Here is a 61,360-nt window from a genome sequence, read left to right on the forward strand (position 1 = left end):
ACAGACTAAATATGTTGTTTCATTTAATGAAATTACTTGAATTGTTGTTATATGATTATCTTGTGAATAGTATGTGTATGCTTTTTATAAGTGGGAGCTTTTAGAAGATAAGACTTCTAAGAGTCATAATTTTTCTTTGAAGTGCTTATATAAAATCCTTGATAGGAAATAATGTTTGTTGCTTGTATCTGTGTGATGGGAGGTACAAACGTATGCTCTTGATCATGGATCTTGCAGCAACATTACTTTCTGATCAAGGATGATATAAGTACAAGACATTGTACACTTCGCTGTGCTATATATAACTAAGATGTTCTATGGTACGTCTCTTTTAGAGAGAACGTAGAATAATGTGGGATAAATTTGCTTCAGAACTGAAAATGGCAACCAAGAACATAATTGCTGAGCTTAATAAGGGAGAAAAGCTCAACGGGGATAACTGGGACATATGGCACCGAAAGGTTCAATACATCTTGGAGGAACAAGATGCGGTTGAACCTTTAACCACTGCAATGGTCGAACCTGAAGCTGGGAATACGGCCCAACATAGGAGAGACCAAGAGGCTTACCTAGTGTGGAAGAAGAAAAACAGCATAGCAAGAATTACGCTTCTGAGTGCCATGGCTGATGACATTATGTGCGAGTTTGAGAGGCACAAAACTGCACAGGCTATGTGGATAGCGTTAAAGGACAAGTTTGGTGGTACTTCTACCACTAAACTTAGAAGGTTGACGATTAAGTTCGACACCTATAAGCTCAAGCCAAACAATCCAATGAAACAACATTTGAGAGAGATGGCCAACATGATCAGAGAACTTAAGGAAGCAGGCCATGTCCTGTCTGATGAACAGCAAGTACAGGCTGTTATCAGATCGCTTCCTGCTAGTTGGGAACACATGAAAGTCAACCTGACCCATAATGAAAACATCGTTACTTTTAACGATGTAGCCAAACACTTGGAGCTGGAGGATGAACGTTTAGAGGCTTACAAGACCTCTGGACAAGCTTATTACACCGAGGATGCCGGTACTTCCCAATCAAGGCCCGATTCCAAGAAGGGCAAGAAGTTTCAAAAGAAAGGAAAGAAGGGTGGTCCTCAATCCAAAAAAGGAAAGAAGCAATTCAAGAAGAAGGGAAAGAAAGGTGGGAAGAAGAAGCTAGACTTGAAGAAGGTCAAATGCTTCGCCTGCCAGAGAATGGGCCATTTCGCACGTGACTGTTCAAAACAGGCTGAGAGCGAAAAGGTATTAGTGGATTATGTAAATTCACATGTTTCATATGTTTCTAGTACTGTTTTTCTAACAGCAAATGCTTCGCCTGCCAGAGAATGGGCCATTTCGCACGTGACTGTTCAAAACAGGCTGAGAGCGAAAAGGTATTAGTGGATTATGTGAATTCACATGTTTCATATGTTTCTAGTACTGTTTTTCTAACAGAACCTATTTCTTCTTCTTGGATTATAGACTCAGGCTCCACAGACCACGTGACCAGGGATCGAGGATCCTTTATCGAGTACCGTCGATTGCCGTATCAAAGCAAGTGGCTTTACGTTGGGAACAACGCGAGGATCGAGGTTAAAGGTTTGGGCACCTGCAAATTTACTTTGCGTGGTGGGAAGACCTTGATACTCCATGATGTACTTTATGCTCCTGACATCCGGCGGAACTTGGTTTCTGTATTGTGTCTGTTAGAATTTGGGTTTAATGTAAACTTTCATGGTAAAGTTGCAGACATTTTTAGCAACTCTGTTCTTTATGGTTCAGCTTTCCTGTTTAAGAAGTTCTTTGTTTTAGATATTGTTGGTGATTTCAATAGTAATGAATGCTTTGCTGTTTCTTCGAATAACATTGACATAAACACCTGGCATGCTAGACTAGGACACATTAATCAAAATAGAATGATTAAACTAGCGAAAGAAGGATTGTTGGGTGCCATTCCCAATATGGAAATGTCACTATGTGAGAATTGTCTAGCTGGTAAGGCAACAAGAAAGCCTTTCGGTAAGGGAAAAAGGGCTGAAACTCCATTGCAATTAATCCATTCTGATATTTGCGGTCCAATGAGTGTGAGGGCAAGACACGGAGCTTGGTATTTTATTACCTTTATTGACGATTTTTCACGATATGGTCATGTCTATTTGATCTCGCATAAGTCTGAAGCTCTTGAGTGCTTTAGACGATACATAAATGAGGTAGAGAATCAAATGGACAGTAAAATTAAAGCATTACGAACTGATCGAGGTCGTGAATATTTATCTGATCAATTCAAACAGCTCTGTGAAGAAAAAGGGATAATCAGACAACTGACTATCCCTGGCACTCCACAACAAAATGGGGTTGCTGAAAGAAGAAACAAAACTCTTTTAGACATGGTTAGGTCAATGATGGCTCAAGCAAACCTGCCAATTTCTTATTGGGGTGATGCTTTGTTAACGGCAACCTTCATACTTAACCGTGTACCCTCAAAATCAGTCGCTTCCACACCCTACGAGTTATGGACAAAACGCAAACCAGATCTAAGCATCTTGAGACCCTGGGGGTCAGCGGCGTATATCCATGATGCTTCTCATAAGCATGGGAAGTTGGGTCCCCGAGGAAAGAAATGTATCTTCATAAGGTACTCTGAACAATCAAAGGGATACGTTTTCATAGGTGAAAACGAAGATGGAACCGTGACTGAAATAGAATCAAGAGATGTAATATTCATTGAGACTGAATTTCCTAATAGAGGAGATGTTGACCGTACCGTTTCTCTTTATGAAACACAGGAACAAGACAGTACACAACAAATTGACAAACCAAAATCGTCTAGGTGTGTCAATCTGAGTGGGAGCCAAGAAAGGTCAACACCAAGACCTGAACAAAGAAAGAAAGATAAGCAAAAAGCTCCCGTCAGAAGGAGTAACAGGGAAAGTGTTCCCAAAAACGCTTTCAAATAGAAGGCGAATCTCTCTTAGTTACTCCAGAAGGGGATGATGAGCCCCGTTCTGTACGAGAAGCCTTGTCAGGTCCTGCGAAAGATGAATGGATGAAAGCTATGGAAGAAGAAATGGACTCAATGAACAAGAACCAAGTTTGGGTGTTAGTTGATCTTCCAAAAGGGCGTAAAGCCATTGGAAACAAGTGGGTTCTCAAAATTAAAAGAAAAGTGGATGGATCAATTGACAAATACAAGGCTCGATTAGTGGCAAAGGGGTACACGCAACAGGAAGGAATAGATTACGAAGATACGTTCTCACCTGTTGTGCGTTTCAATTCTATTAGACTTATTTTGGCAATAGTAAACAGTTTAGATCTAGAATTACATCAGATGGATGTAAAAACCGCATTTCTGAATGGTGATCTGGATGAAGAAATCTATATGGAACAACCATTAGGTTTCACTGAAAAAGGAAAAGAAAATAAAGTTTGTAAACTCAAAAGGTCCATTTATGGATTGAAGCAATCATCCAGACAGTGGTATTTGAGGTTTCACAAAGCGATAACCTCATATGACTTCCAAATGATAGAGGAAGACCACTGCGTCTACATTAAGCGGTTTGAGGGTAATTTTGTCATATTATCCTTATATGTAGACGATATACTATTAGCCGGAAATAGTCTAGATTCGGTGGTGGCTATTAAAGAATGGCTTTCATCAAATTTTGAAATGAAAGACATGGGTGAAGCAGAGTACATACTTGGAGTTAAGATCCAAAGAAATCGTTCAAAACGAATCCTCTCTCTTTCACAAGAGAATTATATCAACAAGATTCTTGAGCGATTTAACATGAAAGACTGCAATCCCATGAGTACACCCGTTGCCACTGGAGTGGCTTTGAGTTCTGACATGTGTCCCAAAACTGAATCTGATAAAAAGAAGATGGAAAGAGTTCCATATGCCAATGCTGTTGGTAGTCTGATGTACGCAATTATGTGTACAAGACCAGACATCTGTTATGCAGTGGGACTGATGAGCAGATTCCAGTCTAACCCCGGTGAAAAGCATTGGAAAGCAGTGAAGAGGATCTTGAGGTACTTAAAGGGAACTTCCAATTATGCACTGTGCTACGAAGGAGGTGACCTGCGTCTTGTTGGATACTCTGATGCTGATGTAGGCGGAGATGAAGAAGAACGAAGGTCAACTTCAGGTTATACCTTCTTACTTAACAATGGCGCCATATGTTGGAGTAGCAAGAAGCAAACGTGCATTGCCTTACATTCGATGGAAGCTGAGTTTGTGGCTTGCACTGCAGCAGTGCAAGAGGCTTTATGGCTGAAGAGATTTATAGAACACCTTGGATTTGGAAACGAGAGTACCAGTCCAGTGATGGTATACTGTGACAATACTGCAGCCATAGCCTATACTAAAGATCCTAAATATCACAGCAAAACCAAGCATATTGACATCAAGTATAATTTTGTTAGAGATTACATAGCACAAAAGATTGTTACTGTACAATATATTTCAACCAAATGTATGGTAGCAGATCCTCTGACAAAGCCAATAGGCGAAAAAGTTTTTAAAGAACATGTACAAGCCCTTGGCATACGTAAAGTGTAATATGAACGCTTCATTAATGAAATTGTATTTCGTTATCACTTTATGTGTTTGTCCGAAAGTATACAATGTCTAGTATGTCGTACAGGTTAAAAAGGTTGACTCTCTCACACGGGCAACCGCCTTTGACACTCATGTGGAGTGAACAAAGATGAGACATTTGTGTTCACCAGTAAAGCAGCAATGAATGCTGATATGGTAGAGAAGAAACACAAAGTTTATGTCGCCTTGACTAAAGTGTAGCAAGTCAAGATGGGATCCACGTTGATAAAGATGGATCGAAGTTTGGAATCCCACTTCCATAATACCTGTAGCCAGACAACAAACTCTTCAACGTCGACGTCATAACAATGAGCAGAATTGAAGAATTTGAGTTTAGATATTGAGTGTGTCTGGACCTAAGTCTGTACGGTGTTAATAATAAATCTAAATCGACATACGCTCTTATAGTAAAAGGGTAACACCGTAGCATGTGTTTCATACCACATGTGCTGAAAGAACCGCAAAAGGGAAGCAAGTGAAAGATCCCTGCTTCATTGCTGTGTGAGTCTCAGGGAGGAATTATCCTCCTATTGGTGTCCTTTGACTTTGACAATATCATGAAGATATGTTTCAGTGACTGCTACTTTGGCATATGTCCTATGGTCATGATTGATGCGATCTAAGGTAGTATGCTAAGAAAGCGACTGATTCATTTCAAAGTGATGTTTGGGCGAAAGGAAGATTGACTGTGATATACACACCTATGCTAGTGTCTGTGACATGTCCCTTATGAAATTTTGTGGTCGTAAGTGTGGATACTAGACATAAGAGAAAGGTAATCTGAGTCAACTTTTGACTCGAGAGGGATTAGATTTACCATGAAAAAGTGTATATAAGTAAATCTAGGACATCTGAGGCATAATTTTAAAATTCGCGCTACACGAAAGGAGAAGGTAACTTGTGCTGGTCCTATAAAAGGATTTCTAGTACAGGCACCTAAATGAAGACGTCATGCCCACGCGGTCACGGCAAAGCACTGAGTATGAAACTAAGGGGAGGCGAAGAGATGAGACCCTTGACATCTAATCCACCAAGTGTGAGTGGGAGATGTAGGAAAATGGGCCAGTCCACCCTTGGTGGATTGAGCCCAAGCCCATTAAATTTGGGGCTCTAATGCAAATAACATAACCTGTGGGTCTTAAATGGTTATTTGCAATTTTTCCTTCAAAATATGGATAAGGACAGACGGGGCGGTAGTTTTATTTTCAGAGATAGGATCAGTTTAAAATAAACTGATTCATTCAACCGGCATTATTCTTCCCGCCTGCATCTCTCCTCTTCTCCTCCAACACAAAAGTGCATTTGCTGTGAACGTTGATTCCCATTCCATTGCTGTGATCGGAATTCCGCGCGTGGCTACCTAATCTGAGATTACTCGACACTTCAGGTATGCCCGAATATCATTATCCCTGCTCAGTAACAAAAGTAAAAGAAATAGAAATGTTTTCCTTCCAAAAAATTATCTTCTTATCAAAGTGGTATTAGAACCAGGTTTCTGAAGTAGCCTAATTCAGATTCAATGAGATATAAGGATGAAGTAGCCTAGACCTTGGCGGGCTGGCAGAGCGGGTCGGGGGCTAGCCCATAAGCTTTTTTTTGAGGGATCATCTGAGTTTAAATTGATTAGACCGCCAATTAATTTGAAGTCTAATATAGATATAACTATCAACAAAACATAATGTAATCTCAGTTTAAATCGAAGTCAAGATCCAACCAGGCTAAGACTCGGTTTCTCACACTCTCTCCTTCGCCTATCATCATATGATCATCAATGTCAACTAGTTGTCCAGCCTGTCATTGAAGGCGAACACGACAAACCTTCGTCCGACGGCAACATTCCTAGGCCACAGTCTATCTAAATTCCAGCATCTTTCCCCAATATAGAAAGAGTTGGCACACCTAATCAGCTCCATTTTGAATCTGTGGCCACTAAGGCTAAAGATGGTCACCATCATGCCGTCTCCACCCACAGCTACAGCTCAACGTTAGTAAGCAGGGGTGTAAGTGTTGCTAGCAAAGCCTTCGTCAGGTTGATGAGGTGGTTGTGATTTCTGAGTGCATATCATTTGCGAACAATGAGTGTGTGAAAATCAAATGAGTGTTTGCTAACAATGTTAGTTAAAAGTTTATTGAATGGATTTTTGTTTTCCTTTGTTCTTGAGAAACACTCATCTGATTTGCACACATTCATTGTTAGCAAACGATACACACTTAAGTGATCAGAATTCTCTTCTTATCAAAGTGGTATCAAAGCCAGGTTCCTGATTGTGAAGTGTCACTAGCTAAGGATAAAGTAGCCTGATATAGATTCAATGAGATATAAGGATGAAATAGTCTACACCTTAGCCGTCTAGCAGGGAGGTCGACGGAACCAGTTTCGGTGCTCATCCTTTTGATAAGTACTATAAACTCATTAGATCTGAATCATTCATATCTCATTTAAATGGTCCAGATTTGATTTCTCTTTTATTTTTATTTATTCAAAATAATTATTTTAATATTTATAGAATCTAAAATATTGATGATCTCTTGATTATCATTTTTCAAAAAATATTTTTTTATTTAAAAATAATTAATTAGAGATTTTAAATCTGAACCGTTCAAATCATATATAGACCATTCAGATCTAATGAGCTTATGGTGCTTATCAAAATGATAAGCACCGAAACTGGTTCTGGAGGTCGACAAGCTAACCCATACGCTGTTGTTTGAAGGATGAGCATTCCCTACTCATCGATCCAATGAGCAGGGAATGTGGATTCATAAATCAGAGGGCACGCGAAATAGACTCATATCTTCTTAATTAATGATGGAGTATCACTAGGTAATGGTAAGGTTCCACGAGATGCTACACGAGCCCAACTCCATGCTTTGCTCCATGCAATGCGCTTTTTCTTTGTGTTGGATCCTTTTAACCCATAAGATTTTTAAATAAAAACTTTTTACTCATTTTTTCAATAAAATATAGTGTTATCTTTTAAACGTAGATAACAAATCATAAAATATAAAATTATTGTTGAGATTGTAAATTGCACAATAAAATAATATGAAAGAAAATAAGGTATCATTTCTATTTTCAATATTCATATAATTTGAAATTCCAAAATAAAACAATTTATTTTCTATATTTAGATAAGCATGGATTAAAAGAATTATAAAACACAGCACATTTTTGTTTTTCTTTAAATATGTATGCGTAAGAAATTTTAGTATAAAAGATGTTTTATCATATAAATTTTTTATATGCATAAGCTATCAAATTATAAATACAACAGATTATTATATAAATTTTATTATATCATTTTAACATTAACTTTTTTTTTCCCCATTTATGCACTTTGTACACTAGTTTTAGTATTATTTAGTGAGCTCATGACAAAATCTAACAAAACTTCACCTAAATGTCAATCAATGCCAAAGAGAACCCTAAAATCAAGACTAACATAATTCTATAAAATCAGATATCGCAAATCTTAACAGAAAAAGACAGATGATATAAATTTTAAGATCTTGCTGCTTTCAAGCTCACAAGACAGCCTAACACCTACAATACTCTAGAAATTCACAATGTCTATAAAATATACAGCATTCACGTCCAATGTAAAACACCCAATTTTTATACACACAAGACAAACACTCATCTTTTAAGTTTTTCAAGAACAAAGGAAGCCAAAATCCATTCAACAAACTTTTAACTGACATTAAATTCACCACTAGCCTGTGCCTCCTTGACTCTCTTTTCATATTCATCTTCTTCCTCCACCTCCTCGACAGCAACCCTATCTTTTGTTTCTTCTTCCTCCTCTTCCTCTTCCTCTCCTCCCCAGCCAAATCCACCTACTGACCTCGAAACTTGGGCAGGAGTTTTAGCCTCCTCAACGATTTTCATGATGTCATCTACACTCTGAAGTGAAAAGGTTGGGTTTCCTTTCCTGTAGTAAACAGCTTGAGCCACTTCTGTCAGTTCCCTGGGCAAGTTCTTTAGAAACCATGGGTGGGACTTGATCTCCTTGATGGTAATTCTCTGTGATATAATAGACATATACAGTGATCACATACCATTTGCAAGATAATAATTATAGTTCATTTTTCTTACGCAGGGAGGTTGGTTTAGCAGCATTGCACCGAGAGAACTAACGTTTGAACTTAACAAAAATAAGAGCAGAAAGCTACATTTCAGTCCTTGAAAAATGCATGTTCCGTGAACTTAGCCTTTATTTTAGAAGAAAAGTATCAGCATTATACTAACTCATTTGGAAAAAAAAATAAAAATCCATCAATATTGATCCTGCTGATAATTTAAAAGACCCAACCCAACTGTATCGACGAATTTTAAAAACTTTGGAATCAAATAATTGGAATTATCTATCTACAAAGGGCTAAGTTGATGGATCACACACATCATCATTCAAGGACCCTAACACAGAAAGGGCCAAACAGAGCCCTAAGCATCTATGATTATGAACTTGTCAGAGAACAACTAGAGTGCTCCATGCTGGATATATTCCACAAATTTTATTGAAAAACAAATAATTAAAATAAAACTGAGCAGTATTAAGCCAGCATGTCATAAACATACCCTTGCTGGATTCGCCACAAAAATGCGAGATAGCAGGTGCCTACAGTCTTGAGAGATGTGAACATAGTCCGGGATCTTGTATTGAACTGACATAATTCGCTGGATAGGAACGTAGGAAGTCAGAAAGGGGAAGCATTTTATCCATTCATCAACGGATGTAGTAAAAAGAGAAGAAAAAGATTACATTTATGGTTTTCCTGAAGTTTCTCGGATCCTCTTGGTCTTCAAACGGGTAAGCTCCCACCAGCATTACATAAAGAGTTACTCCACAGGACCATACATCTGCCAACTGAATAAACATATAATGGAATGAAATAACAAAAAAGAAAACAAAACATCATCAATATCTCATAATACCATTGAAATGGATACTGTGACACACCAAATATCTAAAAAGGTCAGCTACATTTTGAAGCATCACAAAATATAAGACAACAAAAAGGCTCTTTTTGAAGTGATCATGATGCATAGAGTCAGTACGATAAAAACTCAATATGCCATAGGACTCTCAATGACAGCTGCAGAAGTTCCAAGTCATAGAAGCATCAGTTTGATATTTGACAGGTTACAGACCTCAACGCTGATTGTCAAATATAAAACTAATATGGCTCTTCCAAGTACTTAAATACAAATGAACTTTTAGACTTTACATGTCAAAAAGGTAAAAGTCAAAGTGCTTTCCGCATCTCAGGGCATTAACACAAAGGAGATTAAAAGCTACAGAAGCTCATGGCTGGCAACTAAAATGCCTTTTTTCTACAAGGAAATTTATAACAAAATTTGAGCTCTTTACCAGCTGTTTTAAGTCTAATATTTCTATATTCATAGGCTGTAAAGGACGGAAAAGAAACACAAAATAGAGATAAATAGAGACAAGCTCATGTTAAACTAGGAGAAATAAGAAACATCAAAGCCATGGTATAAGAAGGTTCCCATCTGTCAAAAATGTGAGTCGATTTTAGGAGGAAAGACTTAAGAGGAGTAGCAATTTATAGTGATTCAAATGCCACATGTGCTGCGTGCATATGTGTTTAATGAACCATCTGTCACAATCTAAAACTTCTTTTCATGGTTGAAGCTAGATTACCTTTCCATCATATTCTCTACGTGAAAGAACCTCTGGTGCAATGTAGGCTGGAGTTCCAACAGTTGATTTAGGTCTCGAATGAAGCAGAGATGACTGAGCGAAAAAAAAGCTTACAAAAAGTGTCATATATACCAACAATTAATTATTTCAAACACGAGAATTGATAATACTGATATTAATCTATATTTGAACCTTAGAGTAGCCAAAATCACAAATTTTCAGACGCGGAGCTGGGCTGCCATCCAATAAGGTGTTCTCTAGCTTTAAGTCTCGATGGCAAATTTGCTGCAGAAGGAAAATTACAAAGAAAATGACGCAGGAGAGGAGGAAAGGAAGCAGATTTATAGACACACTCTTAATGACACAATCCATTATTGGGAAAAACGTCCAGTTACCATGGAATGACAGTAGTTAACTCCTGAGATGAGCTGCTGGAAGAAGTACCTAGCCTGGAATACCGCAAGAACGACAAACAAATTAAAATTCCTTCCTGCATCAAGTTCCTCAAAAGAAGGCGAGCATAAATAGACAGCACAAAACTTTTTCCCTTTACCAATTGTCAAGAAAAAAGACAAAAAAAGAAAAGAAAAGATGTCTCCCTATGAGGTTAAGAAGCTAATGGAGCCTCGGCATTCAATTATGTTACTCAAATTACTTGAAAGCATATTTCTCTAAGAGAACTTGCTAGTATTCAGTCCTCTTAAATAACCTAAGCTAAGTTAGATGTTCAATTGATTAAATAATCTCCGTTATTTCAATGAGTGATGCAGAATGATTTCGTAAAGTGGAAAATTCTGCCAGCTCTCTAGCAAGCTGGACAGTATGACAGCTTTGGATCCAGATGAATTTAGAAAAGGATAATTAATTGAGAAGTGTTATGAGGAAAACAAACAATTCCAATTTTGTTGCTGAAAAAAAAATCCAACCCTTTTATGTTTTTGGAATTTCAGTTGAGTTGTGTCCAGGCCAGGTTAATTCTCGCAAAAGCTTGGAGTCCCCACTAGCACTAAGGAAATTAACACGGAATTTCCATGCTCCTAAGCTAGAATTCACTAGAACTAGTCACTCAGAAATTCCATGGGTTAAGGTAGAATTTACATCTATTAGAGTGCTGCTCACTGCACATCACATACTCATCCCCAGCCCTTGGAGTTGCAAAGTAGCCAACAGCTCCAACCGTGCTACCTAGCTAATGGGCAAGTAAGCATGATTTGCGGGTTTAAGTTACCCAAACACCCTCATGCTCTTATGAATCTAATGTCTGCTCATTAAACAATTGTAAAAGCTATGACTTATGACCACCTAGGCACCACAATAGACTTGTTTAAAAGCTAACTTAAAACAGTAGGAGGTAGAGACATGACCTCATCTTCACTGAATCTTCCAGCATTGCATATTCGCTCAAAGAGCTCCCCACCTGCAGCATACTCCATGACTATTGCGAGATGTGTGGGAGTCAGTACCACCTGCAAAGCTGAAAACCCATATTAGACAATAACCACTCTCAAAGCAAAATATGCTTGATTTTATAAATCATAAGCACATGGTTACAGACCTCCTTGAACCGAATAATGTTCGGATGGCGAAGAGATCTATGGTTTATAATTTCCCTGGCCACATTTGCATCGATCTGGAAAATATAGATTAGACGTCCACAATCACAGATGTGTACATATAATAGTGCACGTAGCCAAACGGGAAAAAGAAAACTATACAAACAGACAGACACACAGATAATTGTCCAGGAATTGCAAAATAATAGTCGCAGCGACGATATTTTTCACTTCTCAGCTCAAAAATGTTATACAGAGCATGAAAGAAGCTCAGAAATTGCATGCACCTTGAGACCTCGTTCAATGTACTTCATGGCAACGAGCTCCTTGGTCTCTTTGTTGCGCATAAGCCTGGCCACCCCGAAATTCCCAGATCCTATATCCTTCACCAGCTCGTACTTCTCCATCCCTTTCTTCTTCTTCCTTTCAGCCGAATCAACGCGCTGAATATGGCACCGTCAAATCCACGATATCCCCGCTTCCGTCGTGCCTTACCACTTGCCAGCAAAGATCAATCAAACCCAATAAACCAAACTAAAAATCCCAGCTTCCAAGCACCAAAACATAACCAGAAAACGAGAGGGACAGAGACATATATTAGATAGAGAGACTCAAATGGATATTCGAAATTAGCCAAGAAGGTTGTGGTTTTATGGAAGGGTGGTAGTGGGATTTGGGAGAGTTTTGAAGGGAAGAAAAGAATCGAGCAGAAAATCAACAGCGGAATATATCATAATTAGATTTTATACATAATAAATAATAAGAAGGAACAGAAGTTTGCTTTAACGCTTTGGGAGTGCAGAGAGAGATAAAGAGAGAGAGGCTGCGCCTGCGTGCAGGGAAGAGAAAACTAGAAAAGCACATATATCTCTCTCACTGTATCTTCGGGGACAGAAGTTCCAATGATGATGACTGAAGACTGATGAGAGAAATTCTCTCTCTCTCTCTCCTAATTTTTTTCCTTTTAAATAATGTGAGTGGAATCTTATCAGATGTCCAAATCGTGTGGAAATTTTTAATTTTTTTCATACGCGGAAATAATAAACTGTCTTTATTATCATAATTAATATAAATATAAGATTTAATTCATGGACTTAAATATGAGATTTCAATTTAATTTATCTCTCGAGTTTATAATTTGTTTTAAAAAATATTTATATTAATTATAAAATATTTTTACCCAAATATAATTTCAATGCATTTTATTGGATATAGATAATTTAAAAAAAATAACTCATATTTATTACAAATAACCAATTTCTTTTGATATCAAGGATTAGAGGTAGCACTCTCCTAATTCATTTTTATAAAGAAAAACTACCAAAATTACATAACTTAAAATACTAGTTAAATTTAGTTTAAAAAATAATCAATGTGCAAAATATATACATATTCTTTCAATTATCTTCTTATTTTTAAAGAGAGATAATAAGTCGTATGTATTTAATAGAAGTGAAAATAAAAAGACAAATTTAAAATTTCAGAGAAAATAGATTTGTTTCTTATACTAAGGGATATGAAAAATTGTTTATCATACGAGAGATTGGGGGGAAGTATCAATGATTAATCAGCTTCATAAGATATATAGTACTAAAATTTAATTTAATTGCAGGCTAAAACTAAACATAACTGCCTGAGTGTTAACGTGTTGAAGAGGGTAGCATGACTTACGACTCACGCTAACAAATTTTGGCCCAAAATTTACATTTACTGTTTTTGCAGCCCATTTAGTAGGTTAAATGAATTGACAAAAAAATTTATTTTTAGTCTTATTTTTAATTCTTAGTAAAATTTGATTTGGAATTTATAAAATGGAGAGAAAATAATATTGAAGTCTGAGGTTTTATGGAAAATTTGTAAAGAGCAAAAAGTTCTATTAAATCAGACTTATTTGAAACTGCTTAATATAATTACTTGTAAATATGTTTATATAAATTATGATTAAAAAAACTGTTTTGGAATGGTCATATGTGACTCATATCCTCATTCCAAACAAACACTCAAAAGGATTTTGAAGTATAGAGTCTTATGAACTGTTTTTGGATAACAATTGCTACCAAGAATTATCAAAGAAAATTACTCCTCTAGTCCTTAATATAGGATCCAATTGTTGAGTTAGTTTTGGTCCTAAATGTAAGACCCATTTCTCATATTTATCAGTTTTCTCTAAATTTCTGTTATGGATACTCCTTCAATCATAATCAAGTAGAAAAGGAAGAGAGGGTATTAAGAAAGATGATTATGGTATTTTAAGAAAAACGTGTCACATTTCTTATAATTAACTCACTTACCTAACTTTCTTAATCTAATCAAATTAATTAAATGAGTCTTATATTAAGGATCGAAGGAGTATCTCCTTAAATAGTATAGTTAAATTTGAATACATTCTAGATAAGAAAAAATTAGCATTATATACCATCAAGCTCTTTTTTTTTTTTTACCAGCACCATTAAACTCATTTAATCTGGCCAAAAAAACCCATTTAATAAACATGTATTATATGTGTGTGTCGAGAGAACCATGTCATCCATTGCAACAATATTGGTTATAATTTCCATTAAAGTTTTTAATTTTTTATATTAAAATTGTTAATAAAATATTAATACCTATAGTATAGAAAATTGACAATTTTTCCGAAGACTTTTGGAAGAAGTTTTTAATTGTTTATAAAAAAAAAAAAACAATTTGGAGAGGCGGGTGTTCCTGTGAGATCATTGGAAAAAAATAACTATTAATTAATTATGTCTGAAAAAGACTAAAAGAGACACTTGGCAGTTGATGGGAAATGGATGTGCATGCGCCGCAAAAGGATGTGGCAATTAGACAAAGGAGTATAATTTTAATATTCTCAACGCAGAGAGACCAAAAAAAAAACCTGATAAAATTTACGAAAGTTAAAATCTGTTTTTTTTAAAGAAAAATATCTAAACATTCTTACGCGTGTCAAAGCTAATTATGAGCTCACAATCAGATCCTTACATATATAAATTAATTATATTTCAAAAAAATAATGAGATGATTATAGCTTAAACATTGTTTTAAAAGCCAGATGTTACAGCTGAAAAAAATTAATGGGTCATAATTCAAACGATTATTACAGTTCGGTCGTGCGGTTCAATAGGTAACATGATAACTAAATAAAAATGATATTACACACATGTATAATAACATAAATACTCCTCCGGTCCTTAATATAGGACCCAATTATTGAGTTGGTTTTGGTCCTAAATATAAGACCCATTTCTCATATTTATTAATTTTCTCTAGATTACCCCTATAGATAGTCCCTCAACTACAATCAAGTAAAAGAAGGAAAGGAGGTATTAAGAAAGATGATTATGGTGTTTTAGGAAAGATGTGTCACATTTTTTATAATTAACTAACTTACCTAACTTCCTTAATCTAATCAAATTAGTTAAATGGGTCTTATATTAAGGATCAGAGGAGTATAACAAATAGAAGAAACCGAATAGCTGGTCTTAAAAAAAAGGAAGAAACAGAATAAAATAATATTAACATAGAAAGAATATAAACACAATCTAGAAATAAAAAATGTAAAAAAAAATGCTTTATAATGTAAATTTCAAATTTATAAATATTATACACATAATGAAAGATTATACTCCTCCGATCTTTAATATATAACCTAATTGTTAAGATAATTTTGATCTTAAATATAAGACCTATTTCTTATATTTATCAATTTTTCCTAAATTATCCTAATGGATACTCCTTCAACTATAATCAAATAGAAAAGGGAATGAGAAAATTAAAGAAGATGATTATAGTATTTTCAGAAAAACATGTCATATTTCTTATAATTAACTAACTTACCTAACTTATTTAATCTAATCAAATTAGTTAAATAGGTTTTATATTGCGGGTTTTTGGTCACCATCAAAAGTGCTTATGAGAAGAAGCACTTTTTCACAAATTGAGATAAATTTATTCATATATTTACATCGTATACTATAAAAACACTTTTAAAATGAAAGTAAGACGTTGCATGAAATTTTGCAGCGAGAGCATTAGTCAAATGTAACTTGCTATAATTTCAGGACTTAGGAACAGTTGAAATTGAATTAGGGTAATCTCTTCTGGTTAAGATTCACCCTTTTCTTGGATTGAGAGAAAATTAAAGAGGAGAGAAAACCAGAGAAGAAAACATGAGAAGAAATAAGTTTTCTTTTACTTGGATAGGAGAAAAAATATGGGAGGAAGGAAAAATGGAAGAAGAAAATAAAACAAGTCCCATATCTCATTTTCTCTTCAAATTTTCTCTTCATACATGGAGAGATTTGGGAAGGAAAACAAGATTTTTATGACTACCCCTCCTCTCTCCTCCTTTTCATATTTATTTTCTTTTATTATATTTAAATCATTCACTTTTTATTTTTTTTTATCTTAAAACAATATTTTTATTAAATAATTTGGTTTTAAAATATAATAATCTGAAAATATATAAACTCAATAACTTAATTTTAAATTATTTGATTATGCTGATGTTAATATAATTTTTCTATTGTAATATTTAATTTAATTTAATTTTAAATATGATATATTTTGATAAAGATATTTTAATTATTTAGATATTTAGTAATTTTCTTTTTTTTTGTATTTTCTCTCATCTATCCAAGCAAAAAGATAATAACATCTTCTAGTTTTCCCTTTTTTCTATTTTCTCTCATCCCATTTTCTTTCCTCTCAACTTTTCTTTTCACCCAAGCAGAACATCAATAAACAATACTAACTCGAGATTTTTTTTAAAGTCATAATTTATTTTTTAAAAAGTATATATTTTATAAATATGATTAAAATATCAAGCAAAAATTATGTATAATTAAAATTTTTAATCAAAACATGCCATAGAATTTTTAATAATATAATAAATATATGATTCTTACATATAATTGTATCGTTCCTTAGATAGATTAATATATATGATTGTTAAATTTGTTTGACAAATTATATTCAATCTGAAAGTATTGTGGTTAGTCACTGAATTAATCTGTATTTAGTCACCGAATTAACTCCTTAACTGCCGGCCAATGGTCTAATCGGTCCGGCTCTTCAAAGACTGATTCTAAATTACGGAACATCCAGGACAAAATCAATTATGAACTCACATTCTTATCTCATTTTTACCGCCAACATACATATATTATCTTATTTATAAGATACTTTCAATATATTTCATATAAATTAAGAAAAAACTTAAATTGTATTAATTTTTCATTAAAATATAGCAACTTTCTAATTTTATCCCTATTTAATATATACTCGTTTCAAAAAAAGATAACTATATATATTATAATAAATGAAGGACAATATAATATATTCATGATGAAAATTTAATAAAATAACTTATAAACAAGAAGAAGAAAAAATTTCTTTCTCGTATAAATAGGACCATGGGAGTAAAAATTACAAGGTCCGCACTAGCATGGCTTGATTCAATTCAGCAAACTTACTCAAAATGTAGTCCTTTTTTATTGCTTATTTTATTTTTATAATTCCCAAAAAGTTTAACTATTTTTCAATAAAAACTATTTTTCATGTTAAAATAGAACTTACTTGTACTTTATTCAATAAATTATTTCCCTAATTATAAAGAAAATACGACGGTAAATTTTGTAAGTCAGCTAAAAGTCTCCATTACCTTACCAAAATTTTTTTAATTATCCCTTTCAATTTACCTTTGTGTTTACGAGGCTAAGTATCAAAACCAAAGTTTTAATAAAAATATGACTCGTCACATAGCTTGTAAAAAGGCACCACCAATAATATTTTGTCATCCTTTTTATGAAGAAAGGATGTCACACACACATCATATTTATAAAAGATTAAACACGCTTTATCAAAAGAAATTTTAAAAAGTGTTTAGTGTTGTTTGATCAGAAAGCTCTAACTAACAAACAACGTCACTGTCTAAAACTTACTATTTCCGGTTTTTAATATAAAATCTTATTTAAATTTTATTTTAGTTATAAATATAATATCTCAATCCACTTTGTCCCTCATATTTATAAATTTTTTTCTAAGATAGTCTTTCTCATAATAGTAGTTCTAACTAATATATTTGATTAGTAATGATATTTTAGAAAAGACAATACCTGTTTATTATAAATAAATAACTTTACTTATTTCCTTAACCTTTTCAAATTAGTCAACTAGCTTTTATAATTAGGACCGGAAATACTACGTGTAGTTTTTTTCCCCACCAAGAAAACGTTGCAAATAGTTGAACTCAAGTCCTATATTACACATGAAATTTGTCATCCACATATTGTCCTATTATTATTGCAAGTCTATAATATATGATTAGAAATTGACATTTTCCACACAAGCGTGATTAATACGTGAGCCTTCTTTCAACCATTCACTACCAATGGTCTATTCATTTATTTGCAGCCAGCGCAAACTTGTTGATTTATGTAATATTTTCATTCCTAATTATAAAATCTCGTTTGATTTACAAACAAGATACTCCTCCGGTCCTTAATATAGAACCCAATCCTTGAGTTAGTTTTGGTCATAAATATAAGACCCATTCCTCATATTTATCAATTTTCTCTAAATTACTCCCATGGATACTCCTTCAACCATAATTAAATATAAGAGAGAGGGAGTATTAAGAAAGATGACTATGGTATTTTAGAAAAAATATGTCACTTTTCTTATAATTAAGTAACTTACCTAACTTCCTTAATCTAATCAAATTAGTTAAATGGGTCTTATATTAAAGACAGGAGGAGTATTATAATTGGGATCGGAGGTACTCCTCCGGTCCTTAATATAAGACCCATTTAAATAATTTGATTAGATTAAGGAAGTTAGATAAGTTAGTTAATTATAAGAAAAGTGACACATTTTCCCTAAAACACCATAAACATCTTTTATAATACCTCCTCTCCCTCTTCTATTTGATTATACTTGAGGGAGTATTCATAAGGGTAATTAAGAGAAAATTGATAAATATGAAAAATGGGTCTTATATTTAGGACCAAAACTAACTTAAGAATTGGGTCCTATATTAAGGACCGAAGGAGTAGTATTTAATTTGCTGTTTGATGTGCTTACCAATAATGATGTGGAATAATACCCTTTTCTTCATTCATTTCCATGTATCTTTAATTTATTTATTTATTTCTGATAGCAACAGTTGGAGCGTACCGCACGCAGCATGCTTATTTTGAATGTTAGGCAGCTGTTAATGGAATAGAGTCGCATTTTTTTAATAGTCATAAAAATGAATTATTCAAAAAGTTTCTCCTATTCCAATCCAAATTTTATTAAAAAGGCAAACAATTATACAAAATAAAGGAGGGGATGATTAAAACTTAACAAAAACCCAATCCTAGTCTCTCTCTCTCTCTTTTTCCTTGTACCTAACTTTTGTCTATAATTAAACAGGTTTTAAATAAAGTGTTTTATTTTAGATCATAATTCATGAACCTATTATGCTTCCAGGGAGGGCTCGAACTTATAACCTCGCGTTTATTTTTTTTATTTTTAAAAAGTGCTTCCTGTTATTTGAATTAAATGATGCTAATGGTTTTTTAATAAGGCATTTGAAGGAAAAAATGGATATATGAGGAAAAATCCAACCTAAAAGTTATGAACATTTTAAAAGCCAATTGAATAGCAAATTACAGCAGTCGTGATATGGATAATGCAATTTGCTGCAATTTTCAAGCTGAAATCAGTATTCACAATTATAATTATAAGGGTCAGTATCATTTTTAATTATTAAAATTTGATTTCGATTCATGAATTTGTGACCAGTGGTTTTTGCTTATAAAATATCGTTTCAAGAACCAAAATCACTGATATCAAATTTTATGGATCAAAACTTCAACAAAAAAAAAAGGTCAAACTCCAGCAACTATATATTCCTAACCATAATAACGACATTAGAAAATTTGCACAAATCTTTCTTTCGGCCCCCTAAATTGTCGGTCTAGATTTTTTTTGTTGCCCCTGAGTGAAATATCGTGTTGTGGAATTTTTGACTCGGATTGTTGGGCTATAAACCCAATTAATCGGATGTTATGGACACGTGCACAAAAAACAATTTAAAGAGTTTACCCAAAAAAAAAACAATTTAAAGAAGGCTGTGCGATTAGCGGATCTGTACCGAATCCAAAATAAAGTAGCCCGGATATGTTTTTCGGACCCAACTGGGCCCACTTCTTGGCACACATCGTTTTATGTTTTCGATGTTCAAGGTCGTCGGTTCTTCAATGTAAGGACATCTCTCTCTCCCTCTTTCTTTCTCTCTCTTACTGAGGCACTTCTCAATCGGAGAGGTTCTAGATCCGACCGTCGCCGGTGCCCGCCATGTCCTTCGAATTTCGTTGCCTTTCCCTCTCCGTACTCTCCGTTATCCTCCTTCTCCGCCTCTCTCCGGCGTTCGCTTCTGAGTCAGATCACAGGGTAAATTCCCCCATCCTTATCTGTTGTTTATGTTCGTCTGTTATTCATTTCTTTCGGATTCTGCCCCGTGGATCTGGTTCTCGCCTCCTTATGATTTCTGAATTGGGACTAGATCTGCCAGTGAGTGGGGTTTCCAGCTGTTGCATTCAGTGTTTTGGGTGAGGATCTCGATTTGGAATTTGACTTCAGTAAATTCACACAGTTTTCTTTGGTTTTTCTCAGCTGAGGGATATTTTGGGCGTGTTTTTTTCGTTTTTATGGTGTGTGGAATGGTCGGGCGTTTTGGCGCCTGATCTTTAGCGGGCTTTGGGTTGATTATGCAGTCGTGATTGTATTGATATCTGTACAATGCAGATGGTTAGAAGTGATTCATGGTCCCTGTATATGAAATTCACTTTCACTTCTTCCCCGTATTATGATCAACTGCTGATCTTGGGTCTTTTTTTAAAAGCCGGACAGCATTCTCATCTTCTGATGGAAATTTACGTTAGAGTTCTTTGAATTTGGCGTTATATAACATGGCAACAAGCGGCACATTATGGATTACTGGATATAGAACAAGCTGGCAGCCTCCAAAAACTATGCTGCAGTTTTTTCGAATTAGCGGTTTCACGTTCATGTGCATAGCAATCTAGGTTAAAAGTCTCTTGAGAGCTAGAGCGGTGTCTGTTGTTTTAAATATTCTGTTAACTCTAAGAGACATTAGTGGTGGTTTTAGACATCTAGCAGTAGAGGTTTGAAGTGTGGCAACAGGGATAAATTTGTACTGGGAGGCATAAGCTAGAATTAAACAGGACAGATAAGTCATTGTTGTTTGATACCTTGAATCCTCTAATTCTGATTTTAGATTTCGCAAGTGTTATCAGTGTAGAAGCTTTATAATTTGTCGTTGGCATTGTTATCTTCTAGTTGTCGCATCGCTGATTGGATTATTGCAATGGTTGATGTAGACCACAGAAACTCAATGAATGAGGAACTTTGGCTTGAGAATAGTTGAATACATGACTACAGTCTGTAGGCTTCGGGGATTCTATTCTCTAGTGAGCTAAGTATTTGCATTGGGCCATGCCTTTCAAATGGGAAGTAACTGATGATTGGCTGAAATTTTCACATGAAATCATTAGTTGTTTTTGAGATCAGAGCATTCTATTATGTACTATGTTCTTTATTTCATGCTACCATAATTCGTTTATTACCCAAGTATCTATAGTTGGCTTTCAGTGCACTTAACTTACACTTCAATCTTCAATTTTGATGACTTTGGTTCTATTGAACACACATTGAATCACTTTTCAGCGCTCTTGCTGTAAGGTCTAAAATGCCTAACTCCATGTTGCACCAGACCGATCCATCTTGTCTTAAACTTGAGTATCTACCCAGGAAGGAAATCACTAAGAAACCCATTTACTGTGAGCTGAACCCAGAGTGAAGTGAACTCATATTGCAGATTATACTTGTGGCCCAGTATCTGAAGATCTTCTATTTTTCTTTGCTTCATTTAGGGGGTAGTTTGCCATAACTTCAATTCTTTATTCTATAGTTGTTTTTCCTCGGATATCAATTATCCCAAAATCTTCCTTCCTAAAGGATGGAGATAATGACATGGACAGACTGTCTATCTTCATCTGTAATTTCCTGTGGTCAGTAGGTTTCTGTTTTGGGGCTTGGATTTAATGTTGTTGAAGTATCAGCTAGTGACATGGGTAGAATGCCTATCTTCATTTGTCATTTCCCTTGATCAGTAGATTTCTATTTAAAGCTTCGATTTAATTTTATTGCAGTATCAGCAAGGAGACCCGGTTACCCTTTGGGTGAACAAAGTCGGCCCTTATAACAATCCACAAGAAACATACAATTACTACAGCCTTCCATTTTGTCATCCATCTGATAACCCTGCACATAAATGGGGGGGTCTTGGTGAGGTATTGGGTGGCAATGAACTCATCGATAGCCAAATTGACATCAAGTTTACAAGTACGTAGGTTTCTCTTGTTATTTTATGGAGTTATCCATAGTCAAAGCAGCGCCACTTATGGCTGTTCCTTCTTTTTCAGGAAATGTGCAAAAGACAGTTATTTGCCAGCTGGCTCTTGATGATGCAAAGGTTAAACAATTGAAGGATGCCATAGAAAATAGCTACTGGTTTGAATTCTTCATGGGTACGTTTTGTTTGTTTCTTTTTCTTGTTACTAAGAGAACGGATAAAACAGTTAAGCTTTTAGTGAGTCGTGAAATGTTTGAAGTTGAAACTACAGAAAGCTTATTCTTACTTAATAACGATACCGCAGTATGTGATAAAGGGTTGCAATTTCTTGGAAATTTACAGTCTTTTTGTCTTCCTTTTTTCCTGTTTCACTTTATGTGAAAATAAGAAACATGGGTGTAATATTTTAGTGGAGTTTGGTAAAAGAAGGTTTGAAATGGTAAAACTAAAAGGAAGCTTTCGGTAGCTTCACTTGCACACGAAAATAGATTAAAGAAATGGAAATGAAGAATGAAAACTGAAAATGTTTTTGGAAACCCAAATTACCATTAGTCTGCACTTTTACAATTGTGATTGCTGTATGATGCTGGACAGCCTAGTTTGATGTTGCTAGGAGAGTCTGCCAATTGGATCTTAAGTATTTTGGGACCGTTCACATGATTTCAAGTTATTGCCTGTGTTCATTCACTGACTTGGTGTGGTTGAAACTCAGAGAAAATTGATTTCTAAGTGTCCTGTAGATTTGTAAAAACGACCTTGACTTGAACTGGTGCTTGAGGGAGTGAAGATAATTATGGCACATCTTGCATGGCCTTCTGATTGATTGCGAATATGTAATATTATGGGCATTTCACCCTGTTTATTGGAAAAATGGTGGATAGGGTTTTAAGGAAACTCTAATTTGTGTAATTGGAATTGAAATAAAAAATTACTTACTCTGACCTTATTTACATGAAATAGGAATAGATTGATGGTAGTTAGGTTTGAAGTTTTATTATGTGAGTGGGAGTATATTTATGGATGTGGAGAAATTATTGACATTGACTTTATTAGACACACCTAACCCTAGAAGTAGTAACCTGATTCATTTTCATATTTTAATAGCTAAACAGGAGATCCTTCATGCTATTGTCTTCTGATATTCACTCCACTATTTAGAATCACCAGAAAACAGAGAAGGGTTACTCTAATAGTTCGTCATGTAAAAGTCTGCCCTCGATAATTCTTCAATAGCTTATTTTAGTGTCAGAATGACCAACAATGTCGTGTTTCTTTTGAATTATCATAATATATGACTGAAGAGATTTCGTCTGTATATTGCTCCTTGCTCGCCCCCTCTGTCACACACACGCACAAAGAATATTTCTTGTTCTAAGTTCTGGTTCACTTTTTGAGTACTTACACTCGATCTCTTTCTTGTTCACTGCCCTATCTCATATGCTGGCTGGTATTTGACCTGATCTACACAAGTTCAGATGACCTACCTTTGTGGGGTATGCTGAAAACCGCCCTTATCTTCCATTCATTGGTTTGATTTACCCTTTAATTCTTTTCACTACAATTTAAGGTACTTATGTTCTTGTTTAAGGGTTTGTTGGGGAGCTGCATCCTGATAAGAACAGTGATAATGGCAAGCATGTCCTTTACACACACAAGAACATTGTCATTAAATACAATAAAGATCAGGTCAGTTCTTATTTGATTAGTTTCTTATTCTGATTCTAATATCATGAAGGGATTAGGGAGCCATGATGTGCTGTACTTGGGTCTGTATTTTGCAGATTATTCATGTGAATCTAACTCAAGAGAGCCCCAAGCCTCTGGAGGCGGGCAGAAATTTAGACATGACATACTCTGTCAAATGGGAACCTACCAATGTCACCTTTGGACGTCGCTTTGATGTCTACCTGGATTATCCTTTCTTTGAACATCAGGTTAAAAGGATTGGAGCAAATTTTGCATCTGGATTCATTTTTGGTTGGATATTTCATTATCTTTGACTGTTCACATCCTTGCAGCTTTTTTCCTTGGCTTTGTCTATAAAGGAATTTAAGTTTGTCTGGTGTTTTGCAGATACATTGGTTTTCCATTTTTAATTCTTTCATGATGGTCATCTTTCTCACTGGGTTGGTGTCAATGATATTAATGCGAACTTTGAGGAATGATTATGCTAAATATGCACGAGAAGATGATGATTTGGAAACCCTGGTAATTCCTTTCAGACTTATTTATTATCTGTTTATTAAATATGTAAATTATTTCTTCCCAGAAAAAGTTGAGTGTTTCTGAATGCCAATTTTTGTTTAACAAAAATATTTCTAGGAGAGAGATGTCAGCGAAGAATCTGGCTGGAAACTTGTGCATGGTGATGTTTTTCGGCCACCTCGCAATTTAGTTATTCTTTCAGCTGTTGTTGGCACTGGTGCTCAGCTGGCATTGCTGGTTCTTCTTGTCATCTTGTTGGCTATTGTTGGGATGTTATATGTTGGGTATGTAACTTCTTAAACTTCCTGTTATATTTTTCTGCACTATGATTTTATCAATGATAGGGTGATTGTGCACAAAATGTGCTAAATAACTATGTTCATGCCATTTGCTGCATGCATATCGCAATAATCATCCATTTTTGTAGGCTGTATTAGATTGGCTATCGTTTATCCACCCCCTTCTTTTTTCTGCTTCATTGTTATGTAAATTCCTAAATGCTATTTGTGTCTCAGGCGAGGAGCAATTGTCACAACCTTCATTGTATGTTATGCCCTGACATCGTTCATTTCTGGTTATGTGAGTGGGGGGATGTACTCAAGACATGGGGGTAAGCACTTGAAAAATAAAATAAAATTGCTGCAACCTCTTTTCAAGCTTACTTTAGTCACTTTAATTTGACCTTTGCTCTGAATGCTAGTAACCGTTCTTTTTGTTTATATAGGTAAAACTTGGATTAAGTCCATGATTCTCACAGCATCTCTTTTCCCATTCATGTGCTTTGGAATCGGGTTTGTCTTGAATACGATTGCTATATTCTATGGATCTCTAGCAGCAATCCCATTCGGCACAATGGTGGTTGTGTTTGTCATTTGGGGTTTCATCTCTTTCCCTCTCGCGCTTCTGGGTACAGTTGTTGGAAGAAACTGGAGTGGCGCCCCAAATAATCCCTGTCGTGTAAAGACCATCCCACGTCCCATTCCTGAGAAGAAGTGGTACCTTACACCGTCTGTAGTTTCTCTGATGGGAGGACTCCTACCGTTTGGCAGCATTTTCATTGAGATGTATTTTGTGTTTACATCCTTTTGGAATTACAAGGTGAATTAGAACCCAATGCATGGTGTGGGTAGCAAAGTTATTTTCGTATGTTTTTGGTTAGAAAGCCTATGTTTCTTGTCAAAAACTATTTCATCCTAAAAAAGCATAAGGTATCAAACGAAGGCCTAGGAAAAGGTCTCCATATTTCTATCATGCCCCCCGCACACTGACGTGTGATTAAGCACATCATTACCTGTTGTTGAAATTTCAATTTAATTTTGATGAATGGGGTGGGGTGGGGTGGGGTTGGTTGGCAACCATTGAATCCCAACCGCATGGTCTAGAATCTTTGATGCTATTTAATCCTAAATGTTTAAGCTACATTGGGTAAGGGCTCATGCTAGGATTGAATTCTATATTTTCAACAGGTTCCTTCCATCTAATAGAGCAGAAAAACTGGTTTCCTTCTTATTAAAATTTTTTCCCCCTTGAACTGACTAGTAAGCTTCAAAGTAAACAAATTTTTATTTGAGTGAAAGTAGTGTAGACAACATGCTTTGTGAGTTTCATGTTTGGAACTTGGCTTATACGTGTTTTACTTCCTTTCCTTTGTGGCTAACAGGTGTACTATGTCTATGGCTTCATGCTGCTGGTGTTTCTGATTCTCATTATTGTTACTGTTTGTGTGACGATTGTGGGAACATACTTTATGTTAAATGCCGAGAACTACCACTGGCAATGGACTTCTTTCTTTTCCGCTGCCTCAACTGCTGTTTATGTGTATCTGTATTCGATATACTACTACTATGTGAAGACAAAGATGTCAGGCTTCTTCCAAACTAGCTTCTATTTTGGATACACCTTGATGTTTTGTCTTGGACTTGGAATTCTCTGCGGTAAGTATTCAATTAATTATTACTCCCTCCGTTCCTTATTATAAGAGACGAATAACCGAATTACGTTGATCAAAAAAGCAGTTAAAATTAGTTAAGAACAATCAATGTGTAAAAAATATAATTTTTTTTCCAAAAATGCCCTCATTAATAAGGAGAGAGAGTATGAGAGAGAACAATTAAATTATTGAAAGAAAGAGAAGTGGGAGGGAGAGAGAGTGTGAGTTGGAGACAATAAATATGGGTAAAATAGAATCAACACAAAAAAGTAGAGACAACTTTTAAGTGTCTCTTATATATAGGAACATGCCATAAGCATCAAATGTCTCTTATAATAAGGAACGGAGGGAGTATAATTTTTAATATGTATTTTCAGCTTCATTTCAAGCTCTGGTAGGATGACAAGTCTAAAATCCCGTACTATTGATCAATCATCCTTTCATAAGAATGTTCACGTGCTTTATCTGGCCTGAAGTGTTCCCTGGAATGATGTGCAGGGGCTGTGGGTTATCTTGGTTCAAATTTGTTTGTGAGAAGGATATACCGAAACATTAAGTGCGATTAGGATTTTTTCTGCAAGTTGAGACCTGAGAACTTCCCTAGTTTTGTTGCTGGAGGTAGCAAGTTTCTAGAGGAAGCCTCTGGTTGATGTACTGGGGGATGAAACTGGTGGCTGTAAAATCACAGGGTTTTGAGCAATGAGGATTTATTCTTTCTATGTAATGGGGAAAGCCCTGAGATTTTTTTCCCCAGCTTGGAATTGGAAGGCCTAATTTAGAATGCAGGGATTGTTCTTTATAATCTGGATAGTTAGCCAAATATGAGACTCACTCGTTACTTCTTCGTCAATTTTATATAGTTGCTCTAGTGAAGAAACTCATGTCTGGTCCCTTGTAAGTGTGGTTTAGCTATTTCAAAGCATGCGAAGGGGGTGAAGCCTCGGATATGAATTTTGTAAAATTTGATTATTTTTCCTCTCTGTCCTGTTCATTCGCTGTTCATTCGTTTTTGCGTTCCGGGCGGCTTCTCGTTTGAATTTGGGCCTTTTTTCTTTTTTTGGGGGGGGGGGGGGGGGGAAATGGTGTTTCGCGGCCGCCTGGGTGGTATTCACGTTTAATGTAACTCAATGGGTATTTTTGGATCAGTGATTAAAAGTAATTTATTATTAATTTGATTTTAAAAAAATTTAGATTGGGTAAAATTAAATTGAAGGATCTAAATTGTGTATGGATTGGATGATATAAGAGTTAGTTTGTGAAAGTTATATTTGATAAAAGATTGTTTGAATTAATATTGAATAAAAGTAAGTTTAGTTTCTATAATTATCAAAATATGTATGAGTTTTATTAGATAATGAAAAATAGTAAAGACATAAATTTATATAATATAAAAAGTCATTGGTAGTATAATTAATGATCTTTTTTTCAATTTTATTCCTAATGATTTAATAAATACAGATAGAAAAATAAAGCGAATAGGTGAGAGAAAATATAAAATATATTTAAATACTTTTTTTAATAAGGATAAATATAAAAAAAATTATCAATCTAATACTTTTCTTAATTTATGAGTTTGGAGTACAAGTTATTTATAAATAGAAATAGAGTGGTATTTTGATACTATAGTTTTATTTATTTTTTAATTAGTGAGTGACTCATAAGTTTCTCTATTTTTTTTCATTTCTCTCTCCACGTTTAAAAAGCAATTTTTCTTATAAGCAACTGAAAATAGCTTATGGCTTTTTCATATTGAGATTAACTTTTGCTTTAAAATCCAATGCTCATCAAACAAGGACTTAAGGGGTGTTTGGAAACATCCAGAAGTGTTTTTGAAAAGCATTTTTTCGCAGATCGAAACAAACTCTTTCACATATTTACTTCGTATACTGTAAAATCACTTTTAAAATTATGGTTTGGTTTCTACTCAAACAGCCTCTTGATATATTAAGCTACTTTTGAACTCTCAATTGTGGCTTTTTCCTTACCAATCGTTCTTCCAAACAGACACAATGTCATTTTATAATGAACACTTTGGATGCGAAGCCTTATTTGTAATTTTAGTTCGAATTCATGTTAGGAAAGGTGTTTACATTTAGTATCCAATAATGTTTTGAATAGGATTAACTCTAACATGAGGATATTTATGCTTTAGCAAAAAAATTTAGTAAAATAAATTTCGTTTCATTAATAGATTTTCAGACTCTTTTGGCTATAATCGTCCAAGAGAAATTTAAACTAAGAAAGCAGCCAATCTTTATGAGCAGAAATTATGTTTCCTAAAAGTGTTTTTTTTATTCGTGACAATATTTAACCTGGCCAATTTTTAACTGTTTTTCCTCCAATTAGGGGGTTTATGAATCGGAGGCTGACCGAGCTAACACATAGACATAACAACATGACGTGGCAGCTAGGTGGATTAATTCCCATTGTGCCCATAGCACCGCCTGGTCTTCACATCACCCTCTAACTTCCCGAGCACAGCCACTAATAGGAGGAAGAAGCGTCACTCTCAACTGAGGACGATGACGGGGGAGGCATGTCCACGAATCAAACATTGGGTTGTGGTGATCTAGTGGACGCGACGGTTTTGATTCTACTACGTTTATGTCTGCCTGATTTCCTTCGAACCCATGTTGTCTGTTCAGGCTGGCGATCCACTGTTCCTAGGTCCATGGCTAACAAGTGTTGTCCACCATTACCAGAACTACCACTTGTGTTTCTTCAAACTAACGACTCCAAAAAATACTTTTCATTCTTCAAACTGCCCACAAACACTGTCTTACGTTGTCCTGGGTCTTCACAATTAGGTTGCTGCCGTGGAACAATACAAGGTTGGTTGATCATGGTTGATGATCAAGCTTCTAACTGTACGGGTAATTGAATTCGAAGCATCTTTTTCTTCAACCCCTTAACAAAAGCTAAGATTTTGATGCCATCAAGGTTACAATGTGAAGGTAGGGCTGCAAAAATTGTGGCATCAATAAAACCTAGTAACCCAAATTGTGTTGTGGCATGTCGCTTTGTGGATGCTAATATGCTTGCACTTGGTGGCATTTATGATGAATCATGGACTTTGATCAAAGGATCTCATCAAAAAGAAAGGATCATCTTCAAGGACAGAGAGATTCTTGATTTTGATTCTATATTAGTCTGTGATCTGAAAATAAACCCATAAGGCCAAAACTCTTAGGTGCATTTGGGATTACACTGGTGGCTCCCAAACTAACTGCTCCACTAAAAAAAAAGAAGAAGAAAAAAGTAGCTTTTTGTTTAAAACACATGTTTGAACTGGCTGTGGAAGTAAATGAACTTATCTTTAAAATGAACTTTTTTTCAAAAGCTCCAACTTATTACTTTCAATTTCTCCACCACACGTTTAGATAGGTAGGGCCCATGAGTGAGGGAGGAGAGAATATGTTTTATGTATGATGTGAGTTTTTTTTTTTTTTTTTAAATTGAGCCACTTAAGTTGGTTTTTAATATTAGAGAAATTATTTTTTGAATAATGAAACAATTTTTAAAAAAATAAATTTATTATTCTTTATTATTTGCTATCATATTATAAAATCTATGGATAATTGAGAAAAATGTCCTATTAAAAATTTAATTGGTAAGAAGTAATTGATAAATTTTTATATACTAAGTGTAAATATTATAGATATAGAATGCTTGTATTATGATTTAGATCCTTCTCACTAATTATATTTTTAATAGGAGGACTTTTTCTGAATTTTTCCTAAAATTTAAATATAATATTTTATTTTTAATTATTCTAAAAAATAACTATTTTTATTTTTATAATTATAATTTTAATTATTCTCTGATAATTATCACATTATAAACATATAATATAAATATGTACCATTCAATAAAGTTTATATCCTTTTTAATAATTTTATATCTAAACCTTTTTTTTATTAATAATCTAAACAAGTTTCAACTATTCAAACTGATTTTTTTTATAAAAACCAATCCAAACATAAATCACATTATACTACTTGGCTTTTAATCTGACTTTTGTAAAGTTAGATCGAAAAAAAATAACTTCTCCATCGCTAATCCAAACACATTCTCAGCAGCTGAGAATCCTTTAGCAAAAGTTGATGATTTGGTTGATCAGTCTCATACTATTGATCCAACTAGGTATTTAGTTATTGATGCTTCATCCGGAGAGTTATTGCTTATCTATCAGTTTGAAAAGTTATTAATACCAGCAATAATGAGACTGGTTTTATGCCCACCTTTATAGAAAGTAGAGTGTTCAAGTTCAACTTTACAACCGGTAGGGAAGAAGGTGAGTGGATTGAGGTTAAGAATTTGGGAAATCGGATGTTGTTTGTTGGAGGAGGCAGGAATTTAGTGGTATCAAATATTGGTCTTCATGATGCTCAAGATTTGATTGAAGACAATTGCATATATTTTACAGTTAAGGTTCACATAAATGGAATATTTGGACAAAGGAAGTTCATGAGCATTGGGAGGTACTGTGAATCTAATAAAAAGACGGATTATTATACAAGTAAAAGCTTAATCCCAAGTAATGTGTTCTCTTCAGCTTGGTTCATATATACCAAGTTTTTGGTAGCTCTAATTTGGTTAGGGAGTATTTTTACGTCGTAGAAATCTTTGGTACAAGAGGAAATATTATTTATTTTTGTAATGGTTTTATTTTTTATTACTATCAATATTATCTACTTGAAAATCTTAATTGAACTTTAAAGTTGAGCATTTGAATTTGAAAATTTCTGTAGTTAGTATCCTGCATGCATAGTATGACAAGATTTAATTGTGTGAAGAATGTTTTTCATTTAATGGATGATTCATTCAATCATAGTTCATAGCATTGATAAAGATTAATATACATAACAAAGATTAATATATATATATATATCCCATTTTTTATCATGCATATATAACTCCTACCTTGCTATGGTCTAGTATGGAATCAACTTATAATCATAAAATGGACTTAATTATCATATTATAGACTATAAACTCAACTTTATAACCCATTTCCATTTTGGGCGGAACAGATCTACTCATTGGTTGATTGATTCGAGTTAGTAAGAGGGCTCCTAAACTAATGACATATTCTAAAAACTAAAAAGGATATGCCAAGCAATTTTAATAGTTTGGTTTATTGATATTTATGATAGAATAACACCTACATCACGTTTTTTATATCTATCGTGTCAAGTTTTTTAATCATAATTAACCATATGTTTTGTTTTTAAAATATTAACATTTAATAGTACTTAATTATAAACACACAAAAAATTAGGACAGATTACGATATGTGATTGAAAAATTTAGTTCAATAGATATAAAAAATTTCATCCAAGTGTTTTTTTCTTGACAGAGTAGGTGTTATGCACATATAATCATAATACGGAATTGTGTGATTATGCTAATTGTAGTAGAGTGCATTATGTTTGCTGTGTACTTCTACAGAATTTTTGCCTGCGAATAAAATCTCCTTGAACTAAATGCATAACACCAGGTTCATTCTTGTGCAGATTCAATTTTGAATGAAAATCCATTTCACTCAGCAAAAACAAAATAAAGAATATATAGGAACTATATTTTAAGATTTTGGCATTTTCCAAATCTCCTTGTTAATATGACTTGTAATTCTGTAAACTGATCTGCGAGTTCAAATTTAATTTGGTGATACTTGGGGTCAAAATTGCTTTTGACATTAATATTAAAAAAAATCTTTCCTTTTAATTCGGCATCGATCATCAAAATAAAAAGAATCCAAGTGTTCACTACTACAAATTGGGGAATACTTGATGCTAAATATTTGACGGTTATCACAAAAACCGTCAAATATAATCCCCAGGAAGAAAACTTGACGGTTTCTAAAGGAACCGTCAATTTTAATAGAAAAATAATTGACGGTTTCTTAGAAACCGTCAAGTATTCCAGAACGATACTTGACCGTTATAAAATAACCGTCAAGTATATTTCAGGTAAACTTGACGGTTTAATGAGAAACCGTCAAGTTTAATAATACTTGACAGTTTTATTTTAAAACCGTCAAGTATTCTTTGAGAATACTTGACGGTTATTAATAGAAACCGTCAAGTTTTGTGTTTTAAAACCTGTTCATTTCGCTCTTCAGTTCAAAATTTCTAGTGCCTCATTCCGTTTCGGACTCTCCAAGCCGCCATACCCACCTCATTTTCAGCCCTTCCCTTTTGCTTTTTTTGCTCGTCCTCCATCATCGTCCCTCTCTGTGTCCTCCATTATCGTTGTGGCATCCTCCTGCTTCGTCGTTGTCGTGCATTCTCCAGATTGTCATTTCGGCTTCAGATTGGTAATCCTTCACTCGCTCCCCTTATTTCCTTTAGTTCTTCCTTTGAGAAATGATTGTAGTTGAAAGGGAATGATAGGATAATGCTAGGACCGTTCACCATGCACACATGGAAAATGGGTTTTCTATTTGGCCAAATGGGTTTTTTTTTTTCCTTCTGTTCTTGATTCTAAATGGGCCTTTCGCATTTTGATCAGTTTTTGGATTTAGTGTGTTTTAGTTTTTTGTTTTCACCATAAAGTCTGGGGAATGCAATGCTAATGTTTCAATTTTTGTTTTTGTAATTGAAATTGACAATGTGCTGGTTTGGTTTTCTGCCATAAAACCTGGGAAATGCTAAGTTATAAGCCGTTATGCTGCCGAATTTTTTTCAAATGGAATAGGCGAATAGCACATTAGTAGTAGTAGAATATTTTTCAAACTGAAGTGAAAGTGAATTTTTGTTGAATTACTAGTTGCTAACAACTACTAGTTGTTAGCAAGTAGAATTAAAGAGGGATAAATGTGATCAATAGTGGCTCATGTGTTGACTTTCTATTTTTGTTTAATTCTCACAATATCTTTGAGTCACTGATCACATTTTCCTCTAAATGATTCATCTTAGTCGGGGACCATGGGCAAGGAATGGATGTCCGCCAATCGTCTATCAAAAGAATATTGGGATGGGGTAGAAGATTTTATTAAGTTTGCGATTGAGCACGCCGATGATTGCAACAGGATTATTTGCCCCTGTCTTAAGTGTTGCCTTTTGAAGTGGGTTTTGCCATCCGATTGTGAGAGCCACTTAATTATCAATGGAATTGATCAAAGTTACAAGTGTTGGATAAAGCACGGAGAGACAAGAGATGTGAGTAATAGTAGTCGAGGGCATAGTGAAAGCTGTGGATCATCTAATCTTGACATGAGTACATGTGAAGCTGATCGTCTTGAGGAGATGACAGATGCGATTGAACGGGAACTTGACGATTGTCCTGAAATGTTTGATAGATTGAAGTGTGATGCTGAGACACCTCTATATGAAGGTTGTACTGATTTCACAAAATTGTCTGCAGTGTTGAAACTGTATAATTTGAAAGCAAGAAATGGGTGGAGCGACACAAGCTTCACAGAACTGCTGTTGCTTGTTAAACAAATGCTACTGAAAGAAAATGAGCTTCCAAGTAAAACGTATGATGCAAAGCAAGTGTTGCGCTCTGTCGGCCTCAGCTATGAGAAGATACATGCTTGCCCCAATGATTGCATTTGGTTTAGGAAGGAGTATAAGTCACTAACTGAGTGTCCTAAGTGTAATGCATCACGCTACCAAGAGAATGGGAAGAGCCTGAAGAAGGCATTATGGTATTTTCCCATTGTGCCAAGATTCAGACGCTTGTATAGTAATGTAGAAGATGCGAGAAATTTAAGGTGGCATGCAGATGAAAGGGTTAAAGATGGCATGCTTCGCCATCCTGTTGATTCTCTATAATGGAAGAAGTTTGATATTGAGTATCCTGAATTCGGGGAAGAAGATAGAAATCTATGCCTTGCATTAGCCACCGACGGGATGAACCCTTATGGGATGCAAAGCAGCACCCATAGCATTTGGCCAGTGATTTTGTTTATATATAACCTTCCTCCATGGCTATGCATGAAACGCAAGTATTCAATGATGTCTATGATAATCTCTGGGCCAAAGCAACCGGGAAATGACATAGATATATATCTAGCTCCATTAATTGAAGAATTGAAAGTATTGTGGGAGAATGGAGTTGATGTATATGATACATATAAGGAAGAAACATTCAAGTTGAGAGCTATGTTATTTGGCACAATTAACGACTTTCCTGCGTATGGTAATCTCTCAGGGTATAGCATTAAAGGACAACTTGGTTGTCCCATTTGTGAAGAGAGCACAGATTCCATAAGGTTGAAGCATGGAATGAAAAATTCGTATATGGGACATCGTAGATGGTTGCATCGTGATCATCCTTACCGGCGATTCAAAAAATATTTCAATGGGAATTCAGAAGAAGGTAAGGCGCCTACACCGTTGATTGGGGAGGATGTGTTTCAAAAGGTGAAAGACATAGATTGTGAATTTGGAAAACCTTTCGCGAAGCATGTTGGGACAAGTGGGTGGAAGAAGAGGTCTATTTTCTTTATACTGCTGTATTGGATAACCCTGAATGTGAGATATTTTCTTAATGCTATGCATATTGAGAAAAACGTATGTGAAAGTCTGTTTGGCACATTACTCCATATTCCCAGGAAGACTAAAGATGGCATAAATGCCAGGCTAGACATGGTTGAAATGGGGATAAGGGAGGAATTGGCACCAGAGGATAAGGGAACTCGTACATTTCTTCGTCCGGCAGCTCACACCCTTTCTAGAAAAGAGAAAAGTAGTTTTTGTGAGTTTCTTGCTTCAGTAAAAGTGCTGGAAGGTTACTCTTCTAACATTAGTAACCTTGTGTCAATGAAGGATATGAAGTTAAAACGTTTAAAATCTCATGACTGTCATGTCTTAATGGAAAACTTTATTCCAGTGGCAATACGGGCTATTTTACCTGATAAGGTACGAGTTACGATCACAAAGTTATGTTTCTTCTTTAAGTCTCTTTGCAGCAAAATGATTAATCCTAGTAAATTGCCAAGATTGCAAACCCGAGTCATAGTTACGTTATGTGAACTTGAAATGTATTTTCCTCCGGCCTTTTTTGACATCATGGTCCATTTAACCATCCACTTAGTTAGAGAGGTCCAATTGTGTGGCCCAGTGTATTTAAGATGGATGTACCCAGTTGAGCATTACATGAAAATATTGAAAGGGTATGTGAAAAATCGAAGTCGGCCAAAGGGTTGTATCGTAGAACGATATATTTATGAAGAGGCTACTGAATTCTGTACCCATTACTTAAAAAATGCAAGTGATATTGGGGTTCCAATATCTCGTCATGAGGGAAGGACAGATGGAGAAGGGATTATGGGAAAGAAAGTCGTAACTATTTCAAACCAACAGTGGGAGCAGGCACATCTATATGTATTGCACAACTCCGAAGAGATTGAGGACTATGTGCATGAGCATATTGATGAGCTAAAGAGGGATAATCCCAATAAACTTGAAAGTTGGTACACCAAAACACACAATAAACAATTTATAGCATGGTTGAGAGAGCAGGTGCATGGCAAGTATAATAATGATCCTAATTCTATTTCGAAGAAATTAAAGTTGTTGGCAGATGGACCGAGCAAACATGTGATTTCTTTCACAAGCTACCTTATGAATGGGTTCATTTTCTATACTAAACAGCAAGATGATCGGAGTAAACAGCCAAATAGTGGCGTAACTCTTGTAGCTAGTACCATACATATATCAAGTGCCAAAGATAAAAATCCTATCTATGCACGTATGTCATACTTTGGAGTGATTGAGGATATTTGGGAGTTGGATTACATTGAATTCAGAGTTCCGGTATTTGGTTGCAAATGGGTGGATAATAATAATGCATTGAGGATTGATGACTTAGGGTTCATACAATTGAATTTGAATAAGGAAGGATACAAGGAAGAGCCATTCATTTTGGCTTCTCAGGCTACGCAAGTGTTTTATGTCCCTGACCCGGCTGCTAAAGGATGGTCTATTGTTTTGTTGACTAATAAAATGAATATTGAAGAGACGGGGTATGAAGACAATGCAGTTGAAGATGATCCATTTCAAGGGGCCTCATTTGATTCTCATTTAAATGAAGATCAATCCATGTATGTCAGGCATGATCACAACGACGGAATATGGATTTCAAAGAGGGGGAAAGTGTTTCGTAAGAAGATCAAAACAATTTAAACCAAGAAGAACATGCAAAAACATAAGAGTAGAAAAAGAAAAAGATCTTCTTAAACATGCATGTAAATTCTCTTACTATTTTCTTTGATTCTTTTATTTGTTTTAATTTTGTTCAAGTCAATTTCGTCATTAATGACTTTATTTTCATTTAATGGATTCTGATTCATTTTGTTTACTTGAATTTCATTGCAGATGGCAGACGATAGCGGATCTAGCACCGATAATCCATCTCAGCCGAGAGATGCCTCTGAGCAGAAGAGACAGTTGCAAAAGGAGGCAACACGCATACAGAGGGGCCTTTGTGTCATGCAAGAGGTCGTGAAAGCTCGAACAGAAGGAAAGAAATTTATCGTACAGTGGAATAAGAAAGGACAAGCTGTACGGTCAAATAAATTTATCAGCTATATTGGGGCAGTGGCACGAAGCACCGTGCCCATTACATCACAGCACTGGAGGAGGGTTGATCGTTCAGTGCGAGACACTATTTGGACAGATGTATTGGTAATATATTATAACAACTCAAATTTCGTTTTCTTACAAGCTGCGTGACACTAATGTGTTGTTTTATATGTTTCGCAGTCCGCATTTGATATAGATGAGAGCAGGAAGAAGTTTGTGGAGGGGAAGGCTGGGAGGGCACTGTGCTCTTTTCGATATTTTGTGACACACAAGTACTTGAAGGATCCTTCCACAGCCGACGAGTCCCAGGTTCCTAGCTTGATACAAGACTTGGTCAAACCAGAGGATTGGGCTGCTTTTGTGACATCACGTCGTGATAGGCAATTTCAAGTAATAATCCTCGCTCTTTTTGATATTAAATAGTCCATTTTGTTTAATCTATATATTGTTTAATTGTGAATCTACCTTGTTTTTGCAGGAATTAAGTTCCTAAAATAAGGAAAGGGTAAAGAAGAATGAGTATCCCTACTAAAAGGGGCGCTTGGGTTATGCGGGCCTCGAGCAAGAGGTGACTCAGAAGGAGGGATCAGATGTCACTGTATCCCGTCAGATGCTGTGGGCACTGGCCAGGCAAAATAAAGATGGCCAAATTGATAATCCTCGCGTTAAGGAGGTCATGGACAAGATGATGAGTATTATTCTAAATTAAATAATCCTCACGTTATTGTCAAATATCTTTAAGTATGAATAACTATATCAATGTTTGTTGCACAGGAGAGTTTGTCCCAGAAAGTTTCGTAGGGGGCATATTCTGCAGATGACCAGGATATATTGAGGAGGGCATTGGGGACTCCTGACCATCCTGGTCTTCTTAGGGGCGTCAGTTGTGGAGTCACCAAGAGAGATTACTTCGGGTAACGACAAAAGCCCTCTTCATCGTGCACGCCTTCCTCTGCTGAGTTCATACAGCTGAAGGAAGAAACACGCTGGTTAAAGGAGCAAGTTAAAGCGCAAGCGCTCCTAATCGAGCAGTTGATCAAGAACCAAGCACCACAGCCGGCTCCGAATCTCAGCCTAAGTGGCAAAGACAGCTGCACATGCCCCTTGCTACCTGAGGTATAATACTTGTGTTTATATAATTACATTCAATAATTTATATATCTAGCTAACTTGTCTCTCATGTTAAATCAGGGTGAAGTGGACGTTCAGTGTATGGCGGATAGCCCTAAACATCACACTGTTGCAACGGGCCGCATGTTCAATTTACCGGGGGAGAGTATGATTCATAATGTGCCTCTCCCTGCTGATCATGTGAGGGTGCAGTTGAACACTGCTATTGTCTTTCTTATACTTAGGGGACACTGGATGCTGATTGTGGTCAATCCCACAAAGCCGAGGATTTGGTATCTTGATTCTCTTCATGGGGATCCAACCAATCGACCATTTATGGTTTCATTGTTCAACATGTAATATTTATCTCTATTATTTAAATTTAATTTAATTTCTTGCTTCAATCAAATTTTTGACAATCATTAATATTCAATTTTATTGTCTTCTCAGGGCTTTGTGGCTATACCACACAAATCAAGCCTTACCCTGCCCCCCGGTAAAAAATGACCAATTTGACGATACCTTCCCGTGGAAGAAAGTGAAGGTATTCACTACCATTATTTACTATTATACTAAATATGGTTTATTTATATGATTGACTAATATTATTTCCTTTTCCATTCTTTACAATGCCCACGTCAGCCCAAAAAGAGCTCCCATTGTGGATATTGCGTGATGAAATTTATGAAAGAGATAATTCTGCACAATGTTGACACAATTCCCATGCAGGTAATATGCATTTGTTAAAGTTCAATTTATATATTTAAGAATTATTGTACTTACTGTAGCTTTACATTTCTATCTAACTTAAGTCATAATTTGTGGTTGCATACAATACTTTGCTGACACATATTGCACAGTGTATTCATCTGCTCAGATGGATGAAATCGTTGAGGAGTTGGCGATGGCCTTATTCCGTCAGTGGGCACAAAATAGATAGGGAAGTGTACATTAAGACAGTGTATGTACGTACAGCTAGCTTTGGTTTCAATATAATTTTGGTTTTGGTTCATTTTTGGCTGTTGGTTAGTTTTAGGCATTGCACAACTTTGGCAATTGGCTAATTTTGGAATTGGTTCACCTTTTGTACTTGCCAGAATTTTAATATATCACAGTTGGTTTTCATTGGTTCATGTATATATATGATAATGTAAATTATTTTTGGTTCATTAAGATATATGTATATGGCTAAATTGGTTTGAATGCTGGCCTGCATGATTCTGTTGAATGAGCCTTTGTTATCGGTTTCAAAATTACAGGGGGGCTGCTGGCAAAGCAGAACGAATATAAAAAAAATACCAATAATACTTGACGGTTATTAGTTAAAACCGTCAAGTATTCTAAAATACTTGACGGTTACTTTTGGAACTGTCAAGTATTAAAGAGTACTTGACAATTTTTTAAAAATAACCGTCAAGTATGTTTCATAATACTTGACAGTTTTGGGAACCGTCAAGTATACTCACTACTGTCCCAAAATAATTGACGGTTTTTCTTTAATAACCGTCAAGTATTCAGAACTTAGTTTACGGTTTTTTTGAAAAACCGTCAATTGTTTGAAGAATAATTGACGGTTCTTTGTTTAAAACTGTCAAATATGATTTAAATATTTGACGGTTAATAACCGCCAAATATTTGCTGTTGAAATATATGACGCCAGTATAGTTGATGGTTTTTAACTGTCAAATATGATCCAAAATAACCGTCAAGTATTTTTCATTTTGTAGTAGTGGTTATATTGTTTTTTTTTTTTAAAGCTTTTGGCACTCTTCTTAATTTGTTTTTAAAATTCAAATCACTAATACTCCTTCGGTCCTTAATATAACACCCAATTATTGAGTTAGTTTTAGTCCTAAATATAAGATCTATTTCTCATATTTATCAATTTTCTCTAAATTACCCCTATGGATACTCTCTCAACCACAATCAAGTAGAAAAGAAAGATGGGGTATTAAGAAAGATGATTATGGTGTTTTAGGAAAAATGTGTTAATTTTCTTATAATTAACTAACTTCCTTAATATAATTAAATTAATTAAATGAGTTTTATATTAAAGATCAGAGGAGTATGATTTTGCAAATCACTGCTTCATCCTAAAAATTCAGAAAATGGGATCTGAAGAAATTACTCCTCCAATCCTAAATATAAGAACCATTTTATTCTGCAATTATAGAGGGCTGTTGGAATTTTATATATATTTTGTCCCCCTTAGTTACTTCTCTTCTTTCAAATTCAACACCCAGGTAATTAGTTAATTACTTATTAACTTCTTCATAAGACAACTTATAATCTACAACAACTATATTATTGTTTAATTTCTACGCACACACGCATATATATATATATATATATATATTTCCATATGACAATGTTTTTTCTAATTTTGAAGCATAAAGAACTTGAAAGATGATGAGGGGAGAAGCAGCAGCAGCAGCGAGAGGTCAGAAATTGGAGACGATGTCTTTGGTTTGATTCTACAACGTTTGTGTGTCACTGATTACCTTCGAACCCAAGTTGTCTGCATAAATTGGCGAAACATTGTCCTTAGATCCGTGGCTGAAAAGTGTTGTCTACCATTACCTGATAAACTACTCCTCCGGTCTTTAATATAGGACTCAATTAGAAGGTTGATCTTGGTCCTAAATATAGGACCCCTTTCTCATATTTTTTCATTCTTTCCTAAATTACCCCTATTAGATAATTAAATACCACAATAATACTCATTATTCATTAATAATACACCTATATATTTTATAAAGTGAATGAATACTTATTACTTATTGATTCCACACAAACATCAATTCTACCATTTTATATTTTTAATAAAATAATTTAAACATTTTAAAAAAATATTTTCATACAAATACCCATTCAAGGTAATTGGATTTTTTTACCTCCGAGGAATAGCATAATAATAATCGTACTATCTATTTTCTTTGTGCCTAGAAAATATAATCTTCTATTTATATTTTACCCAATCAAACAGAAAAAGTTCCTGCCTGAAGAAAAAAAAATTAATTCTTTTTTCTTATAAACAGGAAAATTAAAAACAAATAAAGAAACAGAAACAAAACATTGAATTAAGTTACACCCTCTCGCTAACCCAAAAAAAATTAATTCTACACATTTACCATTCATTTTAAATCTACAAACTAGCATCTCATTATGGTTAAGAAAAATCATTTTGAGTCTATAAAAATTTCATTTAAAAAAAATTTATAAACTAGCATCAAACATATAAAAGACAATTATGTAGGCTGTGTGAATTTGTAAATCCCAAAAACAAAGATGACTATAATATGGTGGATTTCATTCGATCAAATGCTAAAATAGTGTTCCTATACATGTTGAAACAGTAGCTTTCCATAGCCTCAGCAATCCTGAGCTTTATTTATCTTTTGCATTTACTAATCAATTTATAACATGTTGCTATATCAAGCAATGAAGAATAAATCTTCAAGTCTTCAAAAACAAATAAAATGAAGCCTCATTTCTTCAATCTCAACAAGGTGGTAGGTTTGCATCAGTTAGTGAACGAAGCCAAAGACTAATCTGCCACATCGAGTCATCCAATGTTGCCACAGCTATAAATTATCCAACGCACAAAAGTTAAGTACCACAGACACATATTAACCAAAAGAACTAGGAAAAAAAAAAGAACTCAGAGAAAGGAAAAATTACCTTAAGTACTCCATCACTTCTTGTACTAGCTTTGGATCACACTTGATTTGATTGGGCAGTGGACCTTCCTTTTCCATGACTTCTTTTCTCATATGTGGAAGATCATATTTATTAGATCCTCTGACCTTCATGATTTCTACCATGCAACATTTAAGTGTTAAGAATATTTTGTTAGACTTAACAGCTAAAAATGATTCAAACGATTTAACCATCGCCGCAATTAAATCATCAACTGTCTTTGGTGCTTCCTTGTACTGTAAAGATTGTATGCCATTAAAGAACCCAAGATCTAGAATATTCAAGTCAGGAGAATTTGGAGGTTGGTTCATCAAGCGGATATTAAACCCATCTTCTGTGGCAACTCGACAGAATTCATTGTCATCTGGATCGATGTAACATCTTGCGTTGTCCTGCTGAATATATATCGGTTCCCCTATTGAATCTCTTGGCCACTTTTCTTTTATAGCAGGAACAACATGCTCAATAAGAAACTGTCTACTAACTTCTTTGGTAATTGAAGCTATGGGTTTTGTTACAAGGGAACCTGCACGTCTATTAATACTGTTCCTCTTTGTTGGCTCTTGTCTCACTAAAGGAAAGACTCCAATTTTCCCAGAGAAAATTTTATTACCTTCAGAATCAAACCTAGGACGAGCAACAGCAACCAAGAACATGACCTTTCCAATAAATTGTTTGTTCTTCACAGTACGCAATGGCTCTTCTTCTCTCGGTAGCATGTAATAGTTTACAGTGTTTTTAGTCATATAAAACCATTTCTCATCAACATGAACCATATTGTGCATGCTTTTAAAAGTTAGATCTCCTAGCATTAAACCACTTTCTATCATGCTCAAGCAAAACCGTAATCGAGCAATCATATTCTCTCCCTTCAAAAATGGCTTAATGGCATTAGCACGACGCTCAATAGCTCCCTCCTTTTTAAGCCTAATTAGTGAGGTCTTGTTTATATTCAAGGCAAATGATAAATCTCGCAAGGTAGTCCTCCTAGCCAAAGGAACTTGAAGAAACTGATCAAGGTCAAGTTCAACCTTCTTGCGACCACAATTTTGTGTTCTATTATGACACACTTCATCCCCAACCTTTGTTTTTCGCCAAATGCGTTTAATGACACTACTGGATACTGAATACATTGATGCAATCTTTTTCCTAGCCCCTTTAATTAGTCTCCCACCCTTACTATGCTGTAATAGGAGATGGGAGATGGCTTTACGGTCTTCATTACTCAAAAACTTACGTTGGTCACCTAAATTGAATCAAAGAAATCACAATTGAAGTCAAACAAACCAGGTCTGATATGAAGCAAAATGAAAAGGAGAAAAATATAAAGCTCACTTCTACTTTAGTTATTTAAAGAGTTTTCAAATCCAGAGTAGTCATAGGTCATAAGATTCTAGAAGCAAATCAATAGGCACACAATACTCTGTATATATCAACCCAGGCACACAATATTACGGTGGTGTGGGTTTCTTCAAATTAGAATGATTCGGGTCACAAAATAAGCATCATTAGGTTCAAGACTGGTAGTACCGGTACTAATATACTAGCGCCAGATTCTTGAAGTTCTAAGTGAAGATTATGATCATTAAAGTGGGCTAAACCAAGTTTTTACAACTAACCTCATGATTACCACTTAAACTACCAAGGGTATCTTTCTCACACATAATAGAAAGGTTTCTCAACCAAAAGGCTCGACCTTTTTCCCTCACCCTTGCTGTTCCCTCCCTATGAGATTCCTTGTACCCAAAGCAAATATTCTTGATAAAGCAGCTGAAAGTTGTGTCTTCTTTTTGTCCCCAAAGCAAATATTCATGCATTTAATTCTACTTGAATGTAAAGGCTTCAGGGTTAGCACTAAGAAAACAAAGTTAAAATTTGCCTTAAAAAATATTTGCAAGAGCTTCCCACGTTAACAAGGAAATTCCCTATAGCCTCAAGCAGCACAAAGGCAGAACAGAGCCTGTGTTTCAATGTAACTTAGTATCTAAATCAAAGGGGCAATACATACAGAGTATTATGTGCCTATTGATTTGCTTCTAGATACATATACTCAGAATTATAGCAACCTCTAGATACGTATACTCAGAATTATATATGGAACTAAAACTTTTGATTAGCACAAGGAGTCCCTGCCTCAGAATTATATACTCAGAATTCAAACTTTTGGTTGAACCATATCACTATATCAGAGAAAAGTATATGTCCAGCAAATAATTGTATACGCAGGAAATACAAGAAAAAAAAATGCTCCAAGTATGCCAATGTAATGTCAACATAAAGGTATACTCGGGTACCATTAGTTTCAGATGCACAAATGTGTTCCTCTTCTATTTGTTGTTCAACATCATATTCAGTGTCCAAAATTTCTCCCAAATAAACTTCGTCCACTCCCTGAAAGTCACTAGGCAGTTTATTCAGGTCCAAGAGAAACTCTCCTGAATGTGATAAGGAAAAAAATTACTCAGGTCCAAAAGTAATAACCAAACCATTAATGACATAAAAGCAATGTGATATTACAGAATTAGAAATCAAATTAGTAATTTATCAGATTCCTAGAATGTTCTTAATCTTTCATTAGGATAACAATAAGCTCTGAAGTCCTGAAAGCATATTAATACCATCATCTGCGCCAATTTCATCACTGTTCAAGTCCAAGTTCAACGGCATTGAGTCAGATTGATTCTCAACAGCAGCCACTTACAGCAAGCAAAATCTGAAATCCAGAGAAGCAACACTGATGAACTAAGCAAGCAAAACTGAAATCGATTTCATACCAAGTTTCGTTTCACACTAATCAGAAATGTGGACACTAATCCAGAGAAACAACATCAACGATTAAGCAAGCAAAACTGAAATCGATAAACATCTAAAATCCAGAGAAACAAATCAACGATTAAGCAAGCAAAACTGAAATCGATAAAAATCTAAAATCCAGAGAAACAGCATTGACGAACGAAGGAAGCAAAACCGAAATCTGACGGAAATCCAAAATCCATAGACGAACGAAGCAAGCAAAACTGAAATTTGACAGAAATCCAAAATCTAGAGACGAACGAAGGAAGCAAAACCAAAATCTGATGGAAATCCAAAATCTAGAGACAACATTGACTGCAAGCAAAACTGAAATCGACGGAAAATCTGAAATCTAGAGAAACGATATCGACGAACCAAGCAGTTGATGAGTGAGACCGATGACTCAGACGGTGCGTGAGCCAGGAGAACTTGGACGACGTTGTTACCGGAGGAGGGGAGTTAACTAGACTAAATTTTTTCAAATGTCAGTTTCTTTTTCGAAGTGTAAACCGAGGGTATTTTGGGATATCTATATTTATTACCTAATTTAACTACCATCCTTAATTTAATCAAAATAGTCAAAATGGTCCTATATTAAGGACTGAAGGAGTACTACTTGTTTTTCTTCATCATGCAGAGAATAATGACTCCAACAAACACTTTCCAATCTTCAACCTCTCCACAAAAGAACACTTTACAATGTCAGCCTCTCCACAGAAAGTGTCTCACCTTATTATTCTGGAATATTATCTTTAGGATTCTCTGATTGCTGCGGCACAGTGCAAGGTTGGTTGATCATGGTGGATCATGCTGGAAGAGTAATTTACCTTAAAATTAACGTGAACAATTTTGCCAATATTATTATTGGGGCACAAACCAACCCATAGGAAGAGAGCTCGGGAATTCTAACCTGGCCATGTGGGCGAGCGTTCTTTGCTTTCTTTGTGTTTTTTGGTTGATGAGCACCCATTGCAATTTCTGCATCCCTTGAACCACCCAAAGATCTCTCGTTAATATTTGCAGTACTCATCATCAACTATCATTCCTTTGTCGTGAACATAGATCACAAACCGCCTGAATTTTTCCACCGATGCCTGCTTAAGGAAAGGGGATTTTAGTAATCAACAATACACAAAGAAAAACCAACACAAAATAGCAAAGCTAACTTCAGTCTTTCTAAAGATCAGATTTCTAGTGAACAAAGAGATCAATTTCTCCACTGCAGCTACGAGCAATTTATAAGTGAATACATAAACGCAAAAGCAAGAACCTTTTCAGGCAAACTTAGATATGCAACAGCAGTTTGATGTTGGTGCTAAATTCAGTAATCATAACTGCAAATGATGCGGATACTTTTGTAATAATTATAGTAAAGGTTGTGTAGCAAACCAAAGTATGTTTTTCACTACTAAAAAAAACATAATAATTGATGGTTATTTTTTTGTCACATTTGACAGTTAAAAACCGTCAAGTATGCCAGAGTCATATATTTGTGTAAGGATATTTGACGGTTAATAACGGTCAAATATATTTAGACTAATAACCGTTAAGTATTTATTTATTTTTTAAATATGGGTACTGCTTTTCCAGCAGTCTCCTGCATTATAAAATTTCATACAAAGCAGCATTTTTTTAAAGACGGAACCAGACCAGCATTCAAACTAATATACAGCAAGCAATAATTCAGTCATATGAATCTAATTAACCTTGTACCAGATAGAAATTTACATTATATACATCTTAATAACGTAACAAACCAAATGTCATATGATTGTGTCAAGTCAAAGCAAAATTTTAATTTGGAAAAGCACAAAAGGCTAAAGCAAAAAACCAATTCCAAAATCAAAATTGGCCAATTGCCAAAAACCACAATAAAATTGAATTTACTAAAGTGGTCTTCTACTTTCCTATCTATTTTGTGCCCACTGACAATACAAAGCCATTGCCAACTCTTCAATGATTTCTTCCATTTAAGCGAATGAATACATTGTGCAATATGTGTCGGCAAAGTACTGCATGCAAAAGCAAATTAAAGTTAGATATAAATGTAAAGCTACACTAAGTATAATTCTAAAGTATATAAATTGAACTTTAACAAATGCATATTACCTTCGTAGGGATTGTGTTGAAATTGTGCATAATCATTTTCTTCATGAATTTTATCATGCAATACCCACAATCAGAGCTTTTGTTTCGTTGACATGGGCACTGTAAAGAACTGGGAAAGGAAATTATATTAGTGAATAATATAAATAAATCATATTTAGTAGAATAGTAAATAATAGTAATAAATACCTTCACTTTCTTCCACGGGAGGTTTCGTTGAATTGGCCGTTTTTGATCGAGGGTAGGGTAGAGCTTGATTTGTGCGGTATAGCCACAAAGCCCTGAGCAGACAATAAAATTGAATACTAATGACTGTCAAAAATTATATTGAAGCAAGAAATTAAATTAAATATGAAGAATAGATATAAATTTTACTTAAACAATGAAATCATAAACGATCGATTGGTCAGATCCCCATAAAGAGAATCGAGATATCAAATCCTCGACTTTGTGAGATTGACCACAATCAGCAGCCAATGTCCCCTAAGTATAAGAAAGAAAATTAGAACAATTACAAAATATTTTAAAATAAAAGAATTTAAGGAAGTTCAATATACTATAATTGACAGTAAGACGCCAAAAACAAAGTCTCCCGAGTCTTTGCTGCCCTAGAAATGAAGATATCTGTCAAATCTCTGGATAAGTCTTTTCTCTTCATTGGAGTGACGCCATTTCTTCCATTACCTAGACACAAGCTTCCTCTATTACCAAAAACACAATCTTGGGGTCGTTTGATTCAAATATGAAAAAAAAACAACCATATTTCTCAATCGAACAGCACATAGAAGTGATAATGGAGCAAAAATAATTGCTCATCGCCTATCATTCACATTCAACTAAAACCATTGGAAGGAACAAAAACAACAGATTAGGGATTTAACAGAAGAACATAACCAACCTGAACCTATAAACTCTGGAGAACAAGCTTGGACGATAATGATGATGGAGGATGACCACACCATGCGATGGTGATGCTGTAAGAACCACAAAAGCCAAAGGGAAAAGCCACAAATGAGATAGGGATGGTGGATTATAGGTTTACGAGGTTTGGGTAGAACTTCGAAAGAAGAAGGGCATCTGAAATTTCAAAATGAGATCAAGTGAAATGAACAAATTTGGGGGTTTTAAAAGCAAATACTTGACGATTTTTTAATATAACCAAAAAGTATTCTTCACAAATATTTGACGATTGCTTTAAAAAACCACCAAGTATTATTAAACTTGATGGTTATCAACGCAACCGTGAAATATTTTAAGAGAATACTTGACGGTTCTAAAAGGAATCATCAAGTATTCTTAAAAAATATAGGACGGTTCCTTTTAAAACTGTCAAATTTTTCTTTGGCAAATTTTGCCTCATCTTATATTCAACGGCAACTTTTTGTGTCACTACTGAAAGGTATACTTTCAGTGGCGACATTTTTATTGCCATTGAAAGTAAACTTTTAGCAGTGACATTTCTTGTGGTCATAGAAAATCATCACATAAAGTCCTTTTTTTTTTGTAGTAAGAGCATCTGCAACAATCTTGTACATCATAGACATAGTCTGCCCCTGTAGTCATTCAATTTCATATAAAGGTTGTAAGAAGTAGCTAAAGTTGCACCTAGATAAATATTCATCACTTATGGACTTGTCTCCATGAACATCAAATCCAGCTCAACAATCTCACTTGTGAGCTAAATTTTCTCCGCTTGCTTGAAGAGGAAAGAAAAAGAACTGTTTGTCAAATTTCATAGATTTTTCATCCACCAAAAATCAAGATGGGAAATTCAAACATAAATTTTAATCCTTTATTAAGCACCTGATTAGTGTCACTGTATACCTAGAGATAATTGTGAGATATACAAATGATGAGAGATATAAAAAACAACAAAAGATATGTGGACATTCACAAAGATATTACTCTTCCGATCTTTAATATAAGACCTATTTAACTAATTTGATTAGATTAAGAGAGTTAGGTAAGTTAGTTAATTATAAGAAATATGACACGTTTTTCTTAAAACACCATAATCTCTTCTTTAATATCCTCCCTCCTTTTTCTACTTGATTATAGTTGAGGGAGTATCTATAGGGGTAATTTAGGAAAAAATGATAAATATGAAAAATATGTCTTATATTTAGGATCAAAATCAACTCAACAATTAGGTTTTATATTAAGGACCAGCGGAATATTATATTCAAAACATGCCTAGATTTTTTTTTTCCTGGTGAAATATCGTGTTGTAGAGTTTTTTGAATCGGATTGTTGGGATATAAACCCAATTAATCAGATGTTATGGACACCTGCACAAAAACAAATTAAATAAGGCTGTTCAATTAGCGGATCTGGACTGAAGCCGAAATAAAATAGCCCGGATATGTTTTTCGAACCCAACCGGGCCTACTTCTTGGCGCACATCGTTTTATGTTTTCGATGTCCAACTTCGTGGGTTCTTCATCGTAAGGACATCTCTCTCCCTCTCCCTCTCCCTCTCCCTCTTACTGAGGCACTTCCCAATCGGAGAGGTTCTAGATCCGACCGTCGCCGGTGCCCGCCATGTCCTTCGAATTTCGTTGCCTTTCCCTCTCCGTACTCTCCCTTATCCTCCTTCTCCGCATCTCCCCGGCGTTCGCTTCTGAGTCAGATCACAGGGTAAATTCCCCCATCCTTATCTGTTGTTTGTGCTCGTTTGTTCTTCATTTCTTTCGGATTCTTCCCCCGTGGATCTGGTTTTCTCTTGCTTATGATTTCTGAATTGGGATGAGATCTGCCAGTGAGTGGGGTTTCCAGCTGTTGCATTCGGTTTTTTGGGAGATGATCTCGATTTGGAATTTGATTTCAGTAAATTCACACCGTTTTCCTTGGTTTTTCTCAGCTGAGGCATATTTTGGGAGTGTTTTCTTTGTTTTTATTATGTGTGGAATGGTCGGGCGTTTTGGCGCCTGTTCTTTAGCGGGCTTTGAGTTGATTATGCAGTCGCAATCATATTGATATCTGTACAATGCAGATGGTTAGAAGTGATTCATCGTCCCTGTATATGAAATTCACTTTCACTTCTTCCCCGTATTATGATCAACTGCTGATCTTGGGTCATTTTTTTAAAGCTGGACAGCATTCTCATCTTCTGATAGAAATTTACGTTGAAGTGTTTTGAATTTGGCGTTATATAATATGGCAGCAAGCGGAACATTATGGATTACTGGATATAGAACAACGCTGGCAGCCCAAAAACTATGCTGCAGTGGTTTCAAATTAATGTTTTCACGTTCATGTGCATAGCAATCTAGGCTAAAAGTCTCTTGAAAGCTAGAGCGCTGTCTGTTGTTTTATATATTCTGTTGAGTCTAAGAGTTAACTCTAAGAGACACTAACGGTTGTGTTAGACACATAGCAGTAGAGGTTTGAAGTGTGTGGCAACAGGGATAAATTTGTACTGGGAGGCATAAGCTAGAATTAGACAGGACAGATAAGTCATTGTTATTTCATACCTTGAATCCTCAAATTCTCATCTTAGATTTCACAGGTGTGATCAGTGTAGAAGCTTTACAATTTGTAATTGGCATTGTTATCTTCTAGTTGTCGCATCGATGATTTGATTATTGCAATGTCTGATGTAGAGCAGAGTAACTCAATCAATGAGAAAATTCGGCTTGAGCATAGTTGAATACCTGATTACAGTCTGTGGGCTTCTGGGGTTCTATTCCCTAGTGAACTAAGTACTTCCATTGGGCTATGCCTTTCAAATGGGAAGTAACTGATGATTGGCTAAAATTTTCACATGAAATCATTAGTTGTTTTTGAGACCAGAGCATTCTATTATGTACTATGTTCTTTATTTCATGTTACCATAATTCCTCTATTATTCAAATATCTATATTTGGCTTTCTGTGCATTTAACTTACACGTCAATCTTTGATTTTGATTTTAACTGCAAATTTGACTTGATTCTATTGAACACACATTGAATCACTTTTTAATGTTCTTGCTTTGAGGTTTAAAATGCCTAACTCCATGTTGCGCCAGACCGATCCGTCTTGTCTTAAACTTAAGTATCGACCCAAGAAGGAAATCGCTAAGAAATCCATTTACTGTGAGCTTAACCCAGAGTGAAGTGAACTCATATTGCAGATTATACTTGTGGCCCACTATCTGACGATCTTCTATTTTTCTTTGCTTCATTTAGGGGTAGTTTGCCATAACTTCAGTCCTGTATTCTATAGTAGTTTTTCCTCAGATATCAATTATCCTAAAATCTGGCCCCAAGAGAATGGAGATAATGACATGGACAGAATGTCTAACTTCATCTGTAATTTCCTGTGGTCAGTAGGTTTCTGTTTTGGAGCTTTGATTTAATGTTGTTGAAGTATCAGCTAGTGACATGGGTAGAATGCCTATCTTCATTTGTAATTTCCCTTGATCAGTAGATTTCTATTTAAAGCTTCGACTTAATTTTATTGCAGTATCAGCAAGGAGACCCGGTTAACCTTTGGGTGAACAAAGTCGGCCCTTATAACAATCCACAAGAAACATACAACTACTACAGCCTTCCATTTTGTCATCCATCTGATAATCCTGCACATAAATGGGGGGGTCTTGGTGAGGTATTGGGTGGCAATGAACTCATCAATAGCCAAATTGACATCAAGTTTACAAGTACGTAGGTTTCTCTTGTTATTTTATGGAGTTATCCATAGTCAAAGCAGCGCCACTTATGGCCGTTCCTTCTTTTTCAGGAAATGTGCAAAAGACAGTTATTTGCCAGCTGGCTCTTGATGATGCAAAGGTTAAACAATTGAAGGATGCCATAGAAAATAGTTACTGGTTTGAATTCTTCATGGGTACGTTTTGTTTGTTTCTTTTTCTTGTTACTAAGAGAACGGATAAAACAGTTAAGCTTTAAGTGAGTCGTGAAATGTTTGAAGTTGAAGCGTACAGAAAGCTTATAATTACTTAAACAAGGATACCGCAGTATGTGATAAAGCATTGTGATTTCTTGGAAATTAATAGTCTTTTCCTTTTTTCCTGTTTCACTTTATGTGAAAAATAAGAAACATGGGTGGAATATTTTAGTGGAGTTTGGAGCGAAATATTCTTAAAAGAAGGTTTGAAATGGTAAAACTAAAAGTAAGCTTTCAGTAGCTTCACTTGCACATGAAAATAGATTTAAAGAAATGGAAATGAAGAATGAAAACTGAAAATGTTTTTGGAAACCCAAATTACCATTAGTCTGCACTTTTACAATTGTGATTGCTATATGATGCTGGAAAGCCTAGTTTTATGGTGCTAGGAGAGTCTGCCAATTGGATCTTAAGTATTTTGGGACTGTTCACATGATTTCAAGTTATTGCTTGTGTTCATTCAGTGACTTGGTGTGCTTGAAACTCAGACAAAATTGATTTCTAAGTGTCCTGTAGATTTGTAAAACGATCTTGACTTGAACTGGTGCTTGAGGGAGTGAAGATAATTATGGCACATCTTGCATGGCCTTCTGAGTGATTGCGAATATGTAATATTATGGGCATTTCACCCTGTTTATTGGAATAATGGTGGATAGGGTTTTACGGAAACGCTAACTTTGTGTAATTGGAATTGAAATAGAAAAATTACTTAGTCTGACATTATTTACATAAAATAGAAATAGATTGATGGTAGTTAGGTTTGAAGTTTTATTATGTGAAAGTGGGAGTATATTTATTAATGGGGAGAATTTATTAACATTGACTTTATTAGAAACACCTAACCCTAGAAGTTGTAACCTGATTCATTTTCATATTTTAATAGCTAGACAGGAGATCCTTCATGCTGTTGCCTTCTGATATTCAGTCTACTATTTAGAATCGCCAGAAAACAAAGAAGTGTGACTCTAATAGTTCGTCATGTCAAAAGTCTGCCCTAGATAATTCTTCAATAACTTATTTAGTGTTAGAATGACCAACAATGTCGTGTTTCTTTGGAATTATCATAATATGTCACTGAAGAGATTTCGTTTGTATATTGCTCCTTACTCTCCCCCTCTCTCACACACACGGACAAACAATATTTCTTGTTCTAAGTTCTCGTTCACTTTTTGAGTACTTACACTCGATCTCTTTCTTGTTCACTGCCCTATCTCACATGGTGGCTGGTATTTGACCTGATCTACACAAGTTCAGATGACCTACCTTTGTGGGGTATGCTGAAAACCGCCCTTATCTTCCATTTATTGGTTTGATTTACCCTTTAATTCTTTTCGCTACAATTTAAGGTACTTATGTTCTTGTTTAAGGGTTTGTTGGGGAGCTGCATCCTGATAAGAACAGTGATAATGGCAAGCATGTCCTTTACACACACAAGAACATTGTCATTAAATACAATAAAGATCAGGTCAGTTCTTATTTGATTAGTTTCTTATTCTGATTCTAATATCAGGAAGGGTTTAGGGAGCCATGACGTGCTGTACTTGGGTCTGTATTTTGCAGATTATTCATGTGAATCTAACTCAAGAGAGCCCCAAGCCTCTGGAGGCGGGCAGAAATTTAGACATGACATACTCTGTCAAATGGGAACCTACCAATGTCACCTTTGGACGTCGCTTTGATGTCTACCTGGATTATCCTTTCTTTGAACATCAGGGTTAAAAAGATTGGAGCAAATTTTGCATCTGGATTCAGTTTCTGTTGGATATTTCATTGTCTTTGACTGTTCACATCCTTGTAGCTGTTTTCCTTGGCTTTGTCTATAAACGAATTTAAGTTCGTCTGGTGTTTTGCAGATACATTGGTTTTCCATTTTTAATTCTTTCATGATGGTTATCTTTCTCACTGGGTTGGTGTCAATGATATTAATGCGAACTTTGAGGAATGATTATGCTAAATATGCACGAGAAGATGATGATTTGGAAACCCTGGTAATTCTTTCAGATTTATTATCTGTTTATTAAATATATGAATTATTTCTCCCAGAAAAAGTGGAGTGTTTCTGAATGTCAATTTTGTTTAATAAAAATACTTCTAGAGAGAGATGTTAGTGAAGAATCTGGCTGGAAACTTGTGCATGGTGATGTTTTTCGGCCACCTCGCAATTTAGTTATTCTTTCAGCTGTTGTTGGGACTGGTGCTCAGCTGGCATTGCTGGTTCTTCTTGTCATCTTGTTGGCTATTGTTGGGATGTTATATGTTGGGTATATAACTTCTTAAACTTCCTGTTATATTTTTTTGCATTATGATTTTATCAATGATAGGGTGATTGTGCACAAAATGTGCTAAATAACTATGTTATGCCATTTGCTGCATGCATATCTCAATAATCATCCATTTTTCTAGGCTGTGTCAGATTGGCTATCATTTATCCATGACCTTCTCTTTTGCGCTTCTTTGTTGTGTAAATCCTTCAATGCTGTTTGTGTCCCAGGCGGGAGCAATTGTCACAACCTTCATTGTATGTTATGCCCTGACGTCGTTCATTTCTGGTTATGTGAGTGGGGGGATGTACTCAAGACATGGGGGTAAGCATTTGGGGGGGGGGAAAAAAAAATTGCTGCAACCTCTCCTCAGGCTTGCTGTAGTGACTTTAATTTGACCTTTGCTCTGAATGCTACTAACGGTTGCTTTTGTTTATATAGGTAAAAGTTGGATTAAGTCCATGATTCTCACAGCATCTCTTTTCCCATTCATGTGCTTTGGAATTGGGTTTGTCTTGAATACGATTGCCATATTCTATGGATCTCTAGCAGCAATCCCATTCGGCACAATGGTGGTTGTGTTTGTCATTTGGGGTTTCATCTCTTTCCCTCTCGCACTTCTGGGTACAGTTGTTGGCAGAAACTGGAGTGGTGCCCCAAATAATCCCTGTCGTGTGAAGACCATCCCACGTCCGATTCCTGAGAAGAAGTGGTACCTCACACCATCTGTAGTTTCTCTGATGGGAGGACTCCTACCGTTTGGCAGCATTTTCATTGAGATGTATTTTGTGTTTACATCCTTCTGGAATTACAAGGTGAATTAGAACCCAATGCATTGTGTGGGTGACAAAGTTATTTTCTTATGTTTTTGGTTAGAAAGCGTATGTTTCTTGTCAAAAACCATTTCGTCCTAAAAAAGCTTAAGGTATCAAATGAAGGCCTAGGAAAGGGTCCTATTTCCATCATGCCCCCACACACTTTGAAGTCTGATTAAGCACATCATTGCCTGTTGTTGAAATTTCAATTTAATTTTGAAGGGTGGGGGTGGGGTGGGGGTGGGGCAGCCATTGAATCCCAACTGCATGGTCTAGAATCTTTGATACTATTTGATCCTAAAAGTTTAAGCTACATTGGGTAAGGGCTCATGCTAGGATTGAATTCTATATTTTCAACGTGTTCCTTCTCTCTAATAGAGCAGAGAAAACTGGTTTCCTTGCTTCAAAAAAAAAAAAAAAATCTTGAACTGACTAATAATCGTTCAAAGTAAACCAATTTTTATTGAGTGAAAGCAGCGTAGACATACATGCTTTGTGAGTTTCATGTTTTGAACTTGGCTTATATGTGTTTTACTTCCTTTCCTTTGTGGCTAACAGGTGTACTATGTCTATGGCTTCATGCTGCTGGTGTTTCTGATTCTCATTATTGTTACTGTTTGTGTGACGATTGTGGGAACATACTTCCTGTTAAATGCTGAGAACTACCACTGGCAATGGACTTCTTTCTTTTCTGCTGCCTCAACTGCTGTTTATGTGTATCTGTATTCTATATACTACTACTATGTGAAGACAAAGATGTCAGGCTTCTTCCAAACTAGCTTCTATTTTGGATACACCTTGATGTTTGTCTTGGACTTGGAATTCTCTGCGGTAAGTGTTCAGTTAATTATTATAATTTTTAGTATGTATTTTCAGCTTCATTTCAAGCTCTGGTAGGATGATAAGTCTAAAATCCAGTATTATTGATTAATCATCCTTTCATAAGAATGTTCTTGTGCTTTATCTGGCCTGAAGTGTTCCCTGGAATGATGTGCAGGGGCTGTGGGTTATCTTGGTTCAAATTTGTTTGTGAGAAGGATATACCGAAACATTAAGTGCGATTAGGGCTTTTCTGCGAGTTGAGACCTGAGAACTTCCCTAGTTTTGTTGCTGGAGATAGCGAGTTTCTAGAGGAAGCCTCTGGTTGACGTACGGGGGGATGAAACAGTGGTGGCTGTAAAATCACAGGGTTTTGTGCAATGAGGATGTATTCTTTCTATGTAATGGGGAAAGCCCTGAGATTTTTTTCCCAGCTTGGATTGGAAGCCGTAATTTAGAATGCAGGGATTGTTCTTTTATAATCTGGATAGTTAGCCAAATATGAGACTTACTCCTTACTTTCTCAACAATTATATATAGTTGCTCTAGTGAAGAACGTCATGTCTGGTCCCTTGTAAGTTTGGTTTAGCTATTTCAAAGTATGCGAAGGGGGGTGAAGTCTCGGATATGAATTTTGTACGAAAATCTGAATATATTTCCTATCTGTTCTCTTCGTTCCCTGTTCATTCGTTTTTGCGTTCTGGGCGGCTTCTTGTTTGAATTTGGCCTGTTCTATTTTCTTTTCGGGGAATAGGGCTTGGTGGGAGCCTGAGTGGTATTCGCGCCTAATGTAGCTCAATGTCGTTTTACGATGAACATTTTTGATAGCGAGGCCCTATTATGTTTCCTTAATAGAGGCTCTTTTGGCTATAATTGTCTCATTTAAGAGAAATTTAGAGTAAGAAGGGGCCACTTTATGAGCGGAAATTATATTACCTATAGTATTTTTAATTTTTGACAATATTTAACGTGGGCGACCATTTTTAACTGTTTTCCCCCCATATTGGTGGGGTTATTAATCGTACCCTATATTGAAGATGAAAGATAACAGAACTATGTTTGCCAAAAAAAGAAAACAAAACCATACGTTTAACACGACAATAAATATGCAAGTTTTGAAAGTTCTATGAGGTGCTACTTCTTTGCCTCTCTCAATTCTACTGGATGATGATAAATATGTAAATCTTAAAAAAAAAATTCTAAACAATGTTTGGGATATTGTTGAAAATTTAATGACATTTATTCCACAATTTCTCGCATGCATACTATTTTATCAAAAATTTCGAAAGCGTTGCTTCTTGCTTAGTAATCATTTCCTTAAAAACACTTTATTTATTACTGTATAAGATTATAAATTCTTTAAATAATCGTTGCCCCAAAAAAGTTCTTTACATAATCCGTTTTAAAGCAAATAACACATTATAATTGCAAAATAATAGACTCTATCTAACTATTGTGTTTTTTCAAAACTCAAGAGTTTTTCTAAGTTATTTTGACCTTTACTAAGATTGAATTCTCCCCTAGTATGTTTTTCAGAATTTTAATTTGTAATTTTTTTTTTTACAAAAATGAGACCAGTTTAATTCATCTCTTCTTTATTTTTGTCTCTACCTTATTCTTAAGTGGGACAAACATGTCATATATCTACCTCATCTAGCTTCTTTTAGAAAGTATTTTTAAGGATATCCAAACACTTTTAAGTGAACTTTTCTTCCAATTCCAAGTCTCATATCCTTTAAACTTGCAGTAATCACCTTCACTTTACACATGACAAGAGGGTGTAAGTTTAGTTGATTCGCTGAGTGACTCAAAAAATAATTAGAAATTTTAAAATAATTTTATGACATACAAAATAAAATATAAAAAAGGAAAATTGTAAAAAAAGACATTGAAATTGCAAACAATAGATAAGGACCCTTGACAACTTTACTTTAGTTTTGACAATTTCAGGGCATATTATTCTTGTCAAACCCAAAGTAAGTTGTAATTTCCCCTAAAAAATAATTTATTTACATAAAAATATTTTTTAAAATTGTTTCAGAATCCCCAAAATCATGGCAGCAAGGATTGACCCAAACCATGGTTTGGGGTGTCACCCAACACCCACCCAAAAACCAAAATCATGGTTTTTGGTCAAAACCATAGTTTTGGAAAAAGTAAAAATGTTTTGTTTTTGGAGAAAAAAGGGAGAGTGTGAGAGCCTATAGGATATGTATCTTGTTATTTTTTTTTAAACATATTTAATCTTATATTTTATAAATATTATACATATTAATTATTATTAATTATATTATCTTATGTATTATTAATTATTTGGTAAAAATATATTATTAACAATTTTATTCCTTCAAATTAAAATTATCATAAATCTATTTTTTCTGTAATTATCATATTAACTTATATCTTTTTTTAGTAATTTGTATATATAAAAAGTGTTTCTGATAACAACTATCCAACACTCTCACTTCTCAGAATCACTTTTTTAAACAAATCTATTCTTCACATATCTATTCTCCCCAAAATCTATTCTCTAGAATTATTTTTTTAAACCACGTTTTGGTTTCATTCGAACACACCGAACACACCATGAGAAAATCCTTGATGGCCATTTTCTCTCTCCTCTCTTCCGCTCATACTCTCTAGAAAGCTCCTTAAAGCTTAAACCCTCGGGGTCCAAAGCCCTCGCATCGTGGTCCGTGTAGCAGCCATTGCTTCTTCCTCTCTCCACCTCCTCGTGTACTTAGAACCCTCTCCGGTCTCCACCGGTCATTCTCGGCGACCTCCTCTACTTCCTCTGCGCCGCTATTCCTTCCTACCCGGCATGCCATTTCATCAGCACCACAGTCGTCGCAATCCCCGGCTCTTCTCTCTCATTCCCGGGCATTCAGATCCTCTTACATATCGCTTCTGTCTGCTCGATCCCCATCCGTCAATAATTCCGATGAGATCGGCCCCGATACTATTCTTTTCGAAGGTTGTGATTATAATCACTGGCTTATTGTCATGGACTTCCCCAAGGACACAAGCCCACCCCTCAACCAGATGGTTGAGACCTATGAACAGACTTGTGCCAAGGGTTTGAATATCAGGTTTCTATCTCTTTCGCCGACGCCTCTGTGGGTTGTGCAAATATGACCTTAACTAGTAACATAACTTTATGGGAGATGAGCTTTCTTTCGTGGCTTCGAATGACTATCCAAAAGCATTGTGATTTGGGATTTTCAATTTTACAAAGAGTAGGTGCATTGTTAACCTGATGTTTACTAGAAACTTGAAAAATGTAAGAATATCTTCTCATGACATATGCTTTGATCCTGTTCTGAGTTTTTAAGCTCTCTCAGAAAGCAGCACCCGAACCTAGTAAATAAAATCTTGTTTCATAGAATTGGTTGTGTCTTTTTCTCTCCTTTCTTCTAGAGGAATTGAGTCGTTCATTTCGGTCTAACTTCGATACTGCACAATACCTATAGAGCATAAAGGAGTCTCTCAAGTTTACCATGGCTTGACTCATTTTCTGAAATGGCTTCTATTGACTATTGATTTAAAAGGAATTGGACTGTTCCCGTGCTTTTGTTATGTATTTCAGGGTTCTTTCCCTTGTTTGGTGGTACTGAATATGAATAACAAACTAAGCGTTTGGAAGCACTTGCGTTCTTACTGCTTTTTTTTCATGCTAAAACTCAATTGATTGGTTATTGGTTATCCTCTCTCTGGGTTAAAAGTTCACTGGTTAAATTAGTTATTATATTTTTATTTCATGCTTATTACTCTCTAATAATTTGTCAGGATTCCGTTTCATACGCTCATCTAATGATAATATCATGTCGTCTCCTTTAGGAGGACTGTTTTTAATCTCCTCCTCTCTTTTTGTGTTTCAAATAAATGTTTAGTGTGGAGGAGGCAAAGAAGAAGATTTATGCCTGTAGCACAACTACCTATACAGGATTTCAGGTTGTCATGACTGAAGAAGAGTCAGAAAAGTTTTTATGGTTGGTGTTGAAAGCTGTCACGCTTTCGTACTTGTATCTTTTATGGTGGGGTGAGAAGATAGGGAAGAGTGATATTTTGATTTGATTCTTTTTTCACAGGTCTTCCTGGAGTAATCTTTGTGCTACCAGATTCCTATATTGATCCAGTGAACAGGAGTATATGGAGGTAAGGAGTGTTCTGTCTGGATATATTCACTAAGGCTAGCTATATTTGTTTAGAATGTTAGTTAGCTTGTTATATTATTTGGCTATATTTTAGACTTGGTGAGAATAATAAGGTAGTCTTTTCACGCACAAATGTTTCCAAAATGAATTGTTTTCTTGATAAACAAGGAGATAAGTATATCAATGGAACAATTATTCCTCGACCTCCACCAATACAATATGCAAGGAATCAAGGAAACGTGACCGGAATAGAAATTCTGACCAACCTAGATATAACCAACCTAGATATAATCAGCAAGGAGATCAGATGTCAAACCCACCAGGGAATCGCCCTTACAATTATCAGGGGCCCATGCAAGGTGATGGAGGAACTTGGACCTCCACAAAATCATCCCCTCAACAGAATTATGGTCCTGCATCACAGAGTTATCCCCAAGGACAAGCTATGGGTCCTCCTTCACAGCAATATGCACCGCAGCACAATAATGGCCCTTCTTCACCACGAGCACCACGCAACCATATGGTCCTGCTTCATCACACAGCATGCACCACAGCCTAACTTCGGACCATCAGGACAAGGAGTACCTAGAGAGATCCTGTTGAATAGGCCTGGGGGCTGGTGCTTACCAGGCAAGGAGAAAATTCCGTCCCATCAAATAGGGAGGGTTTAAAAACCCTCTTATGATCAACAGGGTTCTCAACAAAGATATCCGCCTTCTGGCCAGGTAATTTTGACTGGATATGGTAGGAACTATGATCCTTCTCAGGGTGGAAATTATGATCGAAGACTAGTTATCAGGGTACTCCAAACACATATGATCAAGGAAAAACCAGGGATATGGACAAAATTTCTCAGGGCAAGGGAAGGTGAGAGATTTGCTCCAGGAGAACAAAGGAATGCGTACGGAGAGCATAGGATCTATGCACCTTTTGGACAAACAGGCTCTGAACAGGTAAGCCACTTCTACAGAAACTAGCATTGATCATGAATTGCTTATTACATGTTGACGCTGCTAAGGATCATAATATTCCCACCCGAGAGTCCCAAATAAAGAACATCACTTTTCATAAACTCAGTAATGGGTGATTAGCTTGGCGTTGAATGTTTAGTTCAGTGTATTAGAACATTTAATATAACTTTTAGTGGTGCCTCTTTTGTCGATGTGACTAGCTTGTCAGCTCTTTCAAGCAATGGAACTATGACTCCCTTTTGGTGAATTTTTCTGCAGGAAGATATTGATTTGTAGTAGGTAGTCTGAGACGCAGGCGGCATGAATAGAAGTTTTGAAGTGCATTCCTGATGGCATATCCTGCTGTTCGTGGGAAAATGAACCAATTAAGCTATGACTATTGCTCAGTTACTCTTGGATGTTTGTTGGTGGCTGTTGAATTAAAAAAAGCTTATGGTTGTGTCCTATCTTTTTTTCGAGACTGATTAATCAGGTGTGTGTTCAGCCAAATGGTCGTGAGCTAGTGTAATAGCCATACCACTCTGTTCCTTGTCTATTTCCTATAATAGAGGAGGAAGGCGGACATTGCTAGAGTCTCCTTTTTCCGTAAGCCCCACATTTCACATAAAATTGATTATTTTTTTTTTTTTGACAGGGTACATATTTTACTCTTTGAACTTTACGAATGTTTCGTTTTGATTGTTGAATTTTCTAAAATGTGTTTTTAGTCCTTTAATTGTAATACCGTTAGTAAAAATGGATAACACTGAACTTTTAAATGTGGATAAAAATCTGAAATATTGTTATATCGAGTTTAATTTTCAGATAATAACGGTAGTCACAAAAAAAAAAGTTATTTAAAGGTGAACTAGGACTATAA

General features: G+C 35.4%; 4 protein-coding genes and 1 pseudogene across 5 annotated transcripts; 3 read left to right on the plus strand and 2 right to left on the minus strand.

Annotated features, from left to right (window-relative positions):
• Nucleotides 1-8,002: 8,002 nt before the first annotated feature.
• On the minus strand, nucleotides 8,003-12,662 carry LOC114738341 (serine/threonine-protein kinase SRK2A). Its single transcript, XM_028926377.1, has 9 exons — nucleotides 12,088-12,662; nucleotides 11,803-11,877; nucleotides 11,612-11,713; nucleotides 10,643-10,696; nucleotides 10,440-10,532; nucleotides 10,248-10,340; nucleotides 9,345-9,449; nucleotides 9,161-9,259; nucleotides 8,003-8,605 (listed from the first exon to the last, which is right to left on the minus strand). Exons 1-9 carry the CDS (start codon nucleotides 12,205-12,207, stop codon nucleotides 8,273-8,275), a joined length of 1,074 nt encoding a protein of 357 aa, XP_028782210.1. The 5' UTR covers nucleotides 12,208-12,662; the 3' UTR covers nucleotides 8,003-8,272.
• Nucleotides 12,612-27,157, plus strand: LOC114738340 (transmembrane 9 superfamily member 1-like). 2 transcript variants are annotated; one of them, XM_028926376.1, is made up of 14 exons: nucleotides 12,612-12,623; nucleotides 13,338-13,342; nucleotides 20,104-20,236; nucleotides 22,018-22,210; nucleotides 22,291-22,395; nucleotides 23,696-23,713; nucleotides 23,809-23,906; nucleotides 24,002-24,154; nucleotides 24,294-24,428; nucleotides 24,543-24,709; nucleotides 24,941-25,035; nucleotides 25,150-25,523; nucleotides 26,086-26,359; nucleotides 26,854-27,157. In XM_028926376.1, the coding sequence occupies exons 3-14, from the start codon at nucleotides 20,141-20,143 to the stop codon at nucleotides 26,919-26,921; spliced, it is 1,776 nt and encodes a 591-aa protein (XP_028782209.1). In that variant the 5' UTR covers nucleotides 12,612-12,623; nucleotides 13,338-13,342; nucleotides 20,104-20,140; the 3' UTR covers nucleotides 26,922-27,157. The 2 variants fall into 2 exon arrangements, with proteins under 2 accessions (XP_028782209.1, XP_028782208.1); XM_028926375.1 differs by lacking the exons at nucleotides 12,612-12,623; nucleotides 13,338-13,342 and having other exon boundaries at nucleotides 20,055-20,236.
• Nucleotides 27,158-41,351: 14,194 nt separating this feature from the next.
• On the minus strand, nucleotides 41,352-42,390 carry LOC114738342 (uncharacterized). Its single transcript, XM_028926379.1, has 2 exons — nucleotides 41,682-42,390; nucleotides 41,352-41,584 (listed from the first exon to the last, which is right to left on the minus strand). Exons 1-2 carry the CDS (start codon nucleotides 42,353-42,355, stop codon nucleotides 41,566-41,568), a joined length of 693 nt encoding a protein of 230 aa, XP_028782212.1. The 5' UTR covers nucleotides 42,356-42,390; the 3' UTR covers nucleotides 41,352-41,565.
• A 6,676-nt stretch (nucleotides 42,391-49,066) lies between these two features.
• Nucleotides 49,067-55,861, plus strand: LOC114738343 (transmembrane 9 superfamily member 1-like; annotated as a pseudogene).
• A 75-nt stretch (nucleotides 55,862-55,936) lies between these two features.
• Nucleotides 55,937-60,483, plus strand: LOC114738335 (uncharacterized; the record flags this gene model as incomplete). The annotated part of the gene is made up of 6 exons (XM_028926370.1): nucleotides 55,937-55,950; nucleotides 58,082-58,465; nucleotides 59,267-59,362; nucleotides 59,463-59,520; nucleotides 59,689-60,111; nucleotides 60,223-60,483. Coding segments are annotated over exons 1-6 (1,236 nt in total), but the record flags the coding sequence as incomplete, so codon positions are not given.
• Between the last annotated feature and the right edge of the window lie 877 nt (nucleotides 60,484-61,360).

Source organism: Neltuma alba, unplaced genomic scaffold (assembly GCF_004799145.2).
Source record: "Neltuma alba isolate B1F8T4 unplaced genomic scaffold, ASM479914v2 tig00013581_pilon, whole genome shotgun sequence".
Lineage (NCBI taxonomy): Eukaryota > Viridiplantae > Streptophyta > Magnoliopsida > Fabales > Fabaceae > Neltuma > Neltuma alba.

What these genes read in the sequence shown, in the direction of transcription:
- LOC114738340 (XM_028926376.1), top strand. Translation starts at nt 20,141, where the DNA reads ATGTCCTTCGAATTTCGTTGCCTTTCCCTCTCCGTACTCTCCGTTATC. An exon ending in CATCCTTTTGGAATTACAAG is followed by an intron (nt 25,524 to 26,085) that starts GTGAATTAGAAC and finishes TGTGGCTAACAG; the next exon opens with GTGTACTATGTCTATGGCTT. An exon ending in TGGACTTGGAATTCTCTGCG is followed by an intron (nt 26,360 to 26,853) that starts GTAAGTATTCAA and finishes AATGATGTGCAG; the next exon opens with GGGCTGTGGGTTATCTTGGT.
- LOC114738341 (XM_028926377.1), bottom strand. Translation starts at nt 12,207, where the DNA reads ATGGAGAAGTACGAGCTGGTGAAGGATATAGGATCTGGGAATTTCGGG. An exon ending in ACATTGAACGAGGTCTCAAG is followed by an intron (nt 11,878 to 12,087) that starts GTGCATGCAATT and finishes TATATTTTCCAG; the next exon opens with ATCGATGCAAATGTGGCCAG. An exon ending in TTGTGGCGAATCCAGCAAGG is followed by an intron (nt 8,606 to 9,160) that starts GTATGTTTATGA and finishes ATTATATCACAG; the next exon opens with AGAATTACCATCAAGGAGAT.
- LOC114738342 (XM_028926379.1), bottom strand. Translation starts at nt 42,355, where the DNA reads ATGTTCTTGGTTGCTGTTGCTCGTCCTAGGTTTGATTCTGAAGGTAAT.